The sequence below is a fragment of the Miscanthus floridulus genome, chromosome 16 (assembly GCF_019320115.1).
Source record: "Miscanthus floridulus cultivar M001 chromosome 16, ASM1932011v1, whole genome shotgun sequence".
In the NCBI taxonomy this organism is placed as follows: Eukaryota; Viridiplantae; Streptophyta; class Magnoliopsida; order Poales; family Poaceae; genus Miscanthus; species Miscanthus floridulus.
Window position 1 is genome coordinate 39251131 of NC_089595.1, and position 72089 is coordinate 39323219.

At 44.8% G+C, this 72089-nt stretch overlaps 2 protein-coding genes, 1 long non-coding RNA gene and 1 pseudogene across 26 annotated transcripts; 2 read left to right on the plus strand and 2 right to left on the minus strand.

Moving 5' to 3' along the window:
* Nucleotides 1-11185: 11185 nt before the first annotated feature.
* Nucleotides 11186-13297, plus strand: LOC136513326 (uncharacterized). The gene is made up of 2 exons (XR_010773337.1): nt 11186-12732; nt 12960-13297. It is a non-coding gene; the product is annotated as an uncharacterized lncRNA (long non-coding RNA).
* An 11060-nt stretch (nt 13298-24357) lies between these two features.
* On the minus strand, nt 24358-27687 carry LOC136511932 (hexokinase-7). The gene is made up of 8 exons (XM_066505953.1): nt 27263-27687; nt 26256-26406; nt 25982-26164; nt 25756-25830; nt 25503-25658; nt 25289-25387; nt 25063-25193; nt 24358-24890 (listed from the first exon to the last, which is right to left on the minus strand). Exons 1-8 carry the CDS (start codon nt 27448-27450, stop codon nt 24488-24490), a joined length of 1386 nt encoding a protein of 461 aa, XP_066362050.1. The 5' UTR covers nt 27451-27687; the 3' UTR covers nt 24358-24487.
* Nucleotides 27688-30741: 3054 nt separating this feature from the next.
* LOC136512663 (uncharacterized) lies at nt 30742-35908 on the minus strand. 24 transcript variants are annotated; one of them, XM_066506647.1, is made up of 10 exons: nt 35123-35217; nt 34606-34649; nt 34478-34537; nt 34307-34389; nt 34128-34205; nt 33498-33627; nt 32534-32710; nt 32254-32329; nt 32064-32160; nt 30742-31186 (listed from the first exon to the last, which is right to left on the minus strand). In XM_066506647.1, exons 1-6 carry the CDS (start codon nt 35128-35130, stop codon nt 33610-33612), a joined length of 291 nt encoding a protein of 96 aa, XP_066362744.1. In that variant the 5' UTR covers nt 35131-35217; the 3' UTR covers nt 30742-31186; nt 32064-32160; nt 32254-32329; nt 32534-32710; nt 33498-33609. The 24 variants fall into 24 exon arrangements, with proteins under 24 accessions (XP_066362744.1, XP_066362740.1, XP_066362726.1 ...); XM_066506643.1 differs by having other exon boundaries at nt 33498-33659; XM_066506629.1 differs by lacking the exon at nt 34478-34537 and having other exon boundaries at nt 34128-34199; nt 35123-35908.
* A 20224-nt stretch (nt 35909-56132) lies between these two features.
* On the plus strand, nt 56133-58216 carry LOC136514021 (protein IQ-domain 26-like; annotated as a pseudogene).
* The last annotated feature ends 13873 nt before the right edge of the window (nt 58217-72089 follow it).

Here is a 72089-nt window from a genome sequence, read left to right on the forward strand (position 1 = left end):
CACCTTGTTGATTGCCAAAGCCACCACCTTGTTGATTGCCATAGTCACGATCCATTTGTTGCTCAATATCGTCTGTGAATCGGGACAAGTATGATTGGGTTTCAGCTTCATCAGCTAGATCATCGTCACTGTCATCAACAACCATTGTTTCACCATGATGAATCCACACTGTGTAGTCCAGAACAAATCATCTCCTAATCAGATGTTCTTTGATGGTACTCACATCTCGAAATGAATAAGGTTCTTGCAATCTTTGCAGGGACAAATAATCGTGTCACTATTCTCTTTCAATGTCGCTGTATGCTTCTCTGCGGCTTTGATGAATTTGTCCACCTCATCACGGAAAAGAGCGCCGTGTCTTAACGAACCATACATCCAAGAGTTCCTGTTGTCCATCTTATAGAAATAAAACAACCAAAGAAAGAATATTACTCGAGAATAATTGTATATACCTGAGACACGCACCATGATAGTAGAGGATAGTTAATTAATTGACTATTAATGCATAAATATTTTAAAATATAAATTAATTGGTTCAAATAAACAATTTCAAAGAAAACAATTAGCAACATTTAATATTTCATCCACTACCTTTCATGCAAACTCCATTCCAATTTCATGGTAGAGGATAATTAATTAATGGCCTATTTATCCATAACTAATTTAAAACACACATTATAGAAAGAAATCAAAATAAATATTAAATGATAATTAGTAGCCATGGTAGAGGATATTTTACACATTAGCAACAATTAAAATCTTACAGATTCACCTACATGCAAACCCTAGTCACATAAAGAAAAAATTGAAAAAGAAAAAAAAACAAAATCCTAGTTCTAGATCTAGATATAGGGTTTCATGACATATGCATCAAACTTCACTAATACTACACTAAAATCAACAAAGATGTACCAACAAAGGATGCAATCTTACTTCCCTACCTAATTTATCCTAGTATAGTGAAAATTAGGGTCCTATTTCACTCATAACTAGCTCAAGCTCCATGGAAGAGAGAGAAAACCAAAAATCAAATTACTCACTAACCAACGAATTAAACTTCAAATAAAGAGTTGGAGAAGCATTTTCTTACCTTTTAGAGCCTCTCCACCAAAGGATTTGAGATCAAAACCTCCTCTCTTAGTAGAGCAATTTTTAGGAGGAGCCAAAGGCCTCCCAACCTTTTTTATAGAACAGTGTGTCCCAAGGTGGAAGAAGGGGTGGCTGCTATTTATTCGTGCCATCCCCTACAGAGCAGCCCCAACTGTAGGGGTGGCTCAAGTTACCAGCCGCCTCTACAGTGCCATCTGTAGGGGCGGCTGGGCTGCTGGGGCCCCAGGACGCCCACTGTAGGGGCGCCCCCAACCCCAGCTGCCCCTACAGTAAAAATGCCCCCGTTCCTACTGTACAAATCTGACGTAGTGATGGAGGGCTTCAGAGAGGCAGTACAAATCTGTGGTTTCTCAGACCTGGGTTTCATTGGGCTACCATATACATGGGATAATAGGTAGCAAGGACATGACAATATCAAAGTTCATTTGGACAGGGGGCTAGCATCATCGGCCTTCCTCAACCTGTTCAACGATATTAAAGTTTGGCACGTGCAAACAACTGAATTGAACCATTGCTGCCTTGTTCTTGAATGTTCTAGAGGACGATAGAGACGACGATGTGCGAGAAGGCGTTTCAGATACAAAAATATGTGGCGCCAGGACCCGTCGTATCTTAGGGCGGTGGAATCGGCTTGGCAGCAACCGGGTGATCATGTGTCACATGGAAATATTTTAGGCCATCTTGAAGAACTTGGTCGGTCCTTGTCAGATTGGGACCATGTTACATTTGGATCAGTCCGCAAGAAGCTGGCACAACTGAGGAGAGAGCTAGAATAGATAAGAGGGCATTCTATAGGTGCTGGGCCCTCCCTTGAGGAACGACGTCTAATGAAACAAATCTCAGAGATGCTTTCCAGAGAAGAAGTGATGGAGAAGCAAAGGTCTCGTGTGGATTGGCTTAGGGAGGGTGATCGCAACACTCCTTTTTTCCAGGCCAAGTCACGGGAATGAGCTAAGCGAAATCATATTACATCCCTCACCCATGGAGATGGAGCGGTGGTCACTGATCAGGCTGAGATCGAAAGCATGGTAAGACAGTTTTATTCAGAGATGTTCACTGCGCAGGAGATCTTGGAGCCTGAGCCGGTTATAGATTATATTCCAACAAGGGTGACAGATCAGATGAATCATGACTTGATTAAACCTTTTGAAGCTGAGGAAGTCCACAAGGCATTGTTTATGATGGGTCCTAATAAGGCCCCCGGACCTGATGGTTTTACAGCGGGTTTCTTTCAGCATCATTGGAGGCTACTTGGCCCAAGTATCACCAAGGGAGTCTTGGATTTTCTTAATGGTGGTGAGTTGCCAGCTGAGGTTAATGCTACTACTATTGTTCTTATTCCAAAGGTGAAACACCCACAGGAAATGAAGAATTACAGACCAATTTCACTTTGCAATGTCATCTACAAATTGTGCTCTAAAGTTCTTGCTAACAGATTAAGAGGCTTCTTAGATGAGATTGTGTCTGAAGAACAGAGTGCCTTTGTCCCTGGTAGATTGATCACGGACAATGTTTTAATAGCTTATGAATGCACGCATTACCTGAAAAGAAAGAAAGGAAAACTGGGTGCTTGTGCTGTCAAACTTGACATGGCCAAAGCGTATGACTGTGTTGAGTGGGAATACCTGAGAAGAGTTATGCTGAAGCTGGGTTTTCACGATTCTTTTCTATCTTTGATCATGAGATGTGTCACTTCAGCATCCCTGTCAGTACGAGTGAATGGTGTTCTTACTGAATCTTTCAGGCCGACAAGGGGAATTCGCTAAGGTGATCCCATATCCCCTATTTGTTCCTTTTGTGTGCTGAAGGTCTGTCCTGCTTGTTGAAGTCGAGGGGGCCAGTGTATCTATCCAGAGGTGTGCGCGTGGGTGTCCATGCCCCCTGGATCTCGCACTTACTTTTTGCGGATGACTTCATAGTGTTTTCAGAAGCATCGCAAAGAGGGGCATTACTGTGAGATGGAGAGAACGAGGTACCCATCCCAGGGCCTCGGTTACGTGTTAAATAGGCTGGGGAACAGCCCCCCAGCGGTGGCATATACATCGGGTGAATACAACAAGAATACATCCATAAGCTACAAACAAGGATCTAGCAAACTAACTATGGCACACATGCGGCTAAGCCTATGGCAGCGCATGACGGGGAGTAAACCCCGGAAGTCAGCTAACCAAACCATCTAACACCCTCCCTCAATCTCAGCCACTGACAAGGTTGAGATTGGAGCAAAACCACTTAATCCGAGCAGCTGAAACTAGCTTCGTGAACACATCAGCTAGCTGATCTCCTGAAGAAATAAACCTGACATCAAGTAGTTTCTTTGCTACTCGTTCACGAACGAAATGGAAGTCAATTTCGATGTGTTTGGTACGTGCATGGAAAACTAGATTTGCAGTCAAGTACTTGGCGCCTAGGTTGTCACACCACAACCGTGTAGTTCTCACATGAGGAACACCAAGTTCTTGTAGAAGTTTCTGTACCCACATCATTTCGGCAGTAGCGTTTGCCAATGCTTTGTATTCAGCTTCAGTGGACGAACGAGACACTGTAGCTTGCTTCCGAGCACTCCAAGAGATGAGATTACTACCCAAGAACACTGCAAAGCCTCTAGTAGACCTTCTGTCATCCACACAGCCTGCCCAATCGGCGTCAGAGAAGGCACTAATGATCATGGAATTTGACTTGCTGATTTTGAGTCCAGTGTTCCAAGATCCCTTTATATAACGTAAGATCCTTTTGACGGCACTCCAGTGAACCGTTGTGGGAGCATGGAGGAATTGGCACACCTTGTTGATAGCATAACAGATATCTGGCCTGGTTAGAGTAAGGTATTGCAGCGCCCCTACCATACTGCGATACTTTGTAGAGTCTTCTGTACCAAGTTTATCTCCATCAGTCAAACTGAGTTTTTCTAAAGTTGCCAACGGTGTGTCAATGGACTTGCAATTACTCATGCCCGCTCTGGATAGAATGTCGGATGCATACTTCTGTTGAGACAACACTAACCCTTCCTGATTCCGTTTAACCTCAATGCCTAGGAAGTAATGGAGATCACCAAGATCTTTAAGAGCAAATTCATGTTGTAGGTCTCGAAGAAGAGCATGTGTAGCTGCAGTGGAAGAACTAGCCACAATTATGTCATCCACGTACACCAAGACAAACAATGTGTGACCTTTCTTATGATAATAGAACAAGGACGTGTCAGCTTTTGAGGGCATGAAACCAAGCTTCACCAATTTGTTGCATAAGCGAGCGTACCAAGCTCTCAGAGCCTGCTTTAATCCATAAAGGGCTTTATCCAATTTGCATACATAAGATGGATGAGTCTTGTCAATATAACCAGGTGGCTGGTACATGTACACTTCTTCTTCTAGCACTCCATATAAGAAGGCATTCTGGACATCAAGTTGTCGAAGAGACCAACCTTTAGACACTGCAATTGACAGAACAAGTCTGATAGTCGCCGCCTTGACTACAGGACTAAATGTGTCCTCATAGTCAATCCCATACCGTTGCTTGAACCCCTTAGCAACCAAACGGACTTTGTATCTATCAATGGAGCCATCTGCTTTCTTCTTAATTTTGTACACCCATTTACATCCAATGATGTTTTTCCCTTTAGGTTTTGGAACTAGATGCCAAGTTCTATTCCGGAGAAGTGCTTGGTACTCACTGTCCATGGCAGATACCCAGTTCTTGTCACCAAGATCAGCTTCTACAGTAGAAGGCTCACCATCCGTAGAAGTGACAAGGTTGCACCATCTCACTGTCCCATCTGTATATACCTTGGGTTTGCTTATCCCCTTTTGCAAATGTGTAACAGGTCGCTGCGGGGTAGAAGTAACAGCAGGATCCACGGCCACAAATGATCCAGAGGGGAGGATCTTGGGTGACAGCGACCCTCCCTGGACCGGATCTGGCTATGGCATGTCACCACCGCCAGTAGCAGCAAGCCCAGGTGAGGACGGCGTAGAAGATCCCGCGGCTCCTGTCGACGTGCTGGAGTCGGGGAAGACAACTCGTGGCTATGTAGCAATAGGCGAACCAGGACGAGGCGCTGCGGAATCCAAGGCGGATCCGTCAGTACAAGGAAGATCAGTCACCGCCGGATCCACCTCGCTTTCAACGCCAGCCCTATCTTGTAGTGGCAGCACGAGATGTCGCTGTTTGAAGGCCAAAATAGCACTGTTTTCAGCCGACTTTTCTCTTGCATCTTCTGTAGTATAAACAACGCTAGGGACATCATTAGTAGAAATAGGTGAAGACATATGTTGATCACGCAACAAAGCATCCCCAAAACTAGCATTAGGATCGAGGAGAGATGGTGGCAGGAGGGCAATTTCCGACCTAAGACGTGCTCCAGCATTGGGGTGAAGAGTAGAGAATGGAAATACATGTTCATCAAACATAACATCCCGAGAGATGTAAACACGCCCTTCGGTAGGGTCCAAGCACTTAAAACCCTTATGCATATGGCTATAACCCAAGAACACACACCGTTTGGACCTATACTGTAGTTTTTTGGAGTTGTAAGGCCTCAAATTGGGCCAAACTGCACACCCAAAGGTACGCAAGAAGGTATAGTCAGGTGCTTTCCCATGGAGGCGTTCAAAGGGGGATTGGTTGTCAATAACCTTTGAGGGGAGTCTGTTGATGATGAACACAGCTGTCAAGAAGGCTTCATCCCAAAACTTCAATGGGACAGAGGCATGTGAAAGGAGTGTAAGACCCAAGTCCACAATGTGACGGTGTTTTTGCTCAGCCGAGCCATTTTGTTGGTGAGCGTGTGGACAAGATACTTGATGAGCTACTCCTATACGTGTGAAGAAAGAATTCAATGATTGGTATTCTTCACCCCAGTCCATTTGAATTGCCCGGATTTTACAGTTGAATTGCCTTTCAACAAGATTTTGAAAGGCCCGAAAACATTGAAAAACTTCAGATTTATGACGCAAAAGATAGATCCATACAAATTTACTGTAATCATCGATAAAACTAACATAATAAGCATGTTTTCCAACTGATGTTGGGGCAGGTCCCCAAACATCTGAAAAAAGAAGTTCCATAGGACTAGAAGACACACTGCTAGACCTAGGATAAGGCAACTGATGATGTTTGCCTTGCTGACACGCGCCACAGACATTATTATTGGACTCTCTAAAAACAGGAAGATTGTGGCGACTAAGTATTTGATGAACAACTTGTTGAGATGCATGACCTAGCCTATGATGCCACAAAGAGCTGGATGGCTTGATAGCAGCAAACCCTTGCTTATTGGATGAAGGCTTGAACGGGTAGAGTCCACCTTCACATCTGCCGGTGTGGAGGATTTTTTTCGTCTGCTGTTCCTTGATGAAAAAATGAGTTGGATGAAACTCAAGATATGCATTATTGTCGCGAGCAAGTCAGTTAACAGATATAAGACTTTTACTGGCCTTAGGAACATGTAGTATGTTGTTAAGATGAATTGATCTAGTTGGGGATTGCAATGTAGTGTGACCAATAAAATCTATCTTCATACCTGATCCATTGGCTGCATGGACTTGATCTCCACCGGTGTACTTGTCGCGCACTGAGAGCTTCTCAAGCTCCCTAGTAATATGATCAGTGGCTCCTGAATCCACATACCATTTAGTATCGACCCCATAAGAGGTCATGGCAGAGGAGGCAGACTTCTGTGGCGCACCTGTGAACGACGTGTCGAATCGCTTGAAACACCGCACAACGGTGTGTCTCTCTTTGCCGCACAGCTGGCAAAAACGCCTTGCTGGAAGCCAGAGCCACGGCCGCCACCGTCGTGGCCAGAGTTGCCACGGCCGCCGCGGCCGCCACCGTTGCGGCAGCGGCGGCCGCCGCCGCGTCCATGAAATTGCTGGCCGCCACCATGGCCACCCCTTGCAGCAGCATTGGCGGAGGACTGCTGTCCACCACCGCGTAGATCCATCCATTGTTCAAAACTCACGAGCTGAGTAAACAGTTCGCTCACCGTGATTGGCTCCACGCGCGCGGTCACCGCGGACACCACTGGTTCGAACGGCTCGTCTAACCCAGTCAAGATGTATGACACGAGTTCTTCGTCTTCGATCTTCTTGCCCGCTGACGAGAGGCCCTTCATCTTGCCGAAGTATTCGGCAATTGTGGCGTTGCCCTTCGTCGCGGTCGCCAGGGCCATGCGGGTGGCGATGACCCGCGCTCTGGACTGCGCCGCGAACAGTTTCTCGATAGCGGCCCACGCCGCCGCCACCGTTACCTCGGTATTAACATGGCCGAGGATCTCTTTGGAAAGAGATGTCAACAGGTAGCTCAGAACCTGTTGGTCTTTGGCCACCCAGATGTCGTACTCCGGATTGGCCACAGGCGGTTCCTTATCATCGCCGCTCTTGGCGGCAAGGAGTTCTACTGGTGGTTTGGCCGTCGGCTTGATGAAGCTCGCGGCCTGGGCGCCTCTAATCGCCGAGAGGACTTGGGCCTGCCATGACTGAAAATTGCTCCTCGTAAGCTTTTCAGTCACAGGAATGAAGGCAAGGCCGAGGGAAGTGGCAAGAAACGATGAGGAAGAAGAAGACATCTTCAATTCTCCGTGAGGAGTTTTAGGCTCTTTGATACCATGTGAGATGGAGAGAACGAGGTACTCATCCCAGGGCCTCGGTTACGTGTTAAATAGGCTAGAGAACAGCCCCCCAGCGGTGGCATATACATCGGGTGAATACAACAAGAATACATCCATAAGCTACAAACAAGGATCTAGCAAACTAACTATGGCACACATGCGGCTAAGCCTATGGCAGCGCATGACAGGGAGTAAACCCCGGAAGTCAGCTAACCAAACCATCTAACACTTACGACTGCAAGAAATGCTCGATATGTACAGTCGAGGATCAGGACAGCTGGTAAACCGTGATAAGTCAGCGGTGTTTTTCAGAAGGAATTGCACAAATGATATGAAAGATGAGGTGCGGCAATCGCTGAACATTGAAACTGAAGCTTTAGCCGAAAAGTATTTGGGCCTTCCCACGGCTGTGGGCCGCTCAACCTCTGAAGCTTTCGAGTTTATGCCCACAATGATAAAGAACCTGATTGGAACTTGGAGTGGAAGGGAGGCAAGCTGTGCTAGACGGGAAGTTCTCCTGAAATCTGTGGCCCAGGCAGTCCCTGCCTACTCGAGCTGTTTTCTTTTGTCAAAAACGACATGTAAGAAGATGAAATCTCCTATTGCTAATTATTGGTGGGGTAGCTCCGCAGACAACAGACGCATTCACTGGCTAAATTGGGAGCGTCTCACATATCCGAAGGCTCTAGGAGGTATGGGGTTCAGAGACATGAGAAACTTCAACCTAGCTATGCTAGGAAAGCAAGGTTGGAGGCTTATGGTTAATCTGGACAGTTTGTGTGCTAGGGTGCTTAAAGGCATATACTACCATGACAGTGACTTTCTGAATAGCACACGGAGGAAACATGCAAGTCACACCTGGCGTGCGATCCTTGCAGGCCGAGAGGTGTTATCTTGTGGGATAATCAGAAGAATTGGAAACGGAGTCTCGACAAACATCTGGAGTGATCAATGGCTACCAAACCATTTCGGTGGTCGCCCGCTCACGCCAGCTGAAGGACAGACGGTGACGACTGTTTCTGAGCTGTTGTCGGAAAATGGTCAGTGGAATGAGGGGGTCATCAAACAGACTTTCTTTCCAGTGGACGCTGCAGCCATCGTGCGTACAACGGCAAGGTCCCAATGGAAGGATGTGTGGGTATGGGAACCAGAGAAACATGGTCTGTACTCTGTCAGATCGGCCTACAGACTCCTTGATTCGGCACGTATAAGAGACTATGACGAACAAACAGCAAGCGGTTCTGGGAGTAGCTGTTGGCAGAAAATCTGGAAACTGAAAGTGCCACCTAAGATCAAAGTTTTCTGGTGGCGGGTCCTTCATGAGTTCCTTCCGGCTCGGCAGGTCTTGCACCGCAAGCATATAGAGCCAATTGCGAACTGTGAAGTTTGTGGAGTGGAATCGGAATCCATCCGACATGTTTTGATCGACTGAACGGTTGCCAGGGCTTTCTGGGATCAGACCAAGGCAATAACAGGCGTCAAACTTCCGTCTCTGCATCATGAAACTTGGGCACAAGATCTGTTAGAAGGAAGAGCTGGCTCGGTGCAAAATCAAACAACGTTTATTATAGGTATGTATGTGTTACGAACTGGTAACCGGTTGGGAGTTTAGGCAGGGAAGCAGAGGGGAATTGGAATAAGGTAGGGCAAGCAAAGCATAGGTTGGGGATCAGAATAGTTATTCTTGTAGGAGTAGCAAGTTATGTGTTACGATCATCATAGATCTCTTCCTCACGCAAGCTCTCATACTCATACATATAGTTGCGCTCAAGCTCGCCAGCTAGCTACGGAATCACGACATCGCCCACTTGTCACCGGTCACCATCTTGTTGGGCACTATGGGCCGGTTGGACCTCCTGGGCAGCGACCCATCTTCTCCTTCAGTTGTCAGACGCGGAACAGTAGAGCCTGGAGGCGTAACATCCCCCTTCCTTGCGCGCCGAGAGAACTGTTGATGCAGGTACTCCAAATCCTCCCACGTAGCGAGAGACACAGGAAGGTTAGACCACTTAGGCCCCGTTCGGTTGACCGGGAATGGGCCCAGGAAGAATTCCAAGCCGGTATCTTTACTCAATTTATAGAAGCATTCACCGGCCGGATTAATTCCTGGCGTCCTAATGCCCCAACCGAACGAGCCCTTAATAAGACCTTGCTGAATGGAATGCGTACCCTTGGTATTGTTGCAACGCTGGATGATACGTTCAGGCACACTCCAGAGCACGTCCTCAGATGGCGGTACAGCCGTTACTGAATGACGAGCACTCGCCGCTTTCTTTACATGGAAAACCGGATGTATGGAAGAAGAAGCCGGGAGCTCAAGCCTGTAAGCAACGGAACCCACACGAGCAGTATATACGGTATGGCCCAAAGAACTTGAAAGCAAGCTTCTGGTTGGTACGCTGGGCCAGAGAGGACTGCACATACGGCTGAATTTTGACAGAGACCATATCTCCCATCTGAAACTGCCGTTCGGAACGCTTGTCATCTGCTAGCTTCTTCATACGTTGCTTGGCACGGTTCAGATGAAGGCGAATGGCATCAGTCATGAGTTCTCGGTCTGCTAGCCAGGTAGTGAGATCAGTAACTGGTTGATCAGGATCCACCGAAACGCCAAATCGCCGAGGCGGGTAACCATACAGAACCTCAAATGGCGAACGCCCCAAAGCTGAATGCCAACTGGTATTGTACCAGAATTCCACCTGATCGAGCCACTGCTTCCATTGGCGCGGATAGGAATGAACAAAACATCGCAGAAACGTTTCTAAGCACCGATTCACCCGCTCAATCTGCCCATCGGACTGGGGATGGTAAGCGGTGCTCAGACGGAGTTCCACACCAGCAAGCCGGAACAGTTCGCACCAGAAGGTGCTTGTAAAGATCCGGTCCTGATCCCAAACGATAGCTTGCGGTAACCCATGATACTTGTAGACATTGGAGAGGAAGCACTGAGCAACTGAAGAAGCAGTGAAGGGATGCTTGATACTCACAAAGTGGGCATATTTGGAAAATAGGTCCACCACCACCAGGATGCAAGTGAACCCGCTAGAAGAAGGTAGGCCTTCAATGAAATCCATGGATACGACGGACCATGCTTTATCAAGCACTGACAATGGTTGTAAGAGACCGGGTAACTTGGTCTTGTCTGGCTTGGCCCGCTGACACACATCACAGGCTGTCACAAAGGAGTGGACGGCCGCCTTCATACCTGACCATGCGAACAACTGCTTAAGACGGCGATAGGTCACTGAAACCCCCGAATGCCCACCAATGGCGCTGCTGTGCATGGCTTCAATCAGCTTAGTGTGCAGACCAGAATCACTGCCTACCTAGATGCGTGCCTTGTAACGAATGATACCATCTCGGAGAGAATAATGAGGTATAGCATCGGCTTTCAGAGATAGCTTGGTCAGAAGCTCTTGTGCATGAGCATCGGCAACATCTCTATATACTAATCCTGCTTCCAAAAGCGGGCTTCCCATCGTGCCACGTCGCCCGTTAAGCCGCAAGCCGTTCGATCTGGCGAACTTGCGATGGTGGCCGTTCGATTGCGGATCGGTTTGGTCTGTACCCGTTTCGTTGTAAACCCGAAACCTCGGGAACCTTCTTGGGCTCATCCGTCGAGCGAGCGGCGACACGGGCGCCTGCAACCAGCGAGACATCCCGGCGCAGGCGCGGAGACCCCGGACGCTCCGGTCCCGGCCATCCCGGCGTGGGCGGGGGCCCCAGCTGCCCGGAGTGGCGGCTCCGGCCACCCCGGAGCGGGCGGCGGGCGCAGGCACGGCGGCTGCGGCCACCCCGGCTCGTCCACCGGCTCCGACTCCCTTCCCATTGCCGCGGCCGCAGCCTCGTCCCTCACCTCCCACGGCGTCCAAAATGGCACCCCGGCGACCTCCTCCTCCACTCTCCCTCGCCCAGCGTCGGTGAGCCGGCCGTCCGCGTCCAGCTTGCTCCCACCCATCGCCCGCTCCCCTTCTCTGCGCGCGACTCCCCGGCGGCACCTTCCCCCTGACGCCAACACCAAGCTCCAGCTCGACGGACTCGACTTCCCCCCGGCGGCGCGACTTCCCCCGGAGGCGCGAGTCCCTCGGGCCCGCATCTAGAGTTCTAGACGGCGAACGCGAGTCCCCGGCCCCGCGAGCACTCCGTTGCGGGCTGCGGCGGCACCAGGCAGCTGGCGAGTGGCGAGTCGCATCGTTGCGGCATCACCTCACCAGGCTCCAGGCAGCCGCACGGTCCCGGCAGGTGCAGGCTTCGTGCTCCAGCTGACCCGATTCACTGTGCATAGTTTTGAGCTATTGAACGGATGAATCAGATAGGATGATTCAATTGCTGAATTAATTAGCAGATAAACAGCAGGTACTGAAATTGATCCGTTGTTCTGGGTTACTGAATGGACAATGTTCAGAATTTTCAGTTTCATCAAATAAATAGCAGGCCCTGACATAGTTATGAAAGGAAGTGAATGGACGTTATTCAGATTCTGGGGAAAAAATTGGATCTTCAGACCTTTGCTTTGAGATAAGTTTCAGAGAAAAACATTTGCTTGAGAAAATTCAGATTAAAGCACGACAAGCTATTAGAAGCAGTGACTCACTTCCCTACAGAACTGTGTGATGAACCAAAACTAAGTCCTTGCCTTGATGGCGATTACATGAATTAGCCCGATCATTCAGTTTAGATTGACTTTGTTGTTTAGACTTTAGAATAGCGTTTGTGTAGTCTGGCTGAAATAGAAGCTACACCATTAAATACTATTGATTTTTTTTTTGTTTTGGCTATCTGGCCTAAATAAATATTTGAATACATTTGATGCTCATAGTTCTATAAATTGTCCCTCACAATAAATTATGTGATGCAACTCCATAGTCTTGGGAGACTGATATCATTCTGAGCCTATATGGTACACCTGAATGCTATTAAGAATTTGTAATTTCCATCTTACAAGTAGTTATTTCTGACATGGATTATGTGAGCACTTCAGGTTCCTGCTACAGTTCCTTTGTCCTTCAGCCAAGGTAAGTTTTAGCTGCAATATAGAAATTAGCACAATGTTCTAATTTATCACTTGAAAAGTCATTTGCTATTTGCTTCTATGTGTCCTCTTCCTGCAGCAATCTTTCTTGGTTTTGTTTCTATTTATAGACTAGGGACTACCTATAGTTATCTGAATAATGTGTTCTGCATTCCTTTTGGAATTAGATGATTATTACAGGTTTGTCTTTTAACATCTAAAATTATTCAGTTACAGATGAACGCAGCGTCACCGGATCATCAAAGAAACAAGGAGTCACCCACCACACCAGTCACCAAAGAGGAAGCAACTCGACATCAAGGTGTGCCAGATCATCGACAAAACAAGTCACCCACGATGCCGGTCACTGAATAGCAAGCAACCGAGCATCATGGTATAGGTTCATGCACACCAGACTGCTGCACTCTCCCATCTTCATCATTCAGGCAATTAAGAAGTTTGTGCCAGCCTTCGAACCTAGACTGGTGACAGTGGTTTCGCGACAGCGGCAACAATAATATTGGATTGATGTGCAATGGCAGCAATAATAAGACAGAGTTTCCTGACTATGAAGTGGAGAGTTAAGTTCTTTTTTTTCCTACATGTGTCCTCTTCTCTTTCTCTATTTTTCATCATTCAACTGGTCTCATGAATCCAATTTCTGGTACACTCTTCCTAACCAAATCAACCTATTCGGTTTAGGTTTTTTTTTTCCAAAACTATATCCAAACGATGCATTCGCTGGGTCTCTTTAGGGCATGAGTCAGTGTTTCCTTAGGTAATAAAATTCGGCATAAACACTGATAATGCAATGTTGAGTTGCTAACTACTTCAGATATCTTGGTCCCTCCTGTTCAAAACATTCTAGACATCTTCCAATAACTGAACTGATTTTGTCTTACTTATCAAGTATGAGGTCAAACTTGGTACACCATCACCGGCGAGAGCAAACAGCTTAGGTTAGACAGGCATGTATCAAAAATCTCTTCTTGAGATTGATCTATGCGACAGTGCTTAAATTAATGTGTAAATGCATCATTCATGGAAGCATTAGGTTTCATGCTCTGCCAAGTGAAAACAGCAAAAGGAAATAAGATAATCTATGGTATTATTCTTCAGAGTTAAGGATAGACTCATCATCTTAATTGTAGGCTCATCTGCCTTGCCTATGTGTTGTGCTCATCTGCATTGATATGGCATTCAGGCCCTTCTGGTGTGGCGCCACTAGGTAGCAACCATTTACTAATTTACAGTAATCTTGTAGATTTTACAGAACATTAAAAGCAACATTAAATCATCTCTTTCAGAAAGAAGAGAATCCTCACCCATTACAGAGGAGGAAGTCAGGGCAGTACTTCGTGCAATTGAACCCACCACATGCCAAGATCTGCTGTTGAGGTTCAAGGCTCGTCTAATAACCCAAGAGGTAGTGTTACAATATAAATAAATATAATTTTGGCCAGAACTTGTTAGCACCAAATATGATCAAGCTTCACTAGTAGTGTTACAATTTTGGTCATAAGTAGATAATAAACCAAAATACATATGTTGATGTATAAACTCAGTATAGATTAATCAAGAATGTAAATGTAAACCTCGTATAATCTATAGGTAAATTTAGTGCCAACTGTAACCTGACAAAGCAAGAGCTCAAAAAATGGCTTTCATTATGCAAAAGTTAGAGCAACTCCAACAGAGTTGGTAAACATAAATGGCTAAACTCATGATTTAACCAACCTCTAAAATAGAAACCCGAGCAAAAAAACAGAAAACTCCAACAACCTTTCCAATAACGTGAGGAGAATGGTTAGTGGCACATGCAAGCTATATCTAGCATGCGACAACTCTGGGATACATGACTTGCTATTTTAGAAAGCCAGATACAATAACTGTTGGAATCTCTCATTTTTCCCAAAATAGTTAAATATAGATTACACAACATGGATAGCTCTTCTGTTGGAGTTGCTCTTCTTCGGCTAAACTAAGTAACAGCTTCAACAAAGTACCATCGATGTTTCAGGTCACTGCAAAGCAAAATTAAAAAAAAACAGCAACTAGCAAAACAAATTAGTACAAGGCTCTGGTACAATAGTGCTCCGGTTTGCTTATTATCTCCCCTTGCTATCATGGACAGGCCATGTATGTTGTATGGTCGCTATAGCAGTCCCAGCAACTAGAAATCCAGCAACGCATCAAAGAGATGAACTGGCCAATCTTTAAAGTGGGCGTGGCAAAGCCGCGCCGGTCTTTCTAGTAAGACTGGACTACGGACTCCAACCATTGTGGTTGACAGACAGAGATAGCTGCCAATTGCCCAGAGGGATAGCGGGACAGGGCATCTACAACGCCATTCTCGACGCCCTTGCGGTATACAATCTTGTACTGGATCCCAATTAGCTTAGTGAAGACCTTCTGTTGCCATGGGGTGTGAAGCCATTGTTCTGAGAGCTGAATCAAGCTGCGGTGGTCAGTGATGATCTGGAACTCGGCATGCTAGAGGTAACTGTGCCACTGCTCCAAAGCCAGCAGAATGGCCATGTACTCTTTTTCTTATGTTGACAGCCCCATTGAACGCGGACCCAATGCCTTACCGAGAAACGCGAGAGGGTGTCCCCCTTGCATGAGAACGGCACCGACGCCGTGGCCACTGGCATCTGTCTTGACAACGAACGGTTTGGTGAAGTCGGGAAGAGCAAGCACCGGTGCCGAAGTCAAAGCTTGTTTCAGAGCCAGAAACGCTTGCTCCTGGATGTCAGTCCAAGTGAAAATAGCGCCCTTACGCAATAACTCTGTAAGAGGCTTGGAGATAACCCCAAAATGACGCACAAAGCGTCTATAGTATCCAGCGAGTCCCAAAAAACTACGGAGCTCTTTGACAGACTTGGGAGATGGCCAATGAAGGACTGCTTGCACCTTCTCCGGATCTGTAGTGACACCTGCCTCAGAAATAATGTGCCCCAGATACCGCAGCTGCCTCTGAGCAAATACACATTTGGACATCTTGACTTGCCAATGATCGCGAAGAGTTCCAACACCTAACGAATATGCTCCACGTGTTCTTCATAGGTTCGACTGAAAATGAGGATATCATAAAAAAACGAGCGCACACTTGCGAAGCAAAGAAGCCAAGGTCGAATTCATGGCTTTGAGGAATGTGGCCGGTGCACCAGACAACCCAAAGGCCATAACACGAAATTCATACCGACCCATGTGAGTTTGACATGCTGTTTTAAATTCCTCACCGGGCTGCAGCCTAATTTGGTGATAACCAACTATCAAGTCCAAGCAAGAGAACTAGGAAGCATGTGTCAGCTCATCTAAAAGCTCTTCGATAACTGGCACTGGATATTTAACCTTTGAAGTGATTGCATTAAGGTGCCGGAAGTCAACACAAAAGCGGAAGGTTTCGTCCTTCTTCTTGACCAGTAAAACAGATGATGAAAAAGGACTTGAACTGGGTTGAATAACTCCGGATTTCAACATCTCTGCAACTTGACGTTCTATTTCATCTTTCACCGCCGGTGGATACCGATACGGCCTTCCAGGGAACTTGACGTTCTATTTCATCTTTCACCGCCGGTGGATACCGATACATCTCTGCAACTTGACGTTCTAATTCATACTTCGGCTTCCAGGCGTCGAACACCTTGGCGGCGTCCTCCAGGGAACCGACACGCGTGCCGATGGAGGTCTCCACCGCTACGATGCGGTTGGTGAGGTTCGTCTGCACGGATTTGAGTTCGTCGAGGATGAGCTTGGTGTTAGGATCCATGGCGCCTAGCTGCTTGCGGAAGCGGGTGAAGTGCTCGTGGTCAATTTGGTGGGGCTCTAGGGTGGGATCGGACTCCGACGATCGTTTCCATCACCGATCGGATCAGCCTCGGCATGGACCTACGGGTTCACACACTCGCCGCCGAAGCGATCAACCAGCCGTCACGGGTTGCGATCCCAGATCAAGGTGAAGGAAACAAAATCGGCCAAGGAATCGGTGCTCCAAGTACCAATTTGTTACGAACTGGTAACCGGTTGAGAGTTTATGCAGGGAAGTAGAGGGGAATTGGAATAAGGTAGGGCAAGCAAACCATAGGTTGGGGATCAGATGAGTTATTCTTGCAGGAGTAGCAAGTTATGTGTTACAATTGTCATAGATTGATGCCTCTTCCTCACGCAAGCTCTCATACTCATACATATAGTTGTGCTCAAGCATCGCCAGCTAGCTACGGAATCACGACGTCGCCCACTTGTCACCAGTCACCATCTTGTTGGGCACTCTAGGCCGGTTGGACCTCCTGGGCAGCGGCCCATCTTCTCCTTCATTTGTCGGACACGGAACAGTAGAGCCTGGAGGCGTAACAGTATGCTCTATGGATGCAACGCAATCGGCGGAGACATGGAGAGCAGTGCTTGCCGGTTCAGGTAGCCGTCTAGTGGGCGGTAGACCTGGCTTTCGATCTCGACCAGGCCTGGCAAGCTCAACCACAGAATGTGACATCCGGAGCAACACCAACCTGGGAGAAGCCTGTTAGAACTGTAGATCATACTAGGGATAGATCCGAGGGGCTACTTGCGGTTAAATAGAATCACGAGCCCTAGTACATCTACTATTGCAATGAGAGACATAGAGGGGTGGAGTAGAAGATGGACGTGTCAAACCTGACACCGTAGTGGAAGATTCACTCGCGTCCGCCATGGAGTCGATCTGCGCTAGGGTAGCGATGGTCGGGGAAGAGGACGTCGGTGATGGGCAGTGACAACCGACGGTGAAGGCAGTGAAGTCCGGTGACGCAGTCTGGAGGCGGCGCGACTGGTGGCTTCCCGTCACTAGCTGCGCCCCTCTCTGATCGGATTAGGGTTTAGATCTCGGTGGGGAGCTCGGCTCAGGTCAACCTCGTGATAAGAGCCGCCGGCCCCCACCTCTTTTTATAGCGCAGTGTGACAGGGCCCCTCTAGCCATGGTGGGTTGGGCGCCCCCGATCAGGGCGCGAATCGGCCTAGTTAGGATTAGAGATTAATCTAACAATCTCCCCCTTGATCTCTTTCCATCTTTCACTTTCATATCATTTACTTTTGTTCATTCCATTACAGATTAGTGCATAGAGCATGTCTCATCGTCACGGTCCATTGCTGATAGATTTAACAGCTACAACACACTACTCTGTTCTGAAATAGATACTTATCTTTGGGCCTTCTTTTGTCCAGGAATTATAGGCTTTCCCTTAAACCTATGCCGGCTACATGTTCTCTGAACACGTTGGGTGGTAAGCCTTTTGTAAGCGGATCCACGAGCATCTTTACGGTACTTATATGCTCAAGACTTATGACTTGATTCCAGACTTTATCTTTCACAACATAATACTTTATGTCAATATGTTTGGCAGCACCACTTGACTTATTGTTGTGAGCATACTGTACTGCCGGATTATTATCGCAGTATAACTTAAGTGATCTATAGATGTCGTCAACCACCTTCAAACCGGGTATGAACTTCTTTAGCCAGTTCACCTGCCCTGTTGCCTCATAACATGCTACAAACTCGGCATATATTGTGGACGATGTAGTGACGGTTTGCTTTGAGCTTTTCCATGAAATAGCTCCCCCTGTGAGAGTGAATACATATCCAGACGTGGATTTTCTATCGTCTCCCGCATAATCAGAATCTGAATATCCCACTATATGGAGTGAATCAGATCTTCTATACGTCATCATGAGGCCTTTCGTTCCTTGCAAATAACGCAAGACTTTCTTTACCAATTTCTAGTGTTCTATTCTAGGATTGCTCTGGAATCTACCAAGTAACCCGGTAACAAATGCCAAGTCAGGGCGCGTGCATACTTGAGCATATTGCAAGCTTTCGACAACTGAAGCATATGGAACCACTTTCATTTGATCAATCTCATATTGGTTTCTAGGCCATTGAAAATCTCCATATCTATCGCCCTTGACTATAGGAGCAGGTGAGGAACTACATTTGTGCACACTGAATTTCTTTAAGATCTTTTCTACGTATGCCTTTTGTGACAGTCCTAATACCCTTTTACTTCTATCTCGGTGAATCTCGATCCTTAGAACGAACGAAGCTTCACCAAGATCTTTCATATCAAATTTTGAGGACAAAAACTTCTTTGTCTCCAGTAGTAGACTGACATCACTACTAGCAAGTAAGATATCATCCATATACAGGACAAGGAAGATAAACTTTTCATTCTTAAACTTTGTATAGACACAATTGTCCTCTACATTCTCTTTAAACCCAAAATTCTTTATTGTCTGATCAAACTTCAAGTACCACTGTCTTAAAGCTTATTTTAATCCATAAATGGATTTCTTTAGGCGGCATCCCATTCGTTCTTTTCCTTCCATGACAAAACCTTTTGGTTGTGCCATGTAAACACTTTCCTCCAAGTCCTCGTTGAGAAATGACGTCTTTACATCCATCTGATGTAATTCTAAATCGTAATGTGACACTAATGCCATTATGATTCTGAAGGAATCCTTACATGAGACTGGAGAAAAGGTCTCATTGTAATCAATCCCTTCTCTTTGCGTAAATCCTTTTGCCACAAGTCGTGCTTTATATCTCTCTATATTTCCTTGAGAGTCAAGCTTTGTTTTATAGACCCATTTACACCCTACTGTTTTGGCTCATTTAGGAATTATCTCCAAATCCCAAACTTTATTGGCATTCATAGATTTCATTTCATCTTCCATGGCCTCAAGCCACTTTGATGAATGATCACTTCTCATGGCTTCTTCAAATGAGGTGGGATCGTTCTCCATTTGAAATTCCTTAGTGTTATACACTTTATAATCAGCAGGAATAGTTAATTTTCTAACTCTTTGAGACCTTCTAGGGTCCTTCACATTTGGCACATCTTTTGTTTGAGGCTGTTGTTGCTCCCCCTCATGTGTGGCAATTAGTTCTATAGGATCCTAAAGAACAGGTTCCTTATCATCATTCATTGTTGCCACAGGTGGAATAACAGCAGGTGTTGGCACCACAGTATCTTGAACTGTCGGTGCAGCGACAGCAGGTAGTGAGAAAAATGGCTCATGAATCATCAGAGTGGGCGCATACACCCGCTTCTCTTCAAGGTCAATTTCTCGAGCTATCATGCTCCCCCTCATCATTTCATTCTCTAGGAAGACAGCGTGTCTCGTTTCCACAAACTTTGTATGTCTATCTGGATAGTAGAAACAAAAACCTTTTGACTTTTCTGGGTAGTCAAAGAAATGGTAACTTACTGTTTTGGGATCTAGCTTTCCAATGTTTGGGTTAAATACTTTAGCCTCAGCAGGACTTTCCCACACACGTAAGTGGTTTAGTGAGGGTACTCTTCCTGTCCACAACTCATACGGTGTTTTGGGCACCGACTTACTTGGTACTCTATTGAGAATATGAATAGCGGTTTTTAACGCCTCCATCCACAGGCTCAATGGTAAGGTGGAGTAACTTATTATACTACGCACCATATCCATTAGGGTACGATTGCGTCTTTCAGCTACTCCATTCTGCTGAGGTTCGCCCAGTGTAGAATACTGGGCTACTATACCATTCTCCTGTAAGAACCTTGCAAAAGGTCCAGGAACTTGACCATATGGGGTATGCCGACCGTAGTACTCCCCCCCACGGTCGGACCTAACTATCTTAATCTTTAAATTATGTTGGTTTTCAACTTCTGCCTTAAATATCTTAAATTTATCCAATGCTTCTGTTCTTTCTTTGATTGGATAAATGTAGCCATAACAGGAGTAATCATCTATGAATGTTATGAACGAATCATAACCATCCACACTCTTTACAGGAAACGGACCACAGATGTCTGTGTGAATAATCTATAGAATTCATGCGCTTTGTTTGGCATCTTTCTTAATTTTTTTTACATATTTTCCTTTAATGCAATCTCTGCATTGCTCTAAATCTGAGAGCTCTAATGGAGGAAGAATATCATTCTTAACTAGTCTTTCTATTCTCCCTCTCGAAATATGGCCTAAACGACAGTGTCATAATTTTGACAACGCATCGTGAGCTCTCTTTCGTTTTCTGTTTACATCCGTAGATGATGATACATTCACATTGTACGCAACGTTCCCATCATCGCATACAACATTCACATCATCACATAGTAATAACAAATAAAGCTCATTTTGTAAGATAGCAAGACCAACACATGCATTATTAAATGTTATCTTACATTTGCCATTTCCAAAATAGCAATCATATCCATCATTGTCCAAACATGAAACACTAATCAAGTTCCTCTGTAATGAGGAAACATAAAGAACATCTCTAAGTATAAGTTTAAAACCATTAGCAAGCTCTAGAGAAAGATCGCCAACGGCTTCAACTTCTACTCGGACTCCATTTGCCATTTTAATGTGTCTTTCGCTTCTTTGCGTAGTCCTCGTCGAACGGAATCCCTGTAAAGAATTAGCAACATGAACAGTTGCACCTGAGTCAATCCACCAAGTAGATTTCGAATACTGTATATATAGGGATTTATTTATGAACGTAATAATGTTCTCACCTTTCTTTGCCATGATCATCTTTAAGTAATCGGGACAATCTTTCTTATAATATCCCGTCTTTTTGCAATAGAGACATTAGTCTTTCTCTACTGTGAACTTGTTTTGCTGAGGCTGATGCAGCATGAGACCCTTTCCCTTTGACTTTGAGGAGGAGTTAGCATTATTATTCTTTTTTCTTATTATCTTTTAAATAATTGATAGAGTCATCATTGGCAGCTTTCATTCTCTCCTCTTGCACACACATAGCCATGAGCCTCTCCATGTCCTATTTTTCGGGCTGTATGTTGTAGTTGACAACAAAAGTGTCAAACTCTTTTGGCAAGGAAGCAAAAATCAGATGATAAGGAACTCTTCCTTGAGAGCCAGATCCATTGGTTTTAGCTTGGATGCCAAATTGCTCATTCTTAGTATGTGCTCTCTTATGCCACTATTACCTGAGTACCTCTCTGTCACCAGCTACTTTATCAGCTGGGTAGCATATGTTTTTGAAGAGCCAGTGAATTGACTCTTCATTTTTTTCGAGGTACTCAGTGATGGTGTCACGCTCTGGGATTGAGCCCACAGTTGTAGGCTCAATCGTGTTCTTTATCACAGTCAAATATTTTTTGTTGGCAGTGACCCACTTCCTATGCTTAAGGTCATAGGACATTCTTTAGGATGCAAAATCCCTCTCTTTTGTTGCCCAAGTGGCATCAGCCTCATTTGTCTCCCTCACCGGTGCCACAGGCTCTGTGAGACACGGTGTGGTGACTACCCAGTCCACCTCAGCCAAGATGAAGGCCAGGTCAATCTTTTTCTTCCACTCCGTGTAGTTATCACCTTTGAGAGTGGGGATCTCTTTGATACAACCCATCAAGTTGTATCCGCCTAAAAACACAATTCATGTAGTGTGAGAACATAAATAATGACAACAATTGTATGCCTTGATTCCAACGTTGGTCAAAATTAAAATATACAATTGTTTATACATTAAATCTACATCACCGTTGGGCAGAAATAGAATTAATACATGACAAAAAAACTCATCATAATATTGTCATTAATCAACGTTGGTCAGAATAATAACAATATTATAATCAATTAAAACATATCCATTTTCAAAATTAAATTCTTCCGTTGGTTCGAATTTAATAATGAAAAATATATCTTTAAATACGCAGCGGAAAAATAATCTCAATTTTGTGAATTTTACCCACAGGAAAATTCTCTTTTCTATTTTCTTTAAACAATTTATCAATTTTCCAGGAAATAAACATTTACTGGAAAAAGAAAAAAGAAAAAACTAATTAAATTCATCACTGTTCATTCGGCCCAGCCGGGAATTCGGCCCGACCCACTACCGTCCACGCGCTCTCCCGCGCGCTCCCCTGCGCCTAGGCCGCAACCTGGGCCTGGGCTGGGATTTTGGCCTCGCGCCCTCGCTCGCCTGGGCTGCGAGTCGGCCCGATCATCTGGCGCCGTTCATTTTGATCCGACGGACGAGCGTCGAGATCGGGTGAACAAAACCCGCCGACGCCGGCCTCCTCCCGAACCCTAACATCATTCGGTTCTTTGCTCTCTCTCTTTGCCGCTCTCGTTTCTCTTCTCAGCGCAGCAACAGCAGCCACCGAGTGAGAGCGTGCGTAAGCGAGCAGACGACTCGGCGTCGTCGCCGGCCCCCTCGCTGGAGCGCGCGCTCCCCACGCGGGTGAGCGCGCCACCGTCAAGCGGCCTGGTTGTGGCGCCCCTTTGGCCAGAGCCCGGCGAGCAGCACCCCCGGCTCGGTCTTCTTTTCCCCACGCGCTAGCGTGACAGTAGCGCAGCGCAGCGGCGAGGTAGGCCTCCCCTTCCCCTTCGAATTTGGTTCTTTTTTCAGTTCTCGGATTCAACCGATTGGGGATAGTTAGGTTTAGGGTTCACGGGTTTAGGGTTCGGCTCTTACGTTCTTAAGGCTGAAACCCTCTTCTTTTCTCATTTCCTTAACCAGTTAGGGTTAGGGTTCAACCGAACCCATTGTTCTTGTTAGACCCGCACTGGATCTAACCTTCTACTTATTTTTCTAATCGGTTTACCCATTCTAGATCTAAAACCCTAGAAACCGATGGCTCTGGTACCATTGTTAGAACTGTAGATCGTACTAGGGATAGATCCGATGGGCTACTTGCGGTTAAATAGAATCACGAGCCCTAGTACATCTACTATTGCAACGAGAGACATAGAGGGGTGGAGAACTTGACACTGCAGTGGAAGATCCACTCGCGTCTGCCATGGAGTCGATCTACGTTAGGGCAGCGATGGTCGGGGAAGAGGACGTCGGTGATGGGCAGTGGCGACCGGCGGTTAAGGCAGTGAAGTCCGGTGACGCAGTCCGGAGGCGACGCATCTGGTGGCTTCCCGTCACTGGTTGCGTCCCTCTCTGATCGGATTAGGGTTTAGATGTCGTTGGAGAACTCGGCTCAGGCCAACCTCGTGATAAGAGCCGTCGGCCCCCTCCTCTTTTTATAGCGCAGTGTGACAGGGCCCTCCTTCAAAGGCCCAAGTAGGCCGTTAGGTCCAGTTAGGATTAGACTAACAAAAGCCCTCCGTGGGATGGTTCAAATGTAACACTGACGGAGCGTTCTATGAACGGCAGTGGAATGGAGCCACAGTTGCTGTCCTGCGTGATGATCAGGGGCGTTTTGTGAGGGACGTCGCCAAGTGGTATGACCACTGCCTCGATGCTCTGACAATGGAGGCAATGGCGTGCCGAGATGGCCTGAACCTGGCATTCCAGTTGGGGGTTCAAAGACTCTGGCTTGAAACTGACTGTCAGGAGGTGATAAAGCTCTGGATGGCAGGAGGGAACCAAAGATCGAGCATTGTGAGTATTCTGAAGGAGATTAGGGAGCTTAGTTTGGTTTTCCAAGATTTTAAATTCTCGTTTGTTGCTAGATCATGTAACAAAGTAGCGCATACACTTGCTAAACGAGTCGCAGGCGAATCACGAGCTGGGTGGTGGTCTTATGCCCCGGCCTGCGTTTCGAACCTGCTGATCTCGGATTGTAATCCGGCTCCCCCTTAATGAATGAATCTCCTTGATCGCAAAAAAAAAAGCAACTTTGCATTAGAGCTATTAAAAAAAAAAACTTTCCATTAGAACATTTACTTGGCAGATTCCAAACAAGCTTGTTTTTTAAAACATACAGGAATTCACTACAAGTACATCACGAGTGCCAGGAACCTGCACAACGACACACGGCCATTCAGTGCTGGTACTACTGGGACTGAGCAGCTGCGATCAGGGCGGCTCCGAGGCCAGACCCGTCCTTGGTGAGCTTCACCGCCACCGACTTCGACGCCTCCTCCCCGAGCAGCTCCACCAGCGTGCTCTCCAGGCACTTCCTGAACTCGGCGTAGTGCTCAAACAGGCCACCGTCGATGGCGACTACGGACTGGCGCTTGTCGCCGGGCACTGCTCTCCCTATCTTCCTGAGGATCCCAACGATCCCCGCCGCGGCCAGCCGGGCAGACCTGCTGGTGACGATGTCACAGATCTCGACGACCATCTTCCTTGTAACCAAGGACGTGTCCACGATCTTGAGGTTGTCGGCCAGTTTCTCAGCCACGATTCTCAGGTCAGGCGTATCGTCATGGTGCATCGCAGAGATATCAGGAGTCCTGAAATGTCAAACATTACACAGCAACGTTTGATCAGCATTTAGTTTTAACTTTTTATATGTCTGTTGAGAATTTGAAAAACGCAGGTGGTGTTCTAATTGGTGGTTCACCCTACTGTGCTTAACTCTGGTGTTTGATATAACATGCAGCTGTTCAGAGAAAAGATATATACCTCAGAATGAAGCGAGTTTTGAGCTTAGTGTGGCTGACATTGCCAAAGATTGAAGATTGTGATGCGATTTTAAGCAGTACCCTCCTTACAATTTCGCCAAGATACATCCCTGAAATCAACTTCTCGAAGATCTGAAAACAAGTAACAGTTAAACTTTGTAAGCAAAGGTTTTTTCTTTACTAACATGAATAAGAGAACCATTGTCCATGCTTCCTGTCAAACCTACCTGTTCCCCTGGGTTTAAGCTTTCCTCATCCAAGGCTTGATCATATTCTGTGATTGGGAGGCAGGACGAGTCGAAGTTACCCCATTCTGTGTTTATCACCTGAAATGCAGAAAGCATGGTGAGAACACTGCAAAAAGCAGGCAGGTAATCCTGTGCTCCTCTACACAAGTTACATGAATGAAATGAGAAATATTATCAGGACATCCAACATTACCATGTTTCCTGATTTGGGTAATTCTCCCTCCAACTTCGGTATGGTGCTTGCTTCTTCAACGTACGCGGCATTTGAGCCAGTACCTAATATCACACCAATGACGACATCCTCATCATTGTACCGACCCGCAGCCAGTGTCCCGACGGTATCGTTGATCTGAGGCATGAAAATGTATTGTCAGACTGTGATCCTACGAAAGGGCTGTTTCTATGAGAACAGCTAAAATAGATGGGGTCAGAAGCTAAGGGCTAACCAGTGCAGCCACACGCATGTCGACGCCTTGCTTCTCCATGGCCGTCTGCAGCTCAGCAACAACATCCTCACCTACCTGAATAGTTTCAGAAATGCTATGGTATAAGAATTGTATTGTATAGACTTGCAAGATTTTGCATAAAGCAATATGTTGTGGTAACTCTAGTAGGTAACAATAACTATCTAGAATTCACAGCCACAAAATGAAATAAAGAATGGATACTTACAGCGTCGTCGATCGAAAATGCCTTGGTCCACTTGATGAGCGTGCCTGACGCAATCGACGTTTGTCGCACAGGGAAAGAGAATGTGAACCCGAGTTCTCTCTGCTTATCATCAAACACACTGCTGTGCCCTTCTTCACTCGTGATGTACTTGGCTAATGCTGAAGCAATAAAACCAAACAGCTCCTGAAGAATTCAACACCCAACACCCATGGATGAGCTAGGGGGCGCAAATGGACAGTACAATTAATAAACCTGGAAAATGTGTACTACTCACCGAAGCGTTGCCTGACATGAGGTGAGGAGGGATGGATACCTCCTTGGACTCTCGCTTGGCGACACGCTTCTCTTTCCCCGCGAGGTGCACGCGCAGGACGCGGAAGTTTGTTCCGCCGAGATCCAAGGCGTAGAAGACACCCTCTTCGTTCCTGATTTTTGGACAATCGTAGCATGTAAGCAGAGATTGACAACAGGTAGGCACAGGTAGCTGGAAAAATCATAACGATGACCATCAGGCAGCGATCTTTATATGTTTTTTTTCGTTTTGTATGTATACAGGACGACTTTTTATCTGGTTTGAATGACTTCCACCAAATGCTGGACTTGTTTTGGTAGGCTGGACAGCCGGTGCAACAGATCACTCATGACTATTCAATAGCAGCTGGTACCACGCAACTGACTGTTCAATTGTTGAGCAGGATACAGATTGCTAAACTAGAAAGGAAAGAGCACAGCAAGGCAGCATCATGAATTGCGCCTGCTTATTCGCCAGATTTTCTGTTTTCAGCTAAACCGAACCCTGGCTAATTATCCAACTAAACTAGCCAGTCAGGTCGGATATTACCTCCATCATCAAGAGGAGAAAAAAAAAGAAAAGGGACGGGGGCACTGTGCGCTGGCACTCCAAAGTCCAACCTCCTCGCAGTTGCTCTGTTCCCAGGACGTGCCAGCTTGCTGCAGCGCATTGGAGGGCAGGCAGGCAGGCAGGCGGTTCGACAGCAGGCTGGCAGGCTCGCGAGCTGGCACGTGCCGCCGCACAGGGGTAAGGGTTCACGCCAACACGCGGACAGACACGCCAGCACGGGTCGAGTCGATCGGGAGGACACGCGTTGTATCTACGGAAGGGACGAACGAACAAACAGAGACAAGAAGGCAGCTCGTGCAGTCGTGCTAGCAAACGAAAGCCAGTTCGTAGTGCGGAACATAGCATCGCGTCGATACGAATATGAAGACGATGAAAGCAATCCGGTGGTGGTGGTGGTAATGGCAACAAAAGAAATTTACCCGGTGGGGAGGTTGTCGACGTAGGAGATGATCATCTTGACCTTGCTGCCGCCCTCCTCGCGCAGGCCGGCGCGCATCTCCGCCTCCATCGCCGCCGCCACCTCGTTGAGCCGCGCCGCCGACGCCGCGCACGCCTCGCGGAGCTCCGCCACCACCCGCTCCGCCGCCGCCGCCGCCTCCGCCACCATGGTGGACGTCGACCCCGGCCTCGTCACCGTCGTCGAACAGCTAGCGGGCACCAACAACCTCCACGCTCAGCAACCGGCCGGGCACCGGCTGGCAACACGAAAGCTGCGACCTTTGGGCGCGACAATGCCAGATGGCCCAGATCCCGCGCCGGAATGAGAGATTTTGGTTTCTCACAGGCCACACCGAAGAAGACGAAAAGATCTGTACTGGACGCGCTATCCACTTGGAAAAAGGAAAATCGGTGGAGCACGACCTTGGGTTGGGAGGATTCGTGGCTCTGGCCAGGAGCTTTATTTATAGCCTCCGTCCCCTCTGGCCTCTGGGACGAGACGACAACGGGTTCCCATCGCCATCGGGCCTAGAAGCGGCTGACTCGGACTCGTACCTGTGGGTAAATAAGATTTTTTTATCTTATCTTATTAGATTTGGATATATCTAATTACCACTAACCCCTGCTGGATAAAGACGGGCGGCGGCGCATGGCCTTGCCAAGAGCGCTGCTTTGAATTCTCTTCCTCCGCCATTGCCCACGGGAAGTGCATGAACAGTTGCTTGGCTTTGACCATGACCAGGCAGGGGCTGCCGCAGCAGTTTCTTTTTCCTTCTATTCTTTTTAGGTACAATTGCCGCCGAGGCGCCGACATCGGTGTCATGTCATCTGTTCGTTTGATGTGGCTTGTCGTAAACGATCGTAAATTTCTAGTCGAAACAGTATTCTTCTCTCACATAAATCAGCCAGCAGTACTTTTTCACGAACCAGCAACGATACAAAACAGCCAACCGAACAGGCTTGTGCTCTGCCTCTGCTCAATGCTGGGTGAGTCACTGGTCCCGTGGTCCCGTGGGTGCTGTAGACATGTAGTACAATCTCAGCCAATTCTAGTTTCTGCTCGTGTTCCACGAGTCACTGGTGATCATGAGAGCCTCAGATGGTTTACAACAATCGGTGTCTAGATCACTCGATCCTCGGTTCATCGGAACGTCACATTTCCTTTTCTTTTTTTTTTCAACTAAACTTTTGTATTAAAAACACATGGATCACACGATAAGATAACAATACGTTAAAATTAAATACAGACGTTAAAGTGACATTTAATCCAAAAAAATAAATTAAGTTCGTGAAATTAACACAGTTACGGAAAGCGTGACGTCGCATGCTCACAAACTCTACTGTATAGACATTTCCGTGATGCGGCTTATCAGCCATGTGAAAGCTCTAGTTTGGTTTTGGTTAATTGATGAAACCCTAAGTGCTAACCTAGGTTATCAAGATGATTATGAGATAGGTAGCACTACTCCAAGTGATGAAGCAATGATGAAGATCATGACAATGGTGATAGCATGGTGATGATCAAATGCTTGAACTTGGAAAAGAAGAAAGAGAAAAACAAAAGGCTCAAGGCAAAGGTATAAAATGTAGGAGCCATTTTGTTTTAGTGATCAAGACACTTAGTGAGTGTGATCACATTTAGGATAGATAGCCGTACTATTAAGAGGAGTGAAACTCGTATCGGAATGCGGTTATCAAAGTGCCACTAGATGCTCTAACTCCTTACATATGCATTTAGGATCTAGTGGAGTGCTAACGCCCTTGAAAATATTTGTGAAAATATGCTAACATATGTGCACAAGGTGTTTGCAGGGTTGAGATGGGTTTGGGTGGGATTCGGCGCTTTTGGAAAAATGAAATGTCTATTTTCTATTGCGCCGGATGCAAAATTCTTGGTGGTTGGCACATTTGAGCAAGGGTGAAGAAGTTAGAATTGAAATGGAGTTGGTTGAAATGATGCTGGCGTCGGTCTACTGACCGGACGCTGGGTCACTCAGCGACCGGACGCTGAAAGGCTGCGTCCGGTCGAGCTGGCAGAGAGGTCGCCAGTTTCGGTGTTGCACCGGACGCTGGACCTGAGATGCACCGGACGCTGGTTTTTGCGTCCGGTCAGACTGACGGGTCTGCACAGTGGCTAAGGGTTGAGCACCGGACGCTGGCTGCGTCCGGTCAAGGTGGACCGGACGCGTCCGGTCGAAAAAACATGCCTCGGGGAGCTTACTGGAAACGACCGGACGCTGGGGCTTCAGCGTCCGGTCAGTTTTGATCGGAGCGTCCGGTCAGCTTCGTAGCCGTTGAAATCTGATGAGCAGCGTTTGAAGCTGGTGACGCGTGGCGTCCATCGGGCGACCGGACGCTGAGGGCCAGCGTCCGGTCGGTATGACCGGAGCGTCCGGTCAGAGCGCGTTTTGCCCAGTGAAGGGGTATAACGGCTCTATTTGATGGGGGCTCTATTTATAGCCCCATGGCCGGCTCAAGGAAGCTCTCTTGCACATTTTCATTGACATAACAACCTTGTGAGCTTAGCAAAAGCCCTCCCACTCATCTCCATCATTGATCCATCATCATTGTGAGATTGGGAGAGAATCCAAGTGCATTGCTTGAGTGATTGCATCTAGAGGCACTTGGTATTCATGTTGCGCTGCGGATTTTGCTTGTTTCTCTTGGTGGTTGCCACCACCTAGACGGTTGGAGCAGCGGTGGAGGATCGGCACGAGTTGGTGATTGTTCGTGGCCATCTCCGGTGATTGTAAGGGGAGTTGTACCTTCCCCGGTGGAGTGCCGAAAGGTAACTCTAGTAAATTGCTCGTGTCATTGAGTTACCTCACTTGTGGGTCGGTTCTTGCGGTGTCCTATCGTGTGGACGAGGTTTGTGAAACACCTCTTAGCCGCCGAACCACCAAGTGTTGGTCGACACAACGGGGACTAGCGTGTTGGCAAGCACGTGAACCTCGGGAGAAAAATCGGTTGTCTCTTGTCATTTGCATTCTCCCGGTGATTGGCTTGATCTTCATCTTGTGATTGGTTCATCCCCTACACGGCGATATAATCACCCTACTTACTTGTTTACATTCTTGCAAACTAGTTGATACAAGCTCTTTAGTGTAATTAGAATTGAGAGCTTGCTTTATTATTTACATTCATCTAGTTGAGCTCTTTGGAGTAGCAAGTTTGTGTGCCTAAGTAATCATTACAACTAGAATTGTTGGATAGGTGGCTTGCAACCCTTGTAGAGCTAGAGCAAGTTTGCATTACGCTATTTATCATACTAATCAAATTGCTCTAGTTAATTTGTAGATTTTTAAATAGACTATTCACCCCCCCTCTAGCCATATTAGGACCTTTCACCATGACATGGTGTTTTTCTCTCATAATAAAACAACATCAGTCGGCTTATCAGCCGCAGAAACCATCAGCCGAATAGCCCAAATGTTTTATATCAGCAGGAAGAAATCTTCGGTATCCATTTCTTTCGTGCGCCAATAAATCCACAAATAAGTCCTGCCGCATCTCCATAACATCATGAACACATGTTCAAGTATACGTGTAAATATTAGTACATGTCACATGCCTAATACTGCATGTCTTAAAAAATCTCTCACAAAACCAAGCAGCAGACGTTGCGAGCAGCAATACACTTGCTGATGGAGGGGAGTCGATGCTACACTTGCTGATGGAGGGGAGTCGATGCACGTGTTTATACCGGTGGCGAGGGAGGGCGAAGGTTTATTATGTAGCGAAGAATCCGATGGGTTTCGTGGGTGACACCATTATATGCAGTCGAGAAGCCCTTTGCAGTCGGGCGAGGCCGCGGGGCAGGGGTCGCGTGTGATTGCGAGTGGTGGTGGTCTTGGCGCGGGCGGGCGAAGACATGAGTCTCGGGCGGGCGATGGTGCAATTATAATCTGATAAAAAATGAAAACGTTAGCCTATGATTAAGCACGATTGGTTTTTGTTTCTATCTATGTATCTCTTAATTAAGATTATGATTTGTGAACACCTTTTTTTTTAGAAACAAAACGCTATCATGCACCCTCATATATGTTTTGTATTTCACCATTTATTTTTATATAGGAAACGTATATGTAATGTATTTTAACATTTATTTTTATAGTAGTATGCTCATGCTAACGCTACGGTGACTTTACAGTTATGCTAACGCCGTGGGGATGACACAATAGAAGGGACGAGCATAAGAAAGTAAAGATACGACAACTGCTTTTTTCAAAATAGACATGACTGGGTGCAAATTTTTTTAGATAAAAGGCTCCCCATTTTATTGCCATAAATACCTCCAACTTCTCATAATCCTGGCGACCTAAAGTATCACCTTTTTGCTATTGTTTCAACAGGATTGTACAAACTACGCACAAGGCATTTCTCATGCAATAGTCCTCTCCTTCATGATCTGCAATGTAAATTCGTGAACTATACATAACTACTTCCACATTGGAATTTTTTTCCTTGCTATGCCAAAATGAATATTGTTTTCAGCCTAAAATTCAGAGGCTCTCCTAAAGTAATAAAAAGAAATTGGTTCAGAATGTACAAATGGATCAGGATCAATATACCTTCTTTTTTGTCATTTTTTAGTAAATCAATATAAAGGACACGGTGATACCTACTGAACAGAATCAGACATGAATTAATTATTATGTTATATTTAAACTATATGCTATAACATTTAAAATATTTACCTCCCTGGCACTCATTGAACATTAAAAAGAATATTTTTAAAGAAACTACACTACATCCTATAGTATTTAAAATAGAAGTGCCTACCTCACTTTCAGTTGAAGTTTCCTCATTCTTATACGATACTGAATCATTTTTGTCAGCCGCTGTTTGATCTTGTGCACAATAACTTAGGCCAAAATTCCTTCATGACAAAAAAGCCAAGAAATTAGCAGAGGACAAAATGTTTATAGAAGGTTCTAAATTTTCAGAATGTGGTGAGAAATAGAGAGCATACTTTCTTGCTTTCCGCTTCATTTCAGTTAGTCGCACTCAAAATAAACAAACATGCCAAACATCTCAAGTAGATAATACTGCAGATAAGCACAGGTACAACTGAGTTCAAATGGAATCAGTTCAAACAGTAAAGCAGTGCACCAGTTAGCAGATCGTAGATGGAATCACTCTTGCCATCCACAAATATATTAATTGGTTAATCAAGTATTATATATGTCAGTGTAGTATTTATATCACTTAGTTAACAAATTTGACATCAACAATAGAGGAGTAGCCCTTGCCTGATGTGGCTGATTTGCATCTGCCTGTTGGAGGCTGACATCTTCCCTTGGTGACTTTGCACTGGTGGTTCCGTGCAGTAGTGCAGTCATCGCCGCACACAGTCAGTACGCTACCGGAGAACTGAATCTACCGATTGCAACCTCAGGTAAAGGGGTGAAGCAGGTGGTGGTTGCTGCCTGCAGTCATTGCGCCCGTGCACACAGCCACAGTAAAAAAATCAGTTGAACAATTTCAGAGGTGAACAGGGAGCCGGTTTAGATGTGAATATACTTGGTCAGCCTGATATCAATTCAGTAAACAATCTCTACATCTTGGGGGAGGAGGTCAATTTCAGAGGTGAACACTACTTTCAAAAGACCACCAAAACCAGCATCACTGCAGGATTATTAGTAGTAAATACCGAACAAAAAGAGGACCTAAGAGCGATCAGCAACGCGATCTAACATCTTTGTGATATTATTACTGACAAAAAAAAAAACAAGGCATCGCCAGCTCACCAGTTTGCTTCATACCGACACCACCCAAACTCTGCAAACACCACAAGCCCTAGAAAACGGTGCGCAAAGCCGAGCACACCACACGTAGGCAGGCCCCGGCTCGCACACACGCACAGAGAGATCGATCCACCATGCCACCAACAGGAAATTAAGGCAACCCACCAAGCTAAGGGTACACTTTACTTGAGTCTATTTTGGTATGCCCAAGGCAATAAGCAAATAGCTAAGGTGCTCTTAGCCAAACAAAGGTAAAACAAAGAGTAAAAATAAGAAACAACACTATCCAGGAAGTAAGGTAGAACAAACAGGCAAAGATCAAGATCCTCAATATTGATCGAAGCACCATTCAAAGCCATCAATGACTTGCCAGGAGGAACCATCCGCTGATTTGCAAAAATATATATATATATAGCACAATGATGTTCCAACGATCAATGGCTTCTGCTCTGTACCTAATAAACCCCACCTGGCCATCTGCTCCTTAGCTCCCGATCATCTAGCCTCCCAAGACAGCAGCGCCGTCCCTCAACTCATGCCGGAGATGCATTAGCAGTGCAGCCGTGACAACACGTGAAGGCTCATGGCGAGGTTGACCTCTGTTTCTCATTGAAGATTTGACAATCATCCTCTGAATCATTAATAAGGGATGGTCTTACTATATAGAGGCTGCTTTTCTCTATCTATTTTTTATATCAAATGCATTACTTTATTGTTAAAGACATCATTCATTTTTCTGTCTCCCATCCCATTAGTGCTGTAGATATAACAACAGCTTATAGCTTCAGTAAGACTGAAAATAACAGGTCAAATTGCCAAGTCCTTAGTTCATGTACTTTGTTGTTTGCTCCCTCCTACACATGCACACCGTACATAGCCTAAGGAACAGAACAAATCTGCTACTCTGCTTCTTGTTTAAAAATGCCCATATAAATTTTTTTCTCGAACACGTAAAATGCTCATACAGTTCTCACCTCATATGCTAAAAACAGAAACGTGGCTTGATCACAGTTAAAACTACACTTGCATATCCTGCTTCAAGCACAATAATTTTATGTGTTAGTATTGGGGCTCATGTAATAAAAGCCAAGTTACCCACATCGTCATTCCTTTTCGCGGGCACCTCTTGCTTGTTGCCCCTCGCCTCAGCTTTGGCCGCCTTCTCATGCTCCTTATCCTAAGTAGTATATATAGTGCAAAACAAGAGAGGGAAATCTTCTCAAAATCAAGAAACTGGAAAGTTCAGAGTGATGTTTCATTGAAATGAAGGTTTCTCACCTCGAAGCAGACAGGGCAGTTGGGATGCATTGCTCTTTTGACATAGCAGTGGGAATCCTTCATGACATTGTTGTAGCAACACCCTGTTGGATGGCAACAAGGGCACCAGAAATCTTTGTTGCACAACATGCAATGGAATATTAGCAGAAAGAAGTTTGTGCAGAAACTTACCACATTTATCACAGTGAAACAAGTTTATCACAGTGAAAAAAGTTATCTGCACCACCAGTTCTGAACAATTAGCAAAAGTTAGACTTTTGAGCGGTAAGTGGAAGACTGTCTGTCAGTATGGTAGTTACCTGCATATGGCACATCCATCACAATGGTATTGGTCATTTGAGACCTGGAACAGAATAGTGTTAGATTAGGAATCACAGTGTTAGACTGCCTGTTAAAATCAGGCATACACGCATACTGCCCCCCAAAAAAACATATACTCCAATATTTCTTTAACATATCAACATAGCAACTCATCCATATTTTCTAGACAATTCTTCGTTATCTAGAAAAGGTAGGAATATTTAGGTAGCCATTATATGCCAATACGAAGAAGAATCAGGCATATATACTGTACTCTCAAAAGAAAAGAATAAAATGTGATTGCTTTAGCCGATTGACATCTCAAATTCACAGCTAGTCTGCTACTATGTCCAGGTGCACTTGTTGGGGCACATCACTTGATCTAGATTGCAAACACGACACTAATCATATCCAATTCCAGGTCTAGGTCATCAATTATGCAGCAGTCAGATCTTGTTCAATTAGATGTAAAATGGAGAGCGATAGGGGGAGATGAACCGAACAAAGACTACGCACCTTGGCATCGTTGCGGCATTGGCGGCAGCAGGGCGCCATGACGCTGCATCCTTCTGTAATGCACACACCTTTTGTCAAGGCAGACACAAGAGACGTGCGGCGTTGGCCACGACGCACGACTGCAAGGACAGCGGGCCGCTCGACGGCGAGGACCACTTGTGTTTCCAGCATCGTGGAGGGGGTGGCGTGTCCGGCGGCCGCACGTCCAGCCGCCTCGATGGCAGGGCAGATCGTGGAGGCAGCGGCGCGTCCGGTGGCGTCGAGACGGCGGCGCAGCGGCGTCGAGGCGTCTGCCGGCAGCAGGCGCTGCTTCGCAGCGGGGAGGGAAAGGAGTCGTCGGCGTCGGCAGATCGGGGCGGGGCGGGGCGCGGACGCGGATTGGGGCGGAGTGAGAACAACGGCGCGGGTCCTTTTCCTTCTCGGCGAGGCGGCGGAACGGTCTTCTCGGCGATCCGTCGGCCGCGAATCGGGCATTGACAAGCGCGGGCGAGGACGACGGCGCTGGCGCGAACGGCGAGCTAGACGGCGCGAGTGCGATGAGCGGCTTCGCGGCAGGGAGAGAGGCGTGAGCGAGCGTCGGCGTCAGCGTCAGCGAGTGGAAGGCAGCGTGGGCATGCGTGTGACGGAGCGTGATAGAAGCGGGATCGTGGGAGGGGATGGAGCGTGATTGGGAGATGGATCGTAGGATCGGTGGGCAGGCGCGGGCGCAGAGGGCGGCGGCGACGCGCGCAGCTGAATTTTGTCGCAAAGGAAGGGGGAAGAAGCGAGGGAGGGGTGCGGGATCGACTTTCCTTCCTTTTTAATTTGTCGCAAAAAAGGAGGAAGCAGTGAGGGGGTGCCGTAGGGGCAAATCGCACAGGTCATGCAAGGGAAGCCAGGGGCGCGGTATCGCAGAACCATGCGTCCACGTTAAAATGTCGACACTAAAAAAAGATTCATTACTTTCTGTCTTACGCCCTTCGTCCCTAAAAGAGTATCGCTACTCAATCTTTCTTAAGTTTCACTAGATTTGTAGAAAATACTAATAATATAATTATTTTTAAAAGTCTATTATTAAAATATATTCGATGATTTATCTAATGATAATAATTATACGCCATAAATATTTTTATTTTCTTTCATATATTTGGTTAAAGTTGAAAATGTTTGATTTCTAGGGGAAGTGAGAATGGTACTCTTTTAGAGAGAGAGAGAGAGTAACAGCACGGTTCACCAGATGGAAATCATTGGATTAAACTTTGATTAAAAAATATATAACTTTCTCTTTCTCAAAGTAATTGCACATCTTATTTCACGAAGAATCAAATTTTTCAGTTTGATCAAATATAACAAAAACATACTAATATTATAATGTGTAATAAATATCCTTAGATTAATAGTAGAGTATATTTTTATAATAAATATATTAGAAGATATAAATATTGATAGTATTTTTTTATAAATATACTTAAACTTAAATTTTTGATTTTTCAAAAAATGAGATATGCAATTATTTTAGGACAGAGGTAGTACTGATTTCCAAATTGAAACCGTCATGGTCGTGAAAGTGTTTTGATGAATCCGCTAATAGCATAGACATAATATTGGATGTCTATATGATTCTTTTAGATTCCGATGGTCAAACCTAACAAGGATTTTAATCAACATTAATCCTAATGGCGAGCTAGATCATGAGTTGAGACAATAGTTGTGTTTTGGCAATATAAGCAAGACAAACTATTACTAGGAGTAAAAATTCTAGTTGTCTTTCAAATCGGAACTAAATCCCCTGCAGCATTAAACTTATGTATTGCAGCATATTTTAGCTTTACAGTTCAGTTTATATAAGGACAACATGTTAACAAAAACCCAATACTGATATTTGGAGCTACACTTGGGGAACTAATTATTCTTCTTCAAGAATCTACAGCTATTATGGAAAATGCACAAGTGCATGAAGGATACAATTGCCTTTGGAAATCTTCTTACCAGCAAAAACTCAAAGTCCTTTTTTTTCCTTCTCATGGGAGTCGGGCTGAGCACAAGAAACATTTTAAGAAGAAGAAATATGCACCTAGACAATTATACTTATGTCCTTTATTGTAGCAGCATAAAGAAACTTTGGAACACCTTTTCTTGGAATGCACTTTTGCAAGAGCTTGCTAGAATCTGCTTGGCATAAACCTCCTATCAAATATTGATGTGCAGCGGAGGCTACAGATCATCAAAGACAAACTCAACTCCCCTTTCTTTATGAATGCAAGCTTAATGTGTAGGACAATTTGGTCAGCTAGAAATGATTTGATCTTCAAAAGAATTCAAGCGACTATTCAAACCTCAAAGGAAATCTTCAAAAGAGAAATCTCCTTGCTTTTACATAGGATCAATAATGGATCCAAACTCCAAAGTCGGTCATAACTTTCATCCTAGGTTTTATTTTTTCCTTTTTTTTGTCTCCTGAAACTTCTATAAAACCTTGCTACTAGTTTTGTTATTTAATTCATTTCAGTAGGTGCTGGAGCCCCTCCTAACTCCTAAAAAACCAAAAAAAAACCTATAAGCCAATACGATCCAACAACTTCCTTCTTACACATTATAAGTTAGACAGCATATAAGCTCAGGGTAAACAATAGTCCTTGATCGAAAGAACCATTTCAAATTATTGTTCATTGGGCTTAATTCTAACTGAAACCTCACTTATTTGACTAAGTTTTTTTTTAAAAGTATAGTAACACCTTTAGTTCTAAATAAATGCATTATAAAATATAGTATTTCATAAAAAATAGTAAAACTAATTTGATGTCGTAGATGTTAGTGGATTTTTCTATGAACTTAGTTAAAGTAAAAAAAAAAGAGGTGGGTTTTGGATGTATAAAACAAACTAATAGGAGTAAAAATCTTGTCGCGGTTTAGTAAGATTCTTGTACGTACTAGTATACTCTCTCCGTCACTGAATAATAGATTCCTAAAATGTTTAGAACATATTAGTATGACATACAAAAGATCATATTACCCTTTATTAACTAGAGTAGTTGTGCACTGCTCGGTGATTGTTCCAATAGCACACTAATTATAGCATTTACTACAAGCATCTAACTGCAAAAACTCAACACTAAATTACAAAAATGAGAGAGGGTGCAATAAATACGAGGAGACTTTAAGAAAAATAAATGAGCTAGTGAATCATTCAACCTCCTAGATTCAATAATCTAGAGTATTTATTGAGAGATAGAGGGAGTGCTCATTTTCGGGTGGTCCGTCTCTCTTGCTAATTTTTAGATATTAGGTCAGTCTTAGTGAGGGTTTTATGGTCTAGTTTTCAACGTACCTATATTTTTAAAAATAGTGCAGAAAGATTTTATCTCCGTAAAATTCTCTTTCGTGGTCTCTCTTCGTCGATGCAATTGAGATGCAATTGAGATTGGCCTAAATGCAGCGAAGGAACTCCGTCTCTCTTGCTAATTTCCAGGTGGTCACGTGGTGGTTGCTTCGGAAAGCCTGTGGAAGGTTTGACGTGGGTAGTAGATGGGATTGGACGACCTTCGGACGGGATTGCCACCTCACTGTGACGAGGCTGACATGCTCCTCCGACTGATCAGATTCAGATCAGGCCAGGTGGGGCCCGCCCGTGACTTCTCCCCGTCACCCTCGGCTGTACTCAGGCCGCGTTTAGTTTCAAACATAAATTCTCAAAAAGTGCTACAGTAGTCATCATATTAAATCTTGTGATATGTGTATGGAGCATTAAATGTAGATAAAAAAAAACTAATTACACAGTTTGGTTGGAAATCGCGAGACGAACGTTTTGAGCCTAAGGGCACTCCCAATGCAGAAACCACTATAGTTTCTATGGACATTAATTATACTGTCACCTAAGCGTTTTGCTGATGTGGCAAGGTAGTTATTGAAGAGAGAGAGCAAAAATCATAGAAACCAGGTCTAAGTTAGAAACCATGTCTACACGAGAACCAAGACATTAAGGGATGTGATTGGTAGAGAATGGAGAGAGAATGTATGTGATTGGATAAAAAATTGTTCTGTAGAAACTATCCATTGGGACCATGATTTCTATATGTAGTGTCTATGGTAATTAATAGGTATAGAAACTATATGTAGTTTCTAGCATTGGGACTGCCCTAATTAGTCCATGATTGAACACTAATTGCCAAATAAAAACAAAAGTACTACAGTAGCCCAAATTCCAAAATTCGACCAAGTAAACACGGGCTCATATTTGTATGGCGCCGCTAGCTGTAAAAGCACGTGCCTACAAAATTCCACCTTCAGAAATATCCCCTCAGTCCTAAAATAACACTTTATAAACAGTCAAACAGTTTTAATTTTAATCAAATATATAAGAAAATTTTAATATTTATGATACATAATCAGTATCAATAGATGAATTATTAAATATATTTTATAATAAATTTATTTAGATATGTAAACATTAATATTTTTTCAATCAATCTCTTATAGTAACACTTATTTTGTGATGGAGTATGGAGGAGACCTAAGTACAACAGTAAGAAACTTAAAAATCTCCTCGTTACACAATATATTATACACATACTACTGCCCATACTAGAAAGAATACTATTTTCTTGAGGAGTCAACTTTACCAACATCTATACGAAAAATTACAAACATTTTTATATCAAATAAATATCATTTGATTGATTATGACATATATTTTTATAGTAATTCTATTTAGAGATATAAATATTGATAATTTTCCATGTCTTCTTGATTTCAGTTGTCTGATCTCTCATGCGATGGGTTTCAGACAATATTTATTTCTTTGCTGCTAACCGTTGATAGAAGGAAGAATAGAGCACATGACTATAGTTAGGAGACTCTGCCTGACAGTTTGGAAAGAAAACAAGCGCCTGTTTAATGGCATGTCCCTATTTTTGACTAGTCACAAACCTAGAAATGTTTTTTTAGATGGAGAGAGTACATAGTAGTATGATCGGATTAACTATAGTTGTACAGCTACAGCTACAGTGTTGTAGCAATTTTGATGTAGCTGCAGCCGTGGCTGCTTCTAGCGGAAGCGAGCAGGGTCTATAAATCTTGATGCGTTTTTTACATAATGGAAAATAGCTCTGGCTTCGGCCTTCTTCGAAAAGCAACATTAGTCCACGCAAAAACAAGAAAAGACACCCAACATTAAAACTTATTACAAGGTTCTGAACTAGAGACTGAGACGGTATACAAAAGACCATCCATTAGACGCAAAAAAAGAAACAAAAAATGCTGACACTTGAAGTATTTTTTTGTGAATTTGATCTTTGTAATCATCCGAGCGCTGTTGAACCTAGAACCGAAGCTAGTGCATCCCCGTGAATAGAACCTTGAAAAAGTTCTTGGGTGACCATTGTTAAAACGAAATCATTTCTTGTGAGCCAAATTGCGCAGCAAAGAGAGGCAGCCCCACTCAATGATACTGTTTGTTGCCTCCCAACTTAGACCAACTATGAAATAAATGTAAGCTGTTTGTTGGTGGCTTGAAGCCAAACACCAAATAAACCGCTTGTCATAGAAAACGAGCATAACGACATTCAAAGAATAAATGTTGGATCATTTCAGACTTACTACAAAAGCAACAAAGGTTACTCCCGTTCTAATTTATTTTAGTGAGATTATCCTTTGTAAGTAACACACCCTTTTTAAAAAACATATAAAAATCTTGACTATTAAGGGAATTGTCATATGCCAAATTTCCCGAGGGACATTAACTCCATTATTGACTATGTGTCTATACATAGATCTAACCAGGAATAAACCATTTTAGTTTAAAGTTCCAAGCAAAAGAGTACGTACCTATCATCATTTAGATTAACAAGTGCAACTCTTGCAACTAGGCTGTCATTCCGACAGTTTGTTCCCAACTAGTGTCCTTCTAAATGATACATTGAGAGGGTTCAAATTCAGAACATCTGCTACTGTTGCTTGTTTCTTCCGCATAAATTCGGATATTGGTATTTTAGAGCCAGAGGGCTTTGACCATTCATCTTTCAATAAATTAATTTGGGAATTAGTGTTTGATCTGATCCTTCCCAAATTAAGAAATTGATCTTTGACCTCCATAAGCCCTGCTCAGAACTGACATCCTAGTTTTTTTTTTTTTTTTTTTTTTTTGCATTGGCTAAGCGTTTGGTTCCTAAGAAGATCATGTCATAATCCCTCCTCATTGCAAACATTGAAAAGCCATTTGCATAGGAGACATTTGTTTTTGCAAATCTAGATTTTGAGTGCCGAAACCACCTTGTTCTTTTGGTTGGCACAAAATGTTCCATTTGGCTAGTCTATATTTCTTCTTTGATGAATAACATATTATAAATACAAATGATCACATATATGAAGTTGTATTCACATCTACGAATACATACATGTTCAATTCCTTTAAACACCTTTTTTTTTGAATCATGCCGGTACACTTATTTTCGTTAAGAAAAGAAGCAACGAAGTTTTGATAAGCCATGCCTATTCACAAGAAGTTACAAAGGCACACCTTTGGACACCTTCAAGCTATCTTGCCCAGATTTCCAAAGAAAATCACCGACACGAGGATACGACTTTGAAATAAAAAGTACTATTAATTCAAGTTGAAACACCTCGTGTGCTCCAGAAAACTCAAAACCTGTAGCATTAATAAACTCGTGCAGTTATGCTAGATAAAACGTCCATCATGCCCAAAAAAAAAAAGATGAAGAAGGAAGAAAATGGAGAAACAGCGAGATGGGCTTTCATCTGCTGGGCTACCGGCCTATGAAAGCGTCCTTATTATCCGGTACATATCGTATGAGCCTTTGAGAGAATGGTGGACTTGCAGACCTTGGACTGAAGAAGTGGCCAATGCTCCAATGGAACTGCAGTTGTGTTTGGTGTTCAACGATACAAGCACGTCATATATACTCACATTACTGCAGGAGTATTTTTCTCTTGGCTCAGTTACCTCTGCTTTGTAGTACTCCTTTGTCCCAAACACGGCCCAAGAGCATCGTAGCTGCAACTTATCTATAGCTCATAATAAAAAAGCAAAATTTCCGCCATTTTTTTACCTTTTTTTTTGTATGGCCTTCTCTAACAAACTCCGTAAATGTGAAAACTATTTCTATTCATCTCTCTACGACTCTCCTGTTTTATATACTAGCAAATATGCCCGTGCGACACGCACGTGTTTATGAAAAAATATTTCAAATGTAATGGAAATACTAATTAAATTCTCGATATATCATTTCATATAGATCATAGACATTTCTTAAAATATAAAATAGAATATCTCTATAGATGGGTTTAGACTCAATGATAGGGCCACGGCAACTATCGAGTCAAAACATGTTACACATTAATATTTTTTTTGACATCGAGTTCAAACATGTTTCACAATAATATTTTTGGCTCGTATAAATACACTCGGCACTAATATTTTTCGAGTCCAAACATGTTACACATTAATATTTTCTGACATCGAGTTCAAATATGTTTCACAATAATATTTTTGGCTCGTATAAATACATTTTGTACTAATATTTTGGCTCGTATGGGCGTCAGAGTCCTTTTTAGCTTGCTTTTGCGTCAGAGTCCTCGAACATGATAATTTGGCTCGTATGGGCGTTGGAGTCTTACATCTCACGTGTATTATTTTTCTTTTTTCAAGGTCTAGAAGGAATCTTCGTTGATGAGGAGTCTTACATCTTATATGTAAGATCACAGATGACGGAGGGCTCATATAGCACGACGTCTAGATCGAACGGTTATTATAGAGGGAAGAACCCCCTAAAAAAACTCGCTCTTTTATAGTGTGATATATAATAACATACGTAGGATCCTCTTGAGGGAACCTGGATAGGTACGAATCAAAATCCTAATCCAACTCGAGTTCTTAAGGTAACATAGATAGTTGAAATCGTAATGCAAATGCGATTGATTGTTGCTCGTAATATTCGAAGCAATATGAATAGGAATTCTAATTCAAATAGAAAAGAATAAAAATAGAAATCAAGCAAAGCTTATCATAATATCAAACCACGAAGAGTTTTGGGTCTTTGTCTTTTTTATTTTTGTTTTCCTGTTTTTCTTATTAGCGTGAGAAGTTTCTTTGTATTTATGTTTTTTTGTCCGCTTTACCGTATCCGATTGGCTTCCTTTTTTTCACGGTCCTCTTTTCCCACATCCGAGCATCTGTTGTTAACTTCCGATTGATTTTTTTCTGTATTTTTTTTTTCTTTTTAACATATATAAATATTAAAAAATAAAAAATAGATATAATAATAAATAGGATGAGCAGTTGAAATTAATCTCTTCCTTAAAAAATACAGATTTACACCACTAAAGTTATTGATGCAATTTTTATTAGAAAAAACTTATCTTATTATAGTGTGATTTAGCCGATGATCCAACTAATCCAGAGCAATTTGTTGTCTATATCAGTATAAATAAATGTGTCTAATATGCACATACCAATGTAATATTAAAGTGATGATATAAAATTAGCTTATATTATGAATGTCATAGTTATCATAAAATTAATAAATTATAGCTTTAATATTTTACAGAAAGAGTGAAACGTAAATATCGGTTCTCGATTTCCATGAATATTTGATAGCTTGTTTCTCTCGTTGCAACGCATGGACATGTTCTTCAAACGGCGCCGCGGATGCCGGGTGCAGCTGTAAGAGAACGCACAGGTCGCTGGTGATTTCGCGTCGTTTATCTAGCTAGCTCACGGATGGCAGGTTCTATGAGCCATGCTGGTGTTGTGTGGACGTGTTTGAGTCGATCAACAAAAGGCCCGAAGGATGGTGTACAGCGTCGGGTGCCCCGTGAACTCCGATGTCGTGCTGGTACGTGACCTGCGGCAGCCGTCAGCGTCGGCGATCGAGAATCTCCGTGATCTGCTCATGCGAAAGGCGAACAAGGGCGTTAGCGTCACCGCGCCGGACGCCCATCTTGGCGAGGACTCCTGCCACAGAAAGCCTAGTCATGTGATGGCGGATCGATGAGTGAAGATCGAGCAACATCTATGTGAAGACTGAAGACCGACGACCGACGACCGGCGACGCCTAGCGACCGAGCGAAGAGTAACGTCTATGTGTTGTTTTAGGGGGGTGTTTAGTTTCTATATGCCCTCTTAAAATTCCTATCACCGAATGTTTATACACATGCATGGAGTATTAAATATAGACTAATTACGAAACTAATTACACAACTTGTGACTAATTTGCGAGGCGAATTTTTTAAGCCTAATTAGTCTATGATTTGACAACGTGGTGCTACAGTAAACATATGCTAATGATAGATTAATTAGGCTTAAAAAATTATCTCGCAAATTAGCCTCTATCTATGTAATTGATTTTTTAATTAATTTATACTAAACAACACCACCCCAGGCTCGGCATCCATGCTCACCGGACTCGGCGTGTGCCACCGCGGGGCTCTGCGTTGAGGCCGCCAACCCACTAGCCGGCACAAGTGGGCGCCCACCCAATCTCATATCGGAACGCCGGAGCAAACGGGCCTGGAGAGGACCGCTAGGTAACCCCTTTTCTCCTCCCTTTCGTGGCAGTGAAGGACGTGGGTGTGTGGCACACAGGGCTAGATGACGGCTCCAAGTAGCGTGTTTGTCGTAAGCACCGTGGAAGTACAACATCGGCGGCTACCAGGCCGTCGCTCTCACATCACCGCGTAGACGTAGCAATTGCGTGGTTGATTGTGAGTCATTTCCATCTATCTTAGATCCCATATCCTGCTTGTCTGGTGGTCGTTCGATATGATGCTTCGATGGGAAGTAAATATTTTCGTGTTTTGCACAGGAGAAAGAATCTAGCAAAGTTGTATCAATTTGATATAAACTTCATAGGACATTGTTATGTTATTGCCAATATTAACTTATATTATAGATCACCAATTTCATAAAAAGATAAAACATAGCATTTATGTTCTCGTTTATATATATATATATATATATATATATATATATATATATATATATATATATATATAAAGAGAGAGAGAACTACTACTCTGTAGCTGGCTACAAAATAACTTATTCTGATAGCCGTTTTGAGTTACGATAATTACTATGTTAATTTACGAGATTACAGTAACTCCTTACTAAATGGTTTACTATAACGTTATGGTAAATATCCCCATGTGTTATAGTAACCCAACTATCATAAATATGTATTGACGTAAATAATGTCAATACATATTTACGATAGTTGGGTTAATATAACACATGGAGATATTTACCATAACGTTACAGTAAACCACTTAGTATGGAGTTACTATAATCTCGTACATTAACATAGTAATTATCGTAACTCAAAGTGGCTACAGAATAAGTTATTCTATAGCCAGCTACAGAGTAGTAGTTCTATATATACCTTATTTTATCCCGTTGTAACGTACGGGCATATTTGTTAGCACTAATTAAAGCTAATATGATCTCACCGTACGTGAGTGTATGATTTGTGTTCAAACCCTTTGTTTGATCGACCGCCAAAAGTTACGCACCTTTGGATGAAGAAAGTGAAGTAACAGAGTGTTTTGTTTGAGGAATCAACTCATTCTAAATGTGATGATGCATCTTAAATCTATTTCTCAAATTTAGTAAAATGGTCTAATTCCTCGTGCTATATTACTGGAGTAAAGGTCGCAAGACCACCTGTACTGTACGTGGTCGCAATTCTGTTAAACCGAGAGAGCTGCGCTGTGGTTCGCCGAGGCTCCTACTTTCACCTAATGCTCAACCGTCTGCTGAGACTCAGCTTGAAGCAATAGCAGCCTGGCTGCCGTCTTTTAGCGATGCAAAAGGACAACGTAAAAGGCTCAAAAAGAGAAGAAAAAGGTGTTGCAAATCTGGAAGCTTTCACAGCAGGACTGTTGCGCGCGCGCGGCTGCTATGCTGGCTTGAAGCAGAAACAAATGCTCGAAAATGACGGCTCTCTCTTTATTTCTGCACTACAAGTTTGGGAGCGAGCAGGCTGTGAACTTAGATGTTTCGTTTCTGTTAGTGGGTTGGTGGATTGAAAGTGACGAGAGACTGGACTTGCAATAGCAACCTCACTGGTTCTCTTTTCAGAGAACAACAACAAAGGATGACAAAGAGAGGCCTTGTTCGCTTCTCTTATAATCCGTCTTTTTCAGCTTGTTTTTTCAGCCGGAATAGTATTTTTCTCTCACAACAAATCAGCCGGAACAGTGTTTCGGTTTGTTTTTTTTTTTTCGACGAAGCGAACGGGGCCAATGCTCATTTGTTATATCTCACTTTGATCTGCCGATTCTTTTAGCGTTATTATTCATATAATACTCCTATCTATCAGTAGAGTTCTCTGTGGCTGCTAGCTTTAAAATACCGATTGAGAAGACTATGGATGCGTCATCATCTGACAAGAAATATGAGACCATCAAATCAAGAACCGTGGTAACCACGAGAAGTTGGATCGCGGACGCTTTGGTGCCGATTCGGCCCAGCCCATAACTTGAAGCACTATCGGTTTGGGGCCCAAGAACGATTTACACTGGCAACGATCTACTTAAACATCGACCTTATTAGAGCATCTAAGAGTTTCCAAAATCCCCTCAGAAAAAATCTAAGAGTTTCCAAAAATTTCCTCCTAAAACTATGGAGTTTTTCAACTCGCCAAAAAATATTGGAAAAAATAAATAAGATCATCTCCAATAGTTACCAATAATTCACTCCTAAAATATAGAAGACAATTTTACATCAAGAATCCTATAATATATCTAAATTATCCTAACCATCTTTTCTCTCTTGTACATTTGCATCAGGAACCTTTTTTTTACTCTTTATTCTTTACCCGCCCTTCCACCTTTATATTGGCCGAAGGATACGGGCGTTTGGGAGAAGATAGGCGCGACCCAGAGTGCACATATCTTTATGAGCAAAGGGGGGGGGGGGGGGGGGGGGTTGAAAGGTGAATTTGGGAGTTTTTGGAGATGGATTTTTTTTATTCTTCCCAAAAATCATGGATTGGAAGGATTATTGGGTACTCTTGGAGATGCTCTTAATATAATATAAGCATTATAAGTTCCACATCTGTATTCATGGTTGCTTCAAATTTGGACATGTAAACGGTTTTTTTTTTCACAAAACATACATAAACTTGATTGGACAATCATACGGTTCGTATGTATTCCGTCCTTTTGGAATCAGCTAAGAGGCTGTATATAGGGACTAGATGTAAAGAAAACTCTTTACACATAAGAATATCATGTACGGAGTAAGTAACAAATCCAACTGAATGCAAGTACGTTTTTTTAATAAGGAATAAAACATGGTGTGTTTTGTAGCATTGAGTTGGCTAAAATAATAATAAGAAGAAGAAGAAGAAGCAGAAGCATGATGGCGGGGAGCACCATTTCGCCACGCACAGGGCCCATGGGCCGAGGTCCAGAACCGGAATCCATGCCGTACGCTAGTTTTTGAATTGAAACGAATGATGAATTTCTCAAGAGGAGGAGGCTTCAATCAAATCAAACCGAATGAATCACTTGTACCGCAAGCAATGAATGTCGTCAGTTCAAACGACCAGCATAATAATTTCACAGGGAGAAACACAAACACTCGTGGAGGTTGGAGTGGAGCTTTGCCATTCCCTCCCAGTCCCGGGCGAGCCTTTGGTTGGTTCGCTCACGTCACGTGCGCGGCATAATCATGCCCTGCCGCTGCATCGTGCCCTGTTGACTAATTTATTGTGAGAGAAAAATACTATTCGTTGATCGAAAAAATCGGTTCCTTGCTGCAGCAAGCAAGCAGCAAGTACACGTTCCTTTTTCCCGGAGCCAGAGGCCACGGGCACGGGACACGGCCAGGCAGAGAGCGGAGAGAGGGACGCGAGGCGTGCGTGGCGCGGGGCACGCGCGCGACGGCGGCATAGAGTGCGGTGCGGCCGGCGGCGCGCCGCCTGCGGCCTGCAGGTTGGTATTGGTGCGCGACGCGAAGCCACGCGTGATACGATATGATGGATGATGCCCCCGGGACGGACGCGGCCTCCTCATTGTGCCGCACCGCACGGCTGGACACACGGGACACCGCGATGTGATCCGCCCTGCCGGCTTGGTCGACCACGCCAGAGCAGCCGTTCCTTCACCGTTCGGGTTGAGCTCCCTTCCGGTCCGGCCGCATCGCACGACCTCCGAGGTGTCCACAGGCCGGCCGAAAGGCGCACTGGTTCATGAGTTGTACGCGTACTGACATCATACACATGACCGTGTCCCGGATATGCCTCTCGTTACCGGATCCTCATCAAGTAGTAGTACTGGTCTAACTAGTACTGCATCCTCCATCAAAAAATAAGTACACATTCTTGAGTCAATTTCTATTTTTATTTTAACTAAATTTAAACACAAAAGTATTAATATTTATTGTACGCAACAGATATCATTATATTGACCATGGAATATTTTTATAGTAAATTTATTTGGAGATACAAATATTGATATTGTTTTGTATGTAACTAGCAAACTTTAAAAAGTGTTTAACTTCTCGAAACTGAAAAATACGTTTATTTTAGAACGGAGGAAGTATCCATTTGACGCGTCTTCAAATTCTTCGAATGGCTCCGACTACAAGAGTGTGTGATATATTTTGCGAAAATGCACCACCGGGCTCATGGGTTTAACTAGGCTGCACCCCTATGCACGTCACTACAGAAAGGAAGTCTTCGTGCGACAATAGGTAGCGTTTGGTTGGGAGACAAGGTGATATGGGATGGTCCTATCTCTGATTTCTGTGACACGACGAACCCATTTTATGTTTGGTTTTGAAGGAATTGGACCGACTCATTTTTATTTTTGGTATAGGGACATCAAAAAATGGGATGGGACAACGACATGTAGGACTCAACTACCAGATGAGACATGCCTACACTCCACATCTAGAGGAATATTCCCTTACGAGATGTCCCTCTGGCTTACTTGGAACCAAACCCCACTACAACTGGTTCGTCCCGACCTATCTAACCTTATCTCTCCAACCAAGCACTACTGAACTTCATCCCAAGCGATTGGGTCACGAATCTCGATGGATAAAGCTCGAACTAGCCGTCGTCAGCCGGTTGACTACAAGGATGAGGAAGATCACACGGGCATTGAGCATTGCAATGCTCAAATGTGAGGACAGCTAGCTGGAGAATTTCATTCCCCTAATTTCATTCCCCTAATGCCTTTCCATGGGTAAATTCCCTAGCATGTCCTGCAACCCCTAACGTTGTCGTCGATAATCCAACATTAGGACATGCAGCATAAAAAGGGGACAAAAGTTTGAAGAGTACTACACATTCTAACCATATTCTCGCTCGCTAGGCATCGATTGATTGCACTAGCTAGAGATCACGGGCCTAGATACGTTATATGAGAAAATTCAAAAACTTGAACTTAATGTTAATGGTCAAGGAGTGACACATTTTTGGGAGAAACATCCACGCCACAGTGAACTCCTTAGACTTGGGTGGTTGCATATATCAGTATAGATGATAATTTTTGTGTGGGCAACTGGTTAGGACCTTCGTCCTGAGCAGACCCATACCTAGGATTTTATGGCCCCGGAGCAAAACTGAAAATAAAGTCGCTATATTTTGATAAATAAAAGAATCAAAGTATATCCATTATATTACGGCATACAATTTTCGATAATAAAAACTATAATAGGTATTTAACCCGCTCAAGCATTCACTGACCGCTAAACAAGAACGCACACAATATTACCCTATTTGAAAAGTTAGATGAGAATGAGATTGAGAAGGAATGCCAGGGCCCGTTTGGAACACGAGAATTTTTCTCTGTTCCTGCGTTTTTCTTGTAAAAATGAACTGATTCTTGTGAAATTCCTGCGCAATTCATGTGAAATTCCTACGTTCCAAACATGCCCTCAGTGCCCTCAGTAGGGAAGAAAAAATGCACTTTAACACGGAAATTCAACAAACAATGATTTTTTTTTTCATTTTTTATGAGTAAACTAATCTTAAATTTGATATATCGTAATAAGTACTTCCTCCGTTCAAAATAAACATACATTACATTTTTAGTCAAACCGTCTTGAAGTTAACTAATTATATAGAAAAAAAATTACATAGTATCAACCTTTATGTCTTCAAATTAGTTTATTATAAAAGTATATTCTAGGATCAATAGAATAATATTTATTACACATCATAAATATTAGTACTTTGCGCATATATTTGACTCCTCCGATAAGCGGGACGTGGACAGAGAGATCATTATTAAATTAATTATGAAATATGTTTTACAATATTACATTTGCAGATATAAAGAATTAATCTACACAAGTGCTCCCTTTGTCCCAAAGAAATGCAACAGTATGTTTCGGTCAAGTCAATTTTGTTTTAAAAGCTTGATCTACTCTATAGAAAATAATATTAATATTTATATCTCCAAACAGGTTTACTATGGTAATATATCTTATGATTCATCTAATGATATTTATCCATAATCACAAGTATCAGTATAGATTTTATAAATTCAGTTACATTTGATTTTGTTTGACATTTGGAAAGCGAGAATTACATACAGTATTTTTATTCGGGCCCAGTTTAGATGCAATTTTTTTTGCAAAATGAACACTGTAGCATTTTCGTTGTTATTTGACAATTAGTGTCCAATCATAGCCTAATTAGGCTTAAAAGATTCGTCTCGTGGATTTCGTCTAAACTATGTAATTAGTTTTATTTTTTATTTATATTTAATACTTCATACATGCGTCAAAGATTCGATGTGACGAAGAATCTGAAAATTTTGGCAATACTAAGTGAAACTAAACGGGCCTCGGAGGGAGTACTCGTAGAAGGAATCGAGCGGCGCCGTACGAAGAGGCGACGTCATCTTGTGCGGTCGAAACGTGTCGCGGAGGCCCCCACTGACCCTGCCTGCGTCAGGAGGTATGATCGTGGGGCTAGGTGGGGGCGCAATGACCGTCGTACCCCTGGGCAGTGGGGCAGTGGCAGAGCGCTGTTTGAATCACGCGGGCCGAGGCGAGGCGAGGCATCGGTGGCAGGCCGGGGAATAAAAACCGACCATGCCGTCACCTGACGTCGCCGGGGAAGACTCCTTTTTCCATGGCCCGCCTTTCTCTCTCTCATGATCTGTGTATCTGTATCCATGGGGGTGGGGTTACCGGGAATTTTTTTTTCTTCTTGTAATAAAGGGGGTTGGCTTGGCTGGCCGGTTGGGGTCTGCAAGTCCGCAGTATTGTTGTCTTGGTGTGTCCCTCCGAATTTTAAAAAGATTCCAGGATCTTAGCTGCTGCTTGCAGGAGCAGTTGCCACTCACCATTCAACCTGTTCCTGTTCGTTCGAGGTTGATTTTAGCCATGACGTATAGTGTTTTTTTCTCACGATAAACTAATAAAGCACGGACCCAGGAAAGCCGTCGCGTCACGCGGGACCTGCCCTGCCGGATAAACAAACGTACGAGTACCAGTGTATTCGTGCTCCTACCGTGCCGGGGTGGTGAATTTGAATGGTGGCGGCAATATGCTGGCGTTGCCAGGAGACCCAGGAGCGGGGGGCGGCTGGAGGGTACCAAGTACTAGTACCTAGCATAGCAAAGGCAGCGTACGTAGACGTGGGGGATGAGTGAGTTCCAATTCCAACCAGCTAGGTAGTAGCCCCCTGCACGCCAATCTACTACACACGACGTACCGCAAAACGCCGTAAAAAATCCCAAGGAAACACAGCCCGCCTTCCGGAGCTGGTCACTGCACCGCCGCCGCGCCCACGGGAGAACAGGAGCTAGGCGCCATCTGAAACGCCTCAGGAGCGAGCGGACGGACCTTTGCTGCGTGCATGGGCCTGCTGCCTGCATGCTGTCTCGTGTCCACTGACCAGCAACCAACCGGGCTGCGCCGACCCACCGACCGAGACGACCCCTGGTGGCTACACAGCAACACAGCTATCCTAACCGGCTATCCAGCTACTAGCTAGACTGCGGGAGGACCCTGGCTGGCTAGTGACTACCAACTGCTTTTGCGGTGATCATTGCGTTTTGCGGCTTGCTTTTGCGCCGGCACCGATGTAGCCCGTCCCGCTCAGATAGATAGATGTTCATCGGCTTTGGCGATCGAATTCGCAGGCCTTTGCTTGTTCTCGCAGACAGGGCCAGTGGGTGGGCTCGAGATGCCACGGGGAGCCAAACATCGTCAACGGCACTGCCCGGCCCACGACATATGGTCCATTCACCCAGATATGGGCACTACTCAACGTTAAAATTAGGGAAAAAAAATCCATTTTTAAGCCTCGAATTTTTGTTGTTGTTGTTGAAGAGTATAGGTCAGCTCTTCAACTATCAAAACCAGAAAATTTTAGCCCTTGGCTGGTTTCAAAGGTGGTTTCAAGTATATATATATTTTTTATAAAATTAATAATATGGTAGGTAAACAAATCTCCAAAATTTATAAATAATTCGTTTTAAATAAAAAAATATAAATTGGTACCAATATTTTTTTAAAATATGTAATATATATTTAAATAAATTAGTTATGAATTTAAGAAATTTATATATTATTTTATTTAAAATATAATCTACCTATTGAAGTTCTCATATTTTCAATTTTGAATTGTTTGAACAAACTCAGATGGAGAAATGACCAAAAACGAAGTTGTAGATCTTTGTAGTTGATGACTGTATCATTTGAAATCATTTACGGTACCAAAATTCTGTTTGAAGTTCTCGTATTCTGAGTTTTATATTTTTCGAATTGTTCAAATGAACTCAGACGAAGAAATTACCAAAATCAAAGTTGTAGATCTCGATGAGGCAAATTATATATATTTTGTGTGTACTAATTCCATTTTTTTATTTAAAAGAAGTATTTATGAATCTCAGCGATTTGCCCAGTATTTTTTAAAATACACGTATACTTCCTCTGTTTCAAATCGTTAGTCATTTGTTATGCACCTAGATACACATTATGTCTAGATATATAGTACCAGACAATCCAGAACGAGATAAGATTTGTAATGGAGGGTTTACTATCTTTACATTTGTTCTTAGTCAAACTTATTGTTGACAGCCAAAAAGGAATTGTTGATATTTTTTTTATTATTGGATGGTAGGCGCGTCCTCTGTCAATCCATACGGTAAAGGTAAATCAGTTGAGTGCGCTTTAGCGAATCCGTTGATCAAAAGGGCTCATACAGGTAGGGTATTCGTACTGCAGTACTGCTTGCTTTGCACCGGAGTTGGAACGGCAAGTGTACTAGCATACGTGGTGAAATGTAATCATGCATGGTGCTTGGTACAGCATCATGTAGACGTACATACGTACGTACTCCCTCCATCTCAAATTGTAAGTCATTCCAAGAATCTTGGAGAGTCAAAGTATCTCAAGTTTGACCAAGTTTATATAATAAGATAATAACATTTATGATACCAACTAAGCACCAATAGATTCTTTGTTAATTATATGTTTATAGTATACCTATTTGATGTCATAAATCTTTATAATTTTTTTTATAATTTTGGTCAAACTTGAGAAGCTTTGACTCTCCAAGATTCTTGGAATGACTTATAATTTGGGATGGAGGGAGTACCTCGTTGAGCATTAAGATTATGGTAGCACAAGTAGGATTCAAATTCAAATGCGGGACAAAAACCCTAACTCCATCCCCACCGCGCCATGATGCCATGCAATCAATCGAGCGAGTTAAACCCCTCCGTCCGATCGATCCCTCCCCGGGCGGCCGGCCGGCCGGCATGCTGATTGCAAAAGGTACCATGATGCATGCTTGATGCTTCAGCCTCACCACCACCCGGGCCTGCCTCACAGCGACAGCGCCCACATGCGCGCTGGTACGACCGAGCCCGGGCGATGGGCACGTGCAGTGTGCCTGCAGGCCCATACACCATCATGCACCATGCGTTTTGCCACGCAGACCACAGTGCAAAACTGGAAAATGCAGGCTGGTTTTGGCCAGGCATGATCATCGCTGATCTGATCATGGAAAACGGTCAGCTTGCTCCAACGCAAAGCGCCCCCCTGCACCTGCATGCAGAAGATGCAGGGCAGTAGTGGCTGGCAGCAATGCATTATTGCATGCCTTTTTTTTTCTCCGCCACCCATCCTCTCGTCGGGGTTAAGGCGGGATAAGGAGGTAGCTCGGCTCGGCTCGGCTCGGCTCGGCTCGGCTCGTTCTAGCTCGTTAAGATAACGAGCTAGCTCGACTCGGCTTGTTATCCTAATGAGCCAGAAAGCCAGCTCGGCTCGGCTCGTTAAAAACTCGAGCTGGCTCGTTAAGCTCGCGAGCCAGGTATAAAAAATACACAAAATATAATATTTGCATTTATCTAAAGTTTGAGAATAATAATAATATAAAAGAAATGCATCTAGACCAGTTACCAGTTAATTCTTAGGGTCTAGACCAGTTACCAGTCAATTGTAAAGTGCAAGACATGAAGTAATACAAAAACTAATATAAGTTTTGAGACTTTTTTTTTCCTGAAAGTTTGGCTCGTTTAGCCGCGAGCGGCTCGTGAGCTGGCTCGAGTTGGCTCATTATAGCTAACGAGCTAAAATCTTATCTCGGCTCGGCTCGTTATCGTAACGAGTCAAGTTGAGCCGAGCCGAATCGAGCCAGCCATGAGCCGAACGAGCTAACGATCTTGAGTTTTTGGTCCAGCCCTGCTCGGGGTTGCCTATCCGCGATTCATTTGCAAGCCTATGCATGCGCCCACTAGTAGCCTCGGCTCCTGCTGTGCATCTGCATCTGCATCTGCCATGCATGCTGTGCCCTGCTCGTGCTCACTGGCTGCAAGCGTAGTACAGCACTCCGGCTAGCTTGGCAAGTTGGCATCGTCTCCGACCGTACGTGAGGAGGCGTCCGTGCGAGGTGAAGACCTACCAGATCCTCCTCCGTCTTGCTTTGCCGCTGCCTGTGTAGCAGCGTAGCCTTTTTCTCGCTGTGCCCAGCTACAGCTACTGCTTAGGTAGCTCGGATTCGGTTCCGATCCGATCCGATCGTGAATGCATGCATGGAGATGGAGTGGTAGTGCGTGGCTGCTGCAGCCTGCAGGTCAAGGCGCCGCGCCGCGCCGCTCACGGGAGTGGATGGCATGCAGGCAGGCCGGTGGTCTCGTCGATCGTCGTCGTACCCGTCGCATGCAGCAGCAAGCTCGAAAAGCCCAGCAGCGTCCGGTGAGTGAGGTGGAGACATGAGAGATCGAAAGCTGATCGATCGATCCCCCGCCCTGCCAGATTGATTCCGATATCGCGTCCGTGTCCCGCCGACCCGGCTCCGGCCCCCCGTTGCAGGCTCAGCTAGCCGCCGGCGAGTTCCTTCGTCTCCATCCCGAGGTGGTCACTCACCGCTCACTAGCTGCCTAGCTCTTCCTCCTCTCCTTATCCGTTCCTATGTCTTTTGCATTCTACTACACTTGCATGGATCGGTGCGTACTGTACATCACCAGGATCATGCTCGCGTAGACGCCTTGTCCCATTCGATGGCCGCATCGATCCCGTCTCGTTCCCTGCCCTGGCTCCACCAACTTGGGCTCTGCCGGGGGCAGGGCACCACCACACCACGTACTCCCACTGTGAACCTCTGAAACAGGATAATGCGAGAGATTCTCTAAAGCTGCGATTTTTTTTCTTCTTCTTCTTCGTTCACCTCTCCCTCTCTCTTTCTATGCGAGGGTAAAGGAGTCATTTTGGTATTGCGCAGAGATCATCACCCCGGCCGGCCCCTTCCCGTGTCTCGGTCATGCATGCTGGTCTTCTTGTTTCCAAAAATGCGGTCTACACCTGTTGCTCCCAAACTGATCGTCGTCCTCTTCTTTCTCGCACCCCGGCCCTTTCTCGTTTGCGTCTTTTTGGGCTGACGCTGTCCCTTTTCGAACCTCGAGTCCCCCTCCCCCTCCCCCTCCCCCTCCCCCTCCCCCTCGTCTCTCCCTCTTCACGCTACTACTCCCAAACTGTAATCTTATTTATTGAGATGCATCCGTTTCCGTTTCATTAATTTAATGGCGATGAGAGAGAGAGAGAGAGAGAGAGGCCCATGCTTCGCTTTGTCCGCTAATGGTCCGGCCGCTCACCTCATCTCGGTCTCTTCTCCTTTTTATTTCCACCCCGCGGCCACTCCCCCGGCTTCCCTCTCTTATTCAAAAACTCACCGCCTCTATCTAACTCACTCTAACCGCCGTGTCACCTATCCTCTCGCCCGGCCAGGCCACCAGCTGCCAGGTCCGTCCGGCGATGGGCAAGGCGGCGTGCTGGTTCCGCAGCATCCTGGGTAAGAAGGAGCAGACCACCACCAAAGACCACCAGAGGCGCCAGCACCAGCAGGACCAGCCTCCGCCTCCGCCTCCGCCGGCCAGCGCCAAGCGCTGGAGCTTTGGCAAGTCGTCGCGGGACTCGGCGGAGGCGGCGGCCGCGGCCGCGGCCGCTGCAGTCGTCTCGGCCGGCGCGGGCAACGCGGCGATCGCGCGCGCCGCGGAGGCCGCGTGGCACAGGTCCGCCGCGTGCGCCGAGACGGACCGGGAGCGAGAGCAGAGCAAGCACTCCATCGCCGTGGCCGCCGCCACCGCCGCCGCGGCCGACGCGGCGGTGGCCGCGGCGCAGGCGGCCGTCGCCGTCGTGCGACTCACCAGGAAGGGGCGCGCGCCGCCGCCCGGCGTCCTCGCCGCCGCTGGAGGAAGCTCCGCCGCCGCCGTCAGGATCCAGACGGCGTTCCGGGGATTCTTGGTAAGGATCGATCCGCAGGAACCTTTTTTTTCTCTCTCCTTATCCACACCCTGTGATCGAATGGAATCCAACAGTGTTGTGTCGCTGCCCTGCCTCGACATGTTCGTGCATTCGTACGGAGCGGCTGCTCTGCTCTGTTTCGTACCACTGTTGGTTCTTGCTGTAAGTAACCGCATCGTTTCTACGCACGCAGGCGAAGAAGGCGTTGCGCGCGCTCAAGGCGCTCGTGAAGCTGCAGGCGCTGGTGCGCGGCTACCTCGTGCGCAGGCAGGCGGCCGCCACGCTGCAGAGCATGCAGGCGCTCGTCCGCGCGCAGGCCGCCGTGCGCGCCAGACGCGCCGGCGTCGCCGCCGCACTCCCGCACCTCCACCACCCGCCGCCCGTCCGCCCGCGCTACTCGCTGGTACTGACACGCCTTTGGCTACTCGTTCATTCATGCTCACTCTCGTATACTTATATCCTCGCTGTTTCTTGACGTCCGTCCGTCCGGCGGGCAGCAAGAGCGGTACGCGGACGACACGCGGAGCGAGCACGGCGGCGTGGCGGCGTACAGCAGCCGGCGGCTGTCGACGAGCGTCGAGTCCTCGTCGTACGGCTACGACCGGAGCCCCAAGATCGTGGAGGTGGACCCGGGCCGCCCCAAGTCGCGCTCGTCGTCATCGCGCCGCGCCAGCTCCCCGCTGCTCGACGCCGGCGGCGGCAGCAGCGGCGGCGAGGAGTGGTGCGCCGCCAACCCCGCGTCGTCCTCGCCGCTGCCGTGCTACCTGTCCGCCGGCCGGGGGCCCGCCGCGCATCGCCGTGCCGACCTCGCGCCAGTTCCCGGACTACGACTGGTGCGCGCTGGAGAAGGCCCGCCCGGCCACGGCGCAGAGCACGCCGCGGTACCTGCAGCTGCAGGCGCACGCAGCCGGCCACCCCGACCAAGTCCGTCGCGGGCTACTACTCGCCGTCGCTCCACGGCTGCCCGAACTACATGTCGAGCACGCAGGCGTCGGAGGCCAAGGTGCGGTCCCAGAGCACGCCGAAGCAGCGGCCCGAGCTCGCCTGCTGCGGCGGCGGCGGCGGAGCGCGGAAGCGGGTGCCGCTCAGCGAGGTGGTCGTCGTGGAGTCGTCCCGCGCGAGCCTGAGCGGCGTCGTGGGCATGCAGCGCGGGTGCGGCGCCCGCGCGCAGGAGGCGTTCAGCTTCAGGACGGCCGTCGTTGGCCGCATGGACCGCTCGTTGGAGGTTGCCGGCGTCGAGAACGACCGGCTGGCGTTCTTGCAGAGGAGGTGGTGACTGGTGACGACCGATCAGCAAGCTCCATTGATTGGAAATGCCAACAAGACGACGAGAACTTTGGAGGAGTAATTAGCAATAAGAATGCGTTTTCATGTGTTCTTGCGAGTTCTCGTCCCTTTTCTTTTTCTTGTTTTTGTTTTTGCAATGTGATCAATCATGCGACTAGTGTTTTTTTTCTTTTTCTTTTTAATCAGTGGCCAACAAAGTGTATGAGGAAAATTTGATTCATACTGCACTTGGCATGTAAATTCTTGCTCTTATTCATGCAGTTCTTGGATTGTATTCTTAATGGCTTTCTTTGTTGGTTCAGAGCATTAAGTGAACTGTTTCTGCAAAGCTAGTAATGAATACCAATCTTAGGGCACTCACCATGAATGAAGAAACTGTAAATTCATTTCGTATGGACCTTCATGTCACCTAGACAAACAACCTCTACTCTACAGTCCAGTTCCTACCTCAGTATGGCATTCCCTAAACTTGGCCACAAATCAGCCCAAGTGCCTATGCCACCACCATATCGTTTTTGTTTGTAGCATTGAATGGCATTTGTGCTTGATAGTCTATTGTCCCATGCAAAACTAAGGCCCTTTGTTTCCCATGACTAAAACTTAAGCCCCTTTGGCGCGACTCATTCAAAATGGCTTCACCGGTGAAGCCAAAGCCGGTGAAGCCAGAAAAACTGCTTTTTTCGACTTCTAGTTCATTTTAACCCTGGCTTACAAAACGGCTTCACGCTACAGTGACTCGATTTGCGCAAAATATATGAAGCCGAAGCCGGCATAAGCCATGCCAAAGAGGCCCTTAGTTACTAAAACTAATGATTAAACTTTAGTTACCTATATTTGGTTCTAGTGACTAAAAGTGACTAAAGGCCATTAAAACAGTTCAACAAAGACCAAACTATCCCTAATAAATGCACAAATCAGAGTGGGAGACCAACAATAATGAGGGGCATCCCTTGTCCACTGAGCACTTTAGCCCACTTTTAGCTACTCTTGGATGACTAGTGTGACTGAACTATTTTAGTCCCTTTTTAGTTAGTTTGTTTGGCAGTTTAGTAGCTAAAGTGACGTAGCTAAACTTATTAGGGGAAACCAAACAGGCCCTAAGGCAATGCTTGAAAGATGAGTGTTATCAGTGCGGGGTCCATGAATTTTAGAGACATGTTCCGTGGAAAAACATTTAAACATAAAAATAGTAGAAAAAAACATAGCATTTACGTACCGTCCAAGCTCTATTGAAGCGCTTTTTTTCCAAACACGTAGCATACTTGTGTACAACTATATTAAGAAGGGGCTTTAGGCCCCGTTCGCTTCGCTGAAAAAACAAACCAAAATACTATTTTAACTGGTTTGTTATGAGAGAAAAATACTGTTCCGGCTGAAAAAATAAACTGAAAAAGACGGATTATAAGATAAGCGAACAGGGCCTTAATCTCTTATACAACACACACCGGAATGGAACTTTAGAGAACTCCTAAGAGAAAAGTTGGTCTCTCTTTTGAAACAATAAAAAAACTTTCTGGAGACATATGGGCAAAGCTTGGGGGATGATGGTACAAAGTTTTTCCATGCCAATGCAACCAATAAGCATAGGAAAAAACTTAACCACCTTCCTAAAAACTCCTTTTCGTAATTCAGTTTCCAACCACTCAGAAAAAGGTTCTCATCCTATGGAATGCTTTCAAGGAAAGGCAAGGTAAATCAGATTTTGCTGACTCTTGTTTTGATCTTGACTCTTTCTTCTTCAAAGCTCAGATGACCTAGGTTTTATTAAAGAGCCTTTCACTCAACATTATCAAGACTCTGCCTAATGGCAAGTCTCCAGGGCCAAATGGATTCAACAATGAATTTCTGAAAAATGTTTGGAGAAAATTATTGGAAGTGCTTTACCGTTTAAAAAAATCACTACTACACAAATTTATTTCTAATGGAGAAAGTTCTATAGTACACCAAAGGTGGTAGCGACCACCTATTGAGGTTAGCAATGTTGGCCCACTCCCAACTTGATCTTAACCTCCACGGCGCATCTGGAGTGGCATCATACATGTTTAAATGGACATTTATGCTATTATATTAACTAAAATTAGAATTTAGGACCTAAATTATTTATTTTTTATTGAAATAGAAAATGAGGATTCTGAATAAATGGTATAATAAGCACAAGAGTTTTCAACTAAACATGTTTATAAAAATGTAGCAACTAATTGAAAATTCAAAATCTAGATCTATATTATCACAAAAGCATAGACCATTTAAGGTAAATTCCAACTAAATCCATTTTAAAGACACGTAGAGTGCCACTCAATTTGGACGTTGCTGCAGTGTGAGGAGCTAGGGAGATAATCTGGTTGGCGAGCAAATCTTTGGAGGTGGTCGCTCTAGATATCTTCGCCAAGAATGGATGGAAAAGCAATAGTAGACTTTGCCTATAATTTTCATTCTAAAGTGTGCTCTTTTCCTTCATTTGTTAATCAACATTTATGCTGAAAATTAAATCTTGTAAGAGATTGGTTGTGTACGTTTGCGGAGGTCGAAATTATTTTTTTTCTAAAAAAAGAGTGCCACCCAAAGACAAACTTTAGATATAGATAAAAAGACATATACAATAAGATCCGGTAGAGATTATGTGTTGACTTGGTAGCGAAATTAAGAGATCACTGCCGGTCATCTGCTGATCCAACAGTGTCCGTTACCCCTGAATCCATCTACCACACTGATTACTCGCTTCTCCCTCATCAGATCCACCTTTCACCATTGCTTCTCGTTATAAAACATGCGTTCGGACACTTTCAATGGACAGATGAGGTCCACTACCGCGCTTGTGTAGTTAGTTCCACACCGATACAGTACATAACACTAGCTCATCGCTTCACCATTTGTAGTCTCAATGTGTGCTTTATGTGGGAGAAAGTTCTCCACATGCACCTTCCATTAGGAGTCAAGATGGTACACGAGATCAAGATACTACAAGGATGTACGTGAAGATGGATTCAGGCTAAAGCTAGGGCGCGTGGGTAGCAATGCGAGCGTGACCCGGTTGGTTGTTGGTTTGCATTCAGGGTGAGGCATTGGGTCATCACTGCTCGTAGCCCTAGTGACACCTTGAAAGGAGCTAACAATGCCTAGAGGGGGTGAATAGGCGTATCTAAAAATTAACTGCAAATGCTAAGTTCAAATTTGTCAGTCAATGTCGGAAGTCCCGGCGTTTGGGTCAGAACTCTCGACGTCGTCAAAAGTTCCAGCACAAACGTCAACAGTCCCGACACCTACGTGAACTACAAAAGTAGTGCCAAATTTAACTTTGTGGATAAATAATCTTACAACCCCACTTCCTAGTGGTTTGGTGAAGATGTTGGGTCACTCCCTTGACGCTGTAATGCCTCCAAACCGTAGATCGAGTCCAAACCCTAAAATGAAGTTTGAGAGAGAAAGAGACAAACAAATACAAGTAATCTCTAGCAATCACAACAACAAGCACACGGGACACAAGAATTTATCCTGAGGTTCGGCAACCCCACAAAGGAGCTCCTACGTCCTCGTTGTTGAGGTGACCACCAAGGTCGGAGTCTCTTCCACCTCCTTGCCTCTCTCAAAGCGACCACAAAGGTCACTTGAGCTTTCCACTAAGAGATCAAAGTGTAATATAAACTTCCCAAGGCTCTTCCACAAGATGGAAGCTCTTGGGCAACGCCTAGCCGGCTAGGGGCAAAGCCCCAAGAGTAATAGACGCAAAGTCAACCGGCTTGACGAAGAAATTAAGTGCTCAAGCTTGCCAAAGTGATTCTCTCACTTAATCCACTCTCCTTTCACTCAAAACCCTAAGGAAATCAAAGATTGGAGCAAAGGAGGGAGGAGAGGGGTGCCTTTCTTGCTTGGGAGCTATTGGGACGAAGTTAGGTCAGCTGTGAATGAGTCTGTAACGGTTAGAAGTGAAGAGAGGGGTATTTATACTCTTAGTAGAAATCTAACCATTCAGATCTATGTCGGAAGTTCCGACGCATATTCAGGACTTCCGACGTTAACAGAAAGCACTGTTCACACAGGGTTAGAAGTCCGCGCGTGCAAGCAATGTTGGAACTCCCAACAAAGGTCGGGACTCCCGACGTACGTCGAGACTTCCGACGTGCGCAATCAGTCAACCAGTAAAGTTCCATGTGTCGGGACTCCCGACAAGGTTCGGGACTTTCGATGGGCGCAACCAGCCAGCTAGCAGAACCATAGGTGTCGGGACTCTCGGCTAGGGTCGGGACTTCCGACTGTCGGGAGTTCTGACTCACGTCGGGACTTCCGACATCCATAGTCACCACGCAGGCTAAGTGACTGGGAGTCAGAACTTTCATCATGAGTCATGACTTCCGACGGTCGGGAGTTCCAGCTTATGTCGGGACTTCCGACACCGACAGTCATAGAAAAATAATCTATGTGCTCATGGAGTGCTAGAGTGTCTCTCTTTTGATTTTATTTTTATGCTTGAGCACTCTATCTTCCTTAGACCAACTAAGTTTGCATCCCTCTTTATAGTGCAACGGATCCTAAACTCAAAAAACAAAAATAAAACCTTTGGAGAGCGTTTTGAGTTTGTCCGCCTTTACAACTTCAAGAATTGAGGGATACCATTTCATCTTTATCAACCCTTTGAATCTTTCATGGGACTAATAGCTACGACATATCTCATTTAGATCACATTAGTCCCTAATTTGGATGTCATCAATTCACCAAAACCCACATAGGGGGCAAATGGACTTTCAATCTCCCTCTTTTTGGTAATGGATGACAACCAACTTAGGCTTTTATAAGAATGAAAGAATTTAAATCTTTTTAACCCCAAAATTTATGAAGAGCTCCACCTTGATGTATGCATGAATTTGGATTTCAATTAGAATCATTTATACATGATTTGCATACATCAAGACAAAAGCTCCTCCTAAATTTTGCAATCCGTGGGGTGCAACAAGTGTGTGTGAACAAATAGATATCCGTGAACAGAAATGCGATATGACATGTTATTTCACACAACAAGTAAAAAAGAGTATGATGGCCAAGATTTCAAAGTAAAAACTTGAAGCAACACATGGCCATCCAAAAACAACCACCATCACAAGTAGAGACAAGCACAAGCTAATAAGATAGATAGAAAACCATTACTTGTCCTACAATCATTCATCACAAACACATATAAATAGATGTCCATCACAAGCTAGCCACCACATGACTTAGTGCATACAAGCTAAAAGTTTTAAAGTCTCAAAAGTAAATAACCAAGTAACTTATTACAAGATGAATCACAAAGCCTAACACTCCCCCTTTGTCAACAAGTGCCAAAAGGGGTAGGCCGTGTGAAGAACCAACTACTCTTCGTCATCGTCATCATCGTGGTCACCGTCCTCACCACCATCGTCGTCTTCATCATCCTCCTCCTCTATGTATTCCTCATCTTTTTCCATAGCCTTGCCCTTGCCATGAGGGTGAGAAGTCGCATCATCTTCATATGCCGCACAAGCCTCATCATATAGAGCCAATGGATCACGGGGAGGCACAAACAGCGGCGGAGGAGAAGATACAATGCATGCATGCTGTTCCAACCGATGTAGCCTCTCTTGCATATCGTGCTCACGTTGAGCACTAGCACAACACTGTCCAAACATGTATGTTATGAGCAACTTGAATTTGTTTGGCTTCTTACCATAGGAGAAAGAAGAGAGAGGCTCGGCACTAGAAGAGCGAGCAGCAGCAGCAGGTGGTGAAGCACCATGGCGAGAGCAAGAACCCGAAACACCTTTCCCTTTTGCTTTGGCTGCAACACCTTTCTCCCTCAGTTCTCTTGCAGTAGAGATGGATGTCTTGTTGGAAATCTTTAGGAGATTGTGCTGAGTGTCTATGGGGAACCGAATGCCGAACACTTGCTCAATGACATGCATAATGTATGGTGCATAGGGAAGATGCTTCACTGGATCCTCAGTAGCAACATGTATCTTGTTCCAAATGTATCTGCCGATGGAAAATTTCTAAAAATCATCTCCAAATCGCTAAAGCACCTTCTGAGAATAATCACGAAGAAAGGTGGAGTCACCTGGCTTCAGACACAAGATCTGCCTCAAAATGTTATTAAGGACATAGTAATAGGGCTCTGTCCATCAACTGTATGTCCATCAAGATACATATGTTGGTACTCCTCCAAAGCGACATCCTCATACTCAGTCAATTCAGGTGCAGTGCGGTTGGACTGACTCAAACCAAGAAGGCGAGAGAAAGTGATGAAGTCCACCTTATAGTGCTTGCCTTTAGTGGTCCAATGAACAATGTCAATAGCACCGGTAGGGTCTCGCTTATGATGATAGGAAGCATAAAACTGACAAATAAGCTTGTTGTTCCTATGCTTCCTAAACTCTAGCAGGTAGGACAACCCCATTGAGTGTATATCACAAACCATCTGCTCTAGCTCGGGCTCCTTGAACTTACCAAGAGAGTATGCATCAATGCACTTCATCTGAAGGACCGGTGGCTCCCTTTTCTTCAAAAACTTAAGATAGAGAATGGAATCATAAAAGTCATAATGGAATGGGTGCCAAAAACAATACTCAAGCCATAGATCCTTCTTGTCCTCAGCATAAAGGTTCCTTCCCCTCATGGACCTGATGTCCTTAACCCAATGACGATAGTCCACTGGTAGAGGAGGAGTCCAACCACCAGCAGGATTAGAAGCCATGGTGGGCTCCCGCATGATCGGCGAAACGCTCAGGAAGGGAACGAGCGTAGTGACGATGCTCGGGCCGCGAGTCGGGGTGCGAGTCGGTGGAGCAGCAATGGTGTGGCTGGCACGCTGAAGAGCTTCTTCCTCGGCATCAACAATCGGAACATCACAACAAAGGCCGAAGCAGGAGGAGGAGCGACAGCAGATGATCCTTGATCATCATGGTGATGGGCACAAGAACCACCAGCAGCAGCACGGGGACCTCCAGCACCAGCATGGGGATATGCCACTCTAGTGCGGCCAGACGGCTTGGGGACAGCTGAAAGGTCCTAATGGCTAGAGGGAGGGAGTGAATAGCCTAATAAAAATTTCTACAACAACACTTAACAAAAAGGTTAGACAATTATGAGGCAAAGCAAGTGTTGCGCTAGCCTACTCAAACTGCAAGCCACCTACCATAATTCTAGTTTAGATAGTATCTATTCACACAATAGCTATGACACTACTCTATGTTAGTGTGCTCTCAAAGGCTAACTAAAGAGCCACACCAACCAAGCAAGCAAGCTCTCATAACTAGCTACACTAAAGAGCTTGACAACTAGTTTGCGGTAATATAAAGAGAGTGATCAAGAAGGTTATACCGCCGTGCAGATGAAGGAAACAATTAATCACAAGAATGAGTAACAATGAAGACCAATCACCTCGGTATCAATGATGAACATAATGATTTTTACAGAGGTTCACTTGCCTACCGGCAAGCTAGTCCTCGTTGTGGCGATTCACTCACTTGGAGGTTCACGTGCTAATTGGCTTCACACGCCAAACCCTCAATAGGGTGCCACACAACCAACACAAGATGAGGATCACACAAGCCACGAGCAATCCACTATACCTTTTGGCTCTCCGTCGGAGAAAGGTCAAGAACCCCTCACAATCACCACGATCAGAGCCAGAGACAATCACCACCCTCCTCTCAATGATCTTCGCTGCTCCAAGCCGTCTAGGTGGCGGCAACCACCAAGAGTAACAAGCGAAATCCATAGCGAAACATGAACACCAAGTGCCTCTAGATGCAAACACTCAAACAATGCACTTGGATTCTCTCCCAATCTCACAAAGATGATGAATCAATGATGGCGATGAGTGGGAGGGCTTTGGCTAAGCTCACAAGGTTGCTATGTCAATGAAAAATGGCCAAAGGTGTGAGCTTCAACCGACCATGGGGCTTAAATAGAAGCCCCCACGAAATAGAGTTGTTGTACCCCTTCACTGGGTACAACACGGGCTGACCGGACGCTCCGGTTATGTTGACCGGACATAGGACCTCAGTGTCCGGTCGCCCGACGACAGCCACATGTCCCGATCTCAACGGTCACTTGAGTTAACCGGACGCTGCGCTATAACTGACCGGACGCTGAGCCACCAGTGTCCGATCGTTTCCAGTAAGGTTCCAAAAACGCATTTCGCCCACCGGACGCGTCTGGTCATGCACGACCGGACCCTGCCATCGTCCGGTCAGAGACCCTAGCCTCTGTGCGCTGCCCGATAATAGGACCAGACCCTGCCTCCAGCGTTCGGTCGCTGAACGACCCGGCGTTCGGTTGTTTGATAGACGCCAGTGTCTTCACTGTTACAACTGACCGGACACGCCGGTTCCTCTAGGACCAGCGTCCGGTCACCTTGTGACCAGTGAGACAAATTCCTTTTCACCTCTAACTTCTTCGCCCTTGCTCAAATGTGCCAACCACCAAGTGTATCACCTTGTGCACATGTGTTAGCATATTTTTACAAACATTTTCAAGGATGTTAGCATTCCTCTAGATCCTAAATGCATATGCAATGAGTTAGAGCATCTAGTGGCACTTTGATAACCGCATTCCGATACGAGTTTCACCCCTCTTAATAGTATGGCTATCAAACCTAAATGTGATCACACTCTCTAAGTGTCTTGATCACCAAAACAAAATAGCTCCTATGGTTTATACCTTTGCCTTGAGCTTTTTGTTTTTCTCTTTCTTCTTTCCAAGTCCAAGCACTTGATTATCACCATGGCATCATCATCATCATGCTATGATCTTCATTTGCTTTATCACTTGGTATGTGCTACCTATCTCATGATCACTTGATAAACTAGGTTAGCACTTAGGGTTTCATCAATTTACCAAAACCAAACTAGAGCTTTCAATAGCGGCACGGTCCTGATTCTGCTTGGACCTCTTCTCCTTGTGACGTGAGGGACTGCCACCATCCATGACTGTGGAAAACACAAAGGGGAACTAAGAAACAAGACAACGAGAAGCGAACGGACATCGAGAAGTGAAGAAACATGAATGGAGTGTTCACCATCGGGTCGAAAGTCCTGGCCATAGTTGGGACTTCCGACAGCTAGGAGTTCTGGCCTGGCATCAGGAGTTCCAATGGGCGGAACCTCCGATGGCCACCAGGACTTCCGGCGCATATGGTGACCATCCCATTCAAGGGGATTCAAATCGCGACACTCATTCATACAAGGAGGATAGAGGAGTAGAGAGGGAGAAAGAATAGAGGCAAAGCGCAAGGTACATTGACAATAGGGTTAGGGCGCCATGATAGTACCTTGAATCAAGGAAACAGGAGACAAAGAGAAACGAAATCATAGTCCATGAACAAATCCACGAGCACGAGCACCTCCACCAATGGAATCTCCACCACACCATAGAGCCGAGGAAGGAGATCGAAGCACAGGCGGTGGTCGGAAGAGCCGGCAGGACTCCCAACAGCGCAACCGGATGGGAGCATAGCCGGAACCTCTGGTAGGCCAGAGCCATGGACAGGGCACGATGACGTGAGGAGCGAGGAAGGATAGGGGTGGCGAGTGGAAGGGCTAGGGTGGCACGAGGAGAGGGATGCCGATGGGAGTGTGGGGATGGAGAGAGTAACCGTAGTAAAAGGGACTGGGCTGGTTATAAATGAGTAAGTGAAATGATGCGGCGCGGTCAAAAACTCAGATCTACGTTGGGACTCCCGACGTATGTGTCGGGACTTCCGGCGGTCGGGAGTTCTGGCACGAGCCGTGACTTCCGGCCATCGGGAGTTTCGACCTACGTCAGGACTTCCGACGCAGGGAAATTGAAAAACACCTCAACCTGCACTCACTCTACCATGTGGGGCAAAAATATGATGGACACTAACATTTTCACAAGTGACTAGATTTCATTCAACCAGCATAAAGCAATAGTCACTCATGAAAATTATAAAATAGATTTTGAAAGTATCACACAATATTTTCTTAATTCTTTTCTCCTAACTAGATCAAACAAAGTGTGAGTGCAAGGGATCAAGCCACATTACGAGAATCAATGATATTTAGTTCACTCCTCAAAGCACAAAATCTTGACTCATCTAGGGGCTTTGTGAAGATGTCGGCTAATTGTTTTTCGGTGCTCACATGGTGAATGGCGATATCTCCTTTGGCTTCGTGGTCTCTCAAAAAGTGATGTCGGATATCTATGTGCTTTGTTCGAGAGTGGTTTACAGGGTTGTTTGCCAACTTAATGGCACTCTCGTTGTCACACAAAAGTGGAATCTTGGTTAACTCACATCCAAAGTCCTTTAAGGTTTGCTACATCCAAAGTAGTTGGGCACAACAAGTGCTGGCCGCCACATACTCGGCTTCAGCGGTGGACAAAGCAACAGAATTTTGCTTCTTAGAGCTTCAAGACACCAAGGATCGATCAATAAATTGGCAAGTCCTGGTAGTACTCTTTCGGGTTACTTTGCAACTGGCATAATCCGAATCAGAATAGCCAAGTAACTCAAAAGTGGATCCCTTAGGATACCATAAGCCAAGATTAGGAGTGTGCACTAAATACCAAAAAAATTCTCTTAACAGCCATCAAATGACAATCTTTCGGATTAGCTTAAAATCTTGCACACATGCACACACTAAGCATAATATCAGGCCTAGATGCACAAAGGTAAAGAAGTGATCCAATCATGGAGCGATATACCTTTTGATCAACGTCCTTTCCTCCTTGATCAAGATCAAGATGTCCATTGGTTGGCAAGGGTGTCTTGATGGGCTTGTCCTTGTCCAAGTTAAACTTTTTCAACATGTCATTGGTGTACTTGGTTTGACTTATGAACGTGCCATCCTTGAGTTGCTTAATTTGAAATCCAAGGAAGAACTTCAACTCTCCCATCATGGACATCTCGAATCTATTTGTCATTATCCTACTAAATTCCTCACAAAAAGCCATATTAGTACTACCAAATATTATGTCATCGACGTATATTTGGCAAACAAAGATATCATTATTGACTTTGCGAGTAAACAAAGTAGCATCGGCCTTTCCTATCTCAAAACCTTGTTTGAGTAGGAAATCCTTCAAGCAATCATACCAAGCTCTAGGGGCTCTTTGAGCCCATAGAGCGCCTTATCGAGCTTGTAGACGTGGTTTGGATACTTAGGGTCTTCAAAGCCCGGTGGTTGCTCTACATACACCAACTCGGATAGGGGGCCGTTGAGAAATGCACTCTTCACGTCCATTTGATATAGCTTGAAGTCATGATGAGCGGCATAGGCAAGTAGAATATGAATTGATTCTAGCCTAGCCATCGGTGCATAGGTCTCCCCAAAATTCAAGCCTTTAATTTGAGTGAATCCTTGAGCCACCAACCTTGCCTTGTTCTTTGTTACCATGCCATGCTCATCTTGCTTGTTGCGGAAGACAAAGCAAGTGCCTCTTCCACCCTATGAGGTTCTAAAGGAGAAACAAACGAGTAATGTTCACAAAAACTTGCTAAACGGGAACGTGTAGTTACCCCTCATCGAATGCTCCCCAATATGTTATCAACGGGATAATCCCATTGAATGGATTGATGCACTCTAGAATGTGGCACTTGAGTTAATCTTTGGATGGGGCCATCATTGTCATCATCATGGTCATGATCGATTGAAGGATCACAACCATGAGCTTGTGGAAGGTTGACTTCACTTCTTTCTTCATTGTTGAGTTGAGGTTGAGCTTGCTCATTATTGACACCATCTCCATGAGAGTGACATTGTGCTTCATTTGATCTCCCATCTTGACTATTTCTTGTTGCGGAAGATTCACCATGTTCATTGGATGAAACATGATGAATGGTTGGATCAAGATCATCATGCACAACATGGTCTTCATCTTCGTCTTCGATGAGCTTTACTTCACCAATGGCAAGCTTCTTGATTGCTTTGTGTGTAGCTTCTTGATTACCTACAATCTCAACATTGACTTGCTCCTTTTGAGAGCCATCGGTTTCATCAAAAATCACGTCTACCGCAATTTCAATCAAACAGGTGGTTTTATTGAAAACACGATATCCATGTTCGTTAGTACCACAACCAAGCATGAAACCTTCATCAGCCTTTGGTGCAAACTTGGAGCTTTTGGATTTCTTGTTAAGTATGAAACACTTAGATCCAAAAACTCTAAAGTAGTGCACCTTAGGCTTTTTACCGGTTAGATGTTCGTAGGCGGTCTTTTCTCTTTTCTTGTGAAGATATAAGCGGTTGATGGCATGGCATGCCATGTTGACCGCTTTCGTCCAATAGTTGGTTGGAGTCTTATACTCATCCAACATTGCTCTTGCGGCTTCTATGAGTGTTTGGTTCTTTCTCTCCACAACACCATTTTGTCGTGGAGTGTATGGAACCGAAAACTCATGCTTGATTCCTTCTTCATCAAGGAACTCTTCAATGTTGGTGTTCTTGAACTCTGTCCCATTGTCACTTCTAACTCTCTTGATTTTGACATCAAACTCATTTTGGGCTCTTCTTGCAAACTTCTTTAAGATACCATGGACTTCACTCTTTTCACGTAAAAAGAATACCCAAGTAAAACGAGAATAATCATCAACAATTACAAAACCATATTTGTTACCACCAATGCTTATATAAGCTATGGGTCCAAATATGTCCATGTGAAGCAACTCCAATGTCCTTTCGGTTGTCACAACATTCTTGACGAGATGTTTAGCTCCAACTTGTTTTCCCGCTTGGCATGCGCTACAAATCCTATCTTTCTCAAAAGAAACATTTGTTAGTCCAAGGATGTGTTCGCCTTTTTGAAGTTTGGCCAAGTTCCTCATCCCAACATAGGCAAGTCAGCGATGCCATAACCAACCCATGCTAGATTTTGCCATTAAACAAGTCTCGGGATTTACTCTATTTGATATGAAATCAACTAGATAGAGTTTCCCTTTTAAATGACCCATAAATAAAATAGAGGAATCCTCCCTTCTATAGACTTCCACACCCTTATCCGTAAAGAGACAATTATAACCCATCTCACAAAGTTGTGAGACAAACAACAAATTGTATCTCAACGAATTCACAAGTAAAACATTTGAAATCGAATTATCATTTGATATAACAATTTTACCCAAACCGAGTACTTCTCCTTTTCCATTGTCACCAAACATAATATTCCCACTTTGATCATGACTTGGTTGGAATGATGTGAACATGTCCTCTCCGGTCATATGATTGGTGCATCCACTATCCAACACCCAACTTGTTCTACCGGAGGAATATTCCTACAAAGACAAATCAAGCTTTCGTTTTAGGTACCCAAAAAGATTTGGGTCCTTAGGGGTTAGTCACATAAAACTTAGACACCCAAACACTCCTCATAATTTCCTTTCTCTTTTGGGCACCAACATACTTGACCACAATCTTGCCATCCTTGCCCCAACAACACATATAGTCACTAGCATAGCACCATGGAAGTGGTGCTTGTGGCTTGGGGGCCTCGGATTGCTTCGTCTTGATTGTCTTGTCACTTGTAGGTTGGATCTTTGGAATATAGACCTTGTTGTTGGCCTTGCATATAAGCTCATCAAGAGCAATGCCCTTGTTGAACTTCACACAAGGCACACCATTGATCATGTTCCTTTCATTGGCCTTTCCATCATACCTATTGTAGCCAATGCCTTCCTTGATTGATGGGTGCCTTGATGACTTGTATATAGTCTTGTTGGATTGCTCTTGACACTTGCACCCATTCTTCAAGATCATCTTCAACCTATGAATCTCCTTGTCTTTCTTCTCAAACTCAATAAGGTTAGTTCTATATGCATTCACATCAATTTTATAGCATCTTTCACAACCATTGCTAGTGGAGACATTAGAGTCTTCGGTTGCCTTAAGAGAAGTTGAAGTGCTAGCCCAAAGAGTACTATAGTTTAACTCAAGATTTCGGTATTTTTCTTCCAAGCTAGTGAGGCTTTCTTGAGCTATACTCTTCTTATTCTTGAGGCTAGCTACTTGATCA

What these genes read in the sequence shown, in the direction of transcription:
- LOC136512663 (XM_066506633.1), bottom strand. Translation starts at nt 35,596, where the DNA reads ATGCCCGATTCGCGGCCGACGGATCGCCGAGAAGACCGTTCCGCCGCC. An exon ending in AATGCCGCAACGATGCCAAG is followed by an intron (nt 34,650 to 35,122) that starts GTGCGTAGTCTT and finishes ATTCTGTTCCAG; the next exon opens with GTCTCAAATGACCAATACCA. An exon ending in GATGGATGTGCCATATGCAG is followed by an intron (nt 34,390 to 34,605) that starts GTAACTACCATA and finishes GCCATCCAACAG; the next exon opens with GGTGTTGCTACAACAATGTC.
- LOC136511932 (XM_066505953.1), bottom strand. Translation starts at nt 27,450, where the DNA reads ATGGTGGCGGAGGCGGCGGCGGCGGCGGAGCGGGTGGTGGCGGAGCTC. An exon ending in ACATGCGTGTGGCTGCACTG is followed by an intron (nt 25,659 to 25,755) that starts GTTAGCCCTTAG and finishes TTCATGCCTCAG; the next exon opens with ATCAACGATACCGTCGGGAC. An exon ending in TACCCAAATCAGGAAACATG is followed by an intron (nt 25,388 to 25,502) that starts GTAATGTTGGAT and finishes TCTGCATTTCAG; the next exon opens with GTGATAAACACAGAATGGGG.